General features: G+C 45.4%; 1 protein-coding gene across 1 annotated transcript; it reads right to left on the bottom strand.

Annotated features, from left to right (window-relative positions):
• Window positions 1-51819: 51819 nt before the first annotated feature.
• Window positions 51820-71535, bottom strand: Adamts8 (ADAM metallopeptidase with thrombospondin type 1 motif 8). The gene is made up of 9 exons (XM_059266736.1): window positions 70588-71535; window positions 63032-63271; window positions 61831-61966; window positions 61034-61201; window positions 59824-60128; window positions 57705-57888; window positions 55326-55498; window positions 55012-55187; window positions 51820-53013 (listed from the first exon to the last, which is right to left on the bottom strand). The coding sequence occupies exons 1-9, from the start codon at window positions 71353-71355 to the stop codon at window positions 52443-52445; spliced, it is 2721 nt and encodes a 906-aa protein (XP_059122719.1). The 5' UTR covers window positions 71356-71535; the 3' UTR covers window positions 51820-52442.
• Window positions 71536-72089: the final 554 nt, after the last annotated feature.

Raw genomic sequence — 72089 nt, 5'->3', positions numbered from 1 at the left:
TTCGACTACTTTAAATGTCATTCTGTATCCTTCTGGCCTCTGAGAATTTTGATGTGAGATCCGGTGGTATGTTAGTGGAAGCCTTTCCCACATGTCCAGCCATTCTCTTCCTGCTTTCAATGTACTTTGTCCTGAAGTTTGACTTATAAAGTGTCTTGATGCAGCCTTTCCCTTTTGTCATACTTGATGTCCCTTTGGCTTCTTTGGAGTTGTTAGATAAATGCACTTCATCAAACTTGTGGTGTTTTCTTTGACCATGATTTCTTCAAATAATCCCACCCCTCTACCCCCACCCCACCCCCACTACCCCGTTCCCTCATCTCCTTTTAAGATGTCTGTAAATTCCCTTAGGCTCTGTTCATTTTACTTCATTCTTGTTTTCCTTGTTTTTCAAAATGTTTAATTTCAGCTCACCTCAGCAGTGCATCTGCTCATTCTTCTGATTGCTCAGACAGGTTACTGATTCCTTCTAGTGAAAATTTCCTTTCAATTGTTGTACTTTGTAGCTCCAGACTTTCTGTTTGGTTTTGTTTTATACTTTCCAATCTCTTTGTTAATATTAAAACTTCAGAAGTGTTAGTTATTGGGCAGTGCTCTTACCCTGCGAGGAAATGTCACGAAACACGACAGAATCCACTAACAAGAGTTTTATTAAGATAAGAGAGAGAGACAGGTGTGCTCAGGCCTGTGGAGAGACATGTGCATAAGGAGAGAAGCTGGGAATATGGCGCTGGCTTATAAAGGCTGGGCTGCGCCTGCGTACACAAGCTCATGTGGCTACTCCACACATGCTCATAGATCACATGGTTACGCTGCATGCTTTACGCAACCATGCAAAGCCACGGGGTCCTGGTCACGCGAGACGTTTTGACCTGGAAATGGCTATTTTGACCTGGAACTGGCTAGGCGGAAGTGTCTAGGTCCGCTGGGCATGCCCAACTGTGGGGGCATGTTGTGAATCTATCAAGTAGTGCATCATATGCTCTCATCTGCTCAGGCTACATTAGCAAAATAATATAAAAGTCTGAGATTTAATTTCCAAGACAAAACATTTGCTGTCATGATATTTGGTGTGTAGTGAATACCTGCTTTCTGGTTCATGGCTACCTTTTTTATTTGTCTGCATATGCAAGAAAGGGTGAGGGGCCTTTCATGGGCCTCTTCTCTAGGGCCACTAATTTCATGACATGGACCCTCATAATCTAATTACCTCCCAAAGGCCTACTTCCTGTATGGTAGCCTGAGGTGTCAGGAATTCAGCTATGAGGTTTGGATAGATATGAACTTTCAAATACTGCATTCTTTTTCTGATTTCCTTTATTGCTTGGTCCACACTTTCTTTTAACCCTTGGATCATATTTTGATTTTTGTATAGTAAATCTGATGTCTGGGCGTTCTCACAGACATCATTTTTCTTTTAAACAATTTCCTACTTTGCCAAAGACCTGCTTGGGCAGGGGTTCAGGTCCCAAAGAGGATGTGTGGATTCAGTGGGGTGTGTGTGTGTGTGTGTGTGTGTGTGTGTGTGTGTGTGTGTGTAGGAGACGGACATGATCTGAGGGCAAATCAGGATGGCTGCCAGCAGCGTTTAACTGAAAAAAGAACACACCTTTTGTTCTCTATAGTTGCACATAGAATTAAATGGGAGAAAGGGGGGCATGTGAGCTGAGGTGTGGCTTGAGATCAGGGGCTGAGGAATCTAGCATTGACCTTGACCATAGACATCAGTCATACATTAACGGAGGGGCCACAAGTTCCTCTTGCCAGAGATAAGGAGAATGACTGCTTTAGTGAGCAGGATCTTTCCTCAACCTCCCAAGGGAATGGAGACCCCTATCCAAATGCTTGACCTTGGGAAAAGGACTTCTTTTGGGGAGCAGACACTATACTACAATTTCTTAGTCTTACTATATGGGTCTCTTCCTCTCATAACACTCCCCAAAGGGAAGGTCCTGATGTCTTACTCTTTCCCCATTTTACTGTGCCATTAATATCCCCTCCCCCAGACAGGGTTTCTCTGTGTAGTTTTGGTGCCTGTCCTGGATCTGGCTTTGTAGACCAGGCTGGCCTTGAACTCAAGATCTGCCTGGCTCTGTCTCCCAAGTGCTGGGGTTAAAGGTGTGCACCACCACCACCCAGCCTGACTTCTCTATATTTATTAACTCAACTCTTGCCCTTAATGCTCTTAGGCTCTGGATCTGAATTGTAGGCATTTTATCCTTGGGATCAGGTGTGTCTAGCAAATCTCTAACTTTCCTGTTCTTGGTGTAATTAGGAGAGCACAATGTGATTCCTGGTTCTCTGATAGCGGGGATTTTTTTTCCCAAAGAATTATTTTGTTTAAAGAGGCTAACTTTGTACACATTTTTATCCTTTACCAAAGCTCACACAAAATTTCCCAAAGGGAAAGGCATTAATCATTCATAATGAAAGTAAAATGGTGCTGGAGAAGTGTGGTCTGCAATGTTGAAGTGCTGGAACTTTGTCAAGCAGCAGTGGTCACCATGTGGTCCATACCACTGCTTCTCTGAATGGCCTTTTGCTGTTGTTGAAAATTAAAGTATGGAAACTCTAGAAATCAAATTCTTCTTCTACCCCAAGGTTTGCACTTTTGTTTTTTCTATGTTGAAGGCTGTCATAGTCTGTTGCTTGAATTTTAAAAGGTCGTATAATAAAAAGCTCAGTACCAGATATTGGGGTGAAAGCTGAAAGTTCAGAGAAGCAGAGCAAGCCACAGCCACCACCTCTTACCTCACCAACTTCTCAGCCTGAAAAGGCTTTCTAGCCGAAAGGCCTCTAGCCAAAAGGGATTCCTCAGCTGAAAAGCCTTTTTTCCTGTCTCCTTGTACCTTATATACCTTTCTCCCCCCACCAGATTACTTACTTCCTATTGCTGGGATTAAAGGCATGTGATTCTTAGTACTGAGATTAAAGGTGTGTATGACTACTGCCTGGTTCTGTTTCTCTCCTAGACTGAGTCAATTTCATGTAGTCTAGGGTGGCCTTGAACTCACAGAGATCCAGACTGATCTCTGCCTCCCGAGTGCTAGGATTAAAATGTGTGCCACCACTGTCTGGCCTTTTTTTTTTTTTTTTTTTGGTTTTTTGAGACAGGGTTTCTCTGTGTAGCTTTGCGCCTCTCCTGGGACTCACTTGGTAGCCCAGGTAGCCCGGGCTGGCCTCGAACTCACAGAGATCCGCCTGGCTCTGCCTCCCAAGTGCTGGGATTAAAGGCGTGCACCACCACCGCCCGGCCACTGTCTGGCCTTTATGTTTAATCTAGTGCCTTGTTCTGTTCTTTGATCTTCAGCCAAAGTTTATTAGGGCATACAATATATCGCCACATTTCCCTTTTTTTGTCTAAAATAATAAAAGGTTATAACTAATATAAGAATAACTAGGATTACATTAACAATGTCTAGTCCATTAACATTTAACAGATTCAGAGAAAATACTCCATTATTTATCCTATTTTGGTGAGTCCAAAGTGTTGTACCTAATTCACTTTCTATCCTAACTTGATTTGTTTGTTTGTTTGTTTGTTTTCAAGACAGGATTTCTCTGTGTAGTTTTGGTGCCTGTCCTGGATCTTGCTCTGTAGACCAGGCTGGCCTTGAACTCACAAAGATCCGCCTGGCTCTGCCTTCTGAGTGCTGGGATTAAAGGTGTGCACCACCACTGCCTGGCTCTATCCTAACTTGTATTACCGCCTGAAAACTATCTTTCGATATCTTTCAGACTTATACACTTTATACCTCTGTAGTGAGTTTCTTTTCTGAATTTGTTAACAACGAAAACTATAACTATCTAGTCTTCAACTCCTTCAGAGACCTGAGAAGGAAATAATATTTACTAAGTAAGCAGGAAGTGCAAACAAATCACTTCCTAAAAATGTGAGAAATGACAGAAACAGCTGGCTGCATGGACAGTCACCCAAGGTTCCTCTGCAACATTGGGGCATCTATCTTCAGCCTATAGGCCTAGCATATCTGACAGACTTATCTATGAAGCAGGATTTTCTTTCTTTCTTTCTTTCTTTCTTTCTTTCTTTCTTTCTTTTTTAAGATTTATTTATTATGTATACAGTGTTCTATCTGCTTGTACCCCTGCCCATCAGAAGAGGGCACCAGATCTCATTACAGATGGTTGTGAGCCATCATGTGGTTGCCGGGAACTGAACTCAGGAGCTCTGGAAGAACAGCCGATGCTCTTAACCTCTGAGCCATCTCTCTAACCTGCAGCAGGATTTTCTGAAAGCCTTCCTACCTGTCTTGGCAAGGTTTGACAGTCCTTTCTTTTGTGTCCTGCTTGTCCATTTTGGACAGTATACTGTCAGCAGTTGAGGCAAGGGCGCTTTCTTGCCCAGTGGCTAACTTTTGCCACAAAGAAAGTAAACTCTATAAGGAATTTTCTTCAATGCCCATCATCTTCTCTGAAGTAGATTGGTGTTGCCAGGAGCAGATATGTCTCATAGTCATTAAAAAAAAACCTATGTTATTAAAACATCTTAAATGACGTATTCTGTAGATCTCTGAAGTGTTTGAAGATGACCTGTCTATCTAAAATATATGTTTGACCTTGAAAACATACCTATTCTGACTACAAGTAATAATTAACTACTAACTTCCATTTCTTTATATCCTAATTAGTTGGTAATAACATCTATTAAGGACTAGCAGTTTGCATTATATTGTTAAATGGACTGTATAGGTACAATATCTTGAATAAGATTAGAAACATGCACAGTATATTCTAACAAAAATCTCAAACTTGTATCAATATACAAAATTTGTATACAATATATAAAAATCTAATCCAATGTAAAATATTTAAAACTAGTAGTTCCTTTTAAAAAGTAGATTCAATAATCTACCTTTTTATATTATTATATCCACATTTTCCCTTTTTCTTTTCAGAGTAGATTCAGTGATCTACCCTTTTTTTCCTATTATTTCTGTATCTCTTTTTTTTCAGAGTAGATTCAATAATCTGCCTCTTATCTATATCTTTTTTCTTTTTTTCTTTTTTTCTAACAAGAACCCTGAATCTAATCTTCTTTGTTTAGCTTTTTTCCTGACCATTATCAATTAACAACTGGTAACCAACCATCCTAAACAATAAAAATTATCCATAATCCATTTTTGGGAATGTGGGTGTAGTTTTCGAGGCTAATTCCTGATGATTGGGGGCACTAGTAGTCTTATGGGGACACAAAGAAAATTTAGAATTACGGTCAAGTCGTGACTGGAGTAGTCTGTTAGGCTGTATTATCTCAGTTAGCCATCTTGATATTGTTCTGAGCAGTTTGTAGTCCAAAGCTGATCTTTGGGTGGTGTTTGTCAGTTTAATGGCATTGTCATTGTCCTGATGGAATTGTTGTTGTGGGGGCCCATCATCTTTTTGGAGACCTCAAAGTTGCTATTAGGTGTGGTCATGATTCACTGCAGAAAATCTTTTTTTTGGGACAAGTTTTCTGGATGATTTGTCCCTTTTCTTCAGATGTCTCATTTATACAGTGTTCTTCAGATTCCTTAACCTTCATTCTCCTGAAAGACAGAAACAAAACACTTCCCCAATCCTAACTTTGGGGAGTTTCCCTTTTCCAGTCTTTATCAATTTTGATTTATGGTTTCTCCTTAAATTTTTGTTTTATTTTCTAAAGCTGTTCTATCATCCAGAGCAGTATAGTTTCTTACAATAAGCATTAGGTTCTTTAATTGCTCTGGGAAAGAGTTTCTTCCACAATGACAGGAAAGGACTGAATGGAATTGGACATGGGGGCCTGCAAGATGCCCCTCAGGGAGTTTCCCTGATAACAAAGACAAGGAATTATCTTGTCTGTCCCTTGTTGAACTACTTTTGTTAGTCCAATGTCTGCCTTTGCCATACCTTCTGCATAATTCAGAAGGGAGGGGTGTTCTATTGGGATTATTCCTTGAGAAAAACATTATTTCTAGGAATGCCCTGTTTACAATTCCTTTTTAGGTGACCTTGTTTACCTCAATTGAAACATGTGACATTACTATTTTTCTTCAAACCTCTGGAAATTACCTCTCCTATTCAAGCATCATCATGGTCATGAGATTCAATATTAATCCAAGGATCTTGCCTTTAATGGGCTAATTACTCTTTTGCATTGTACATTGGCATTTTCAAAAGCCAGAGATTCAATTATTATCTCTCTGGCTTCTGGATTTGGTATCATTCTAATTACTGCTGAAGTCAGTCTTTGTAAGAAATCAGTAAAGGTTTCTTTTAGGCCCTGTATAACTTTAGTAAATGACTCAATTTTCTTTCCTATTTCTTCAATTTTGCCCCAAGCATTCAAGGCTGCCATTTGGCATAAAGCCAGGGTGTGGTCATCATATAAAGATTGTCATTGTATATCAGCATAATCACTTTTCAAAGAAGTTGATCTTGGGATATTTCAAGACCTCTAGCCCTACTTCTTTGTTCAGTGGTCTTAGTTTAATCCTTCCACCAGGTCCTCTATTGTAATTGAGGACCAGCCTCTAAAATGGCTGTAACCAAATCTCTCCATTCTTGAGGGATAATTCTATTACAAGTTGACCACGAGTTAACATCTGCTTCATGAAAGATGAGTGGATACCATATGTGACTATAGCTTCTTTGAATCTCCTCAAACCTAACATTTGCACAGGAGTCCAGTCAGCTCTTACACAGCCTTGAGGATATCTATCACTGGGTAGTTCCTATAAGGTTACTGGATAGATTAAGTTTGGCTATTTGAAAGCCTTAGGCTGTTTCTCTGTAACCTTACAATGCAATGTTGATATTCGTTCTCCTTTAAATTATTCTGTCTGGATTTGAATGTCTCTATGATCTAAAAAAAAAAGATTTTCTAAAACTTTTTTTTTTTTTTCGAGACAGGGTTTCTCTGTGCAGCTTTGTGCCTTTCCTGGAACTCACTTGGTAGCTCAGGCTGGCCTCAAACTCACAGAGATCTGCCTGCCTCTGCCTCCCGAGTGCTGGGATTAAAGGCGTGCGCCACCACTGCCCGGCTTTAACCAACTTTTTAATGACAAAACAAAAATGATTAAACAAATAATATTTATAATTGACATTACATAAATCCCGTTAACATTAATTATTCTCTTATTTCATTGTTTCATTTTTAGAATGGCAATTATATTATCAAGCAGAGACTAAACTCCTTCTATTGTACAAATGCTTCCCATTTTTTAATGTGGGGAAAAATCTTTCCTTTAACTAATTTCTTCCCTTTAAGAAATCTCAATTGACTCACCAGATCTGACAACAGTGATGATTCAGATGATGATGTGGCAGCAGCCCTGAGGAGGGGGCCTAGAAAAAACCAAAACCCACCAGGAGAGGAAAGAAGCCAAAAAGCTAGCCGTCTGCACAGATGAATGTGCAAAAGCAGCCAATTCTAGCATTTTGGGGCCAAGTCTGGGCCTGAGTTTGGGCTTGAGGTGGCTGCAAAGTCACAGACAAGCGACTTTTTTTGTGAATTTGTGCCCCAAAAGTTGGACGCCAGATATAACATGAATTCTAAATGGTCTTTTAATAAAAAATCCTGGTGCCAGATATTGGGGTTAATGCTGAGTTGCAGAGTTTTCTTAGTGGTATTTGTAGAAGTTATTCTTTGTTGTGTTTAATTACTGAGTCTTAGCTTCTTTTGCTCATATTTTGACAAAGAGTTCCTAAATGTCCAGAGCTTTCTCAATGTTTGAAGAGTCATTCTGTGCTGAGGCATTTCTTCAACCCATATTCAGCATTGTTTTGTGCCTAGAAACTAGCCTGAATGACCTGGGTCTCTTCTGACCAGTACCTTCTTTGTATATGCTTGTGGCTTCCTATACCCTCGCATACATAGCTGTTTCAAATATTCAAAGTCCTGCTTTCCTAGACATGAATGAAACTTGTCTTCTATGCATCTCTACTTGTAATACTAAAAAAAAAAAATCATGTATTTATTCATCAAGCAAGCCACTATACATAGAGGTCAAAGAACAACTTGCAGAAGTCAGTCCTTGCCTTCTTCTCTGTGGGTCCTGGAGATGGAACACAGGTCAGACTCAGCTACAAGTGCCTTTACCCACTGAGCCATCTCATTATCCTTCTACCTGTAATTATTTGTTCCGGAAGTCTGTGGATCTTTAATCCCCTTACAGGCTTATGAGTAGTGCCTTCTACTTTTCCTGCCTGAAATTTGAGTTAGACAAGACAGAAGCAAGCTCCTTGTATCAGCCTTCAAGTGTCTAACATACAGTTTAGAATAGTTACACATGATCATTAACAAACAAACAAACAAACAAACAAACAAACAAACAAAAAACCCAACTTGGCTATCTTTCTCTGATTCAGGGGAGATCCCTATACCCAGTTCCACTTCAGTACCAAAGCTATTCTCATGCTGGGAATGGACGGATGGGTGGGTGATGCCTAGCAACAAGTATAACACTCCTGTTGTGTCCAGTGCATTTTCCTGATCATCCATCTTATTAGTGACAGCAAGCTATCTTCCAGAGCTCTAACAGATCCATTCAAGTAGTTTCCCCTATATATATATGTATATATATGTATATATATATATATATATATATATATATATATATATATATACAGGAGAGAGCTGGAACTTTCTAGTCTGCTTTTTGCTGATGTATTCCTTGTTGACATAATTTTGCTTTCACTTGTACTGTCACCAAGGGCACCGGAGGACATGACAAGTAACACAAATGTACAGTCGAAAAACAACGTGATAACTAAGTCAGTCTTAGCACGTCAGAGCAACTCAGAAGGAGCTTGATTGAGGAATTAAAATTATGTAGACGAAGAACCTACAAGGACATTGATGACAGTGATGAGCAGACAAGGCTCTCCTGTAAGTTCTGTCCAGGTAGTAAATTGCAGAGGGGCTGGTGCTTGCTGACAATGTGGGACAGCTGCAATCACATGCTGTGAATGGTTGGGTCTGATTTCTGGATGTGACTCTAATTCGAGCTCATGAATGGTCTTAAGCAATGCCAGACGTGACGAAGTAGAAGAGCATGTGAGAAGAATGAGAACTTGTTCTGGAACCACATTAGAGACTCCCTTCAGGATTCAAAGCCCTTGTCTGATTCACCTTATTCCTCAGGACACTGTTCATATCAGCATGTCCTAGCATGCCTGTGGTTTACAGTTTTACCTCAGAAGTGACTTTTGGAGGTAAGCTGTTGAACTGTCCCTATCTTTCCATTTCTGCCCTACTTTCTCTTTCGTATCATCTCCTGCTTTTCCTCTTGGATTTCTGCTTCAATTTATCTTCTTTTGCTTTTGATTTCTCATTGAAAATACGCTCTAAGGAATGACCTGCCAAGTAAATTCATGCTAGGTTGGACATGGCCAATAAGCTCAAATATAAACATTTAAAGACACTATTTACATTTTAACAGAAGTTTATACTTCAAGCCAAAGGAAGAAAAGTTCTCATTGTAAAACTACACAGCAAATATGCCAGAGGAAATAGAATTTTTAAGAGGACCTGGTCGAAACTCAGAATTCCCTTTGTTTTCCAAGTATAATATAATCTAGATGCTAAGTATGAGAAAATCCCAAGTCGAAATAGGCTTCAGAAAAACACATTCCTCCTCTTGGTATGAAAAGAAACTCGGGACACAGTCCAGTTATGACCTCATTGGAATCATAGCCCTTCCTACCTTATGGCCAAAAACACAGGGACAACCACTTTGCTTTAGGAAGAGGAAGAGTGGAAATCAGACAGATAATTTAGCATCTGGTCTCTTCTACAAAGTAACAACCAGCCTCTTAACTTTCTGTGGCCTTTCTTCCCAGTCATCCTCTGAGAATCTTGTTGAGGATGCAATGCACAGAGCGGTTGCTGCCAGTGCTAGGTGGATGAGTTCCAGAAAATAAAAGCTATGGGAACTAAGAGTGTAAATACCTTACCACCTGGGATTGAATCTCACTTCCTCAGCCCATCTCTCTAATATTAACATGGGAACGTAGTAACTATTAAAGAGACTTAGAACTCTTTCATTGCAGATAACAAGGAAGTTCCATTAAACTAAAGTTTTTTTTGTTTTTTTTTTTAAACCCATTGGGTGAAAGGCTTAGAAATGCTGTTCTTTGAACTCATACAAGTATTACAGTCCTTAACTCCTGTCTTAGTTAGGGTTTCTATTGCTGTGATGAAACACCATGACCAAAAATCAAGTTGGGGAGGAAAGGGTTTATTTGGCTTACACTTCAAGATTGCTGTTCCTCATCAAAGGAAGTCAGGATGGCAACTCAGGCAGGGCAGGAACCTGGAGGCAGGAGCTGATGCAGAGGTCATGGAGTAGAGCTGCTTACTGGCTTGCTCCCCATGGCTTGCTCAGACTGCTTTCTTATAGATCCCAGGACTACCAGCCCTGGGATGACACCGCCCACAATGGGTTGAGCCCTCCCCCATCCATCACTAATTAAGAAAATGCCCTACAGGCTTGCCTACAGACTGGCCTTATGGGGACATTTTCTTAATTGAGGTTCCCTCCTCTCAGATGACATTAGCTTGTGACATAAAACTATCCAGCACAACTCCCAACCACTGTAGTGACCTGCACTGGGCTCTCATAAGACCTGTCCTACCAACAATCGGTTATGAAACAGGAAGGGATTTGGAGGCCTTACTCTTTACTCCTGAACTATTAGCTGGGGGTAGTTTCTGGGAAAGGTGAAATAACTGACTTTGGTTGTGTACACAGTGCTGAGCCCACTTGGATCCAGCTGATAGCTCCAGATCCGTGGTCACACAGACAGCCCTGGTTAATCTTGGTGGGCCACAAAACAAGAAGAGTAGACATGAACATGAGTAGAGGCTAGCCTGGTCTATAGAGTGAGTTCCAGGACAGCCCAAACCATGTTTCAAAAAACACTATATATATATATGTGCATAGATTATTTTGCATATGTATGCAATGCAATTAAACAGAAATGACATTTATAAGCTTTTCATGTTGTCTTGTGAGCAAGGATGAATTCAGAGACTCAGAGGACTCTACAAGAACTCTGTACCTCTACCTCTTCATTTCCTGACACTGCATGGTTTTTTTTTTTTTAATTTTCTAATTTTTTTGCTTTATTCTCATACGGCTTTAAGTCATGTGTAAGTTAGGAGGACTCACCAAAGTCTTATCTTTCAGTTTAACAATCATTCCCAACAGAAAGTGCCTTGTCTCTTTCATTCAAAGATCCCTCTATGGGGAGAGTATGTTGCTTTGTCCAGGTCACATGTCTAATTCCTACCCAGTCACTGCTACAGTAGTAGCAGACACTGTTCTGGGGACTATGCCCTGAAGTAGGCCCCAAATCACGTAAGTCATGATCTGAAACTAAGGAGTTACATTGTTAAGCACCTAAACCCCCCTTCTAACACGGCATTTTCCATTGAGCCCACTCAACAGCTTTCTCTCATCTCATCTAGTCTCCTGGACATGACCTCACATGCTAGCAATATTCCCCACAGCCGTTCAGGCCTAGTAACAACTTCATGTCTGAGCTCTGATTATATTTTCACACCCTGCTTGTTTTTCTCTGACAGTGTTGTTTAAGCTAGTTGGTAGGAGACGAGCGAAAGGTCTGGACTTCAATGTCGTGAATTGTTTAGCTTCATTTGGAAGGAGAATAAAGGCCCCCGTGACTTCTTTCCTCACCCATCTGAGCCAGAGGCTTAGCAAATGTCTGCTCTGTTTGTGGTCGTCAGAGGTCAGATCAAGAGACTGTAGATAGTTTACTCCATTCAAACCCATTACCATTACCTAAATTTGCTCAGTGGTAGTGTTCTACTTAAAACTAGAGGCTGGTATGGGGTAGTGTGCATACATGTAATGTTTTAGAATGTCCAGACGCCCTTGCTAGCGAGCTACAAGCATAATCCCATTATGCGCCCCCCACTCCCATCTTTCATGGTTATACTTGTTTCTTCTTTCCAGAAAACGTCTCCCTGACACCACTAGGATGTAAACTTTCTAGGACTTTCATCTGTTTTGTTCAGTCTTGTGTTTTCCTTCAACCCTGTACCTGCTACCCACTCCCCGCCCCCCACTTTTGAAATTGTTAATTAGATGATCACTTCTCCAGGGAAATACTGGGCATACTTCCTCCATAACTCCAGTACCTAGCACAGCGAATGACATTTGGAAGGTTCTTAGTATTTGTGGAGAGACTAGTAGAGACATGTCCTCATGGAGCAGGAAACTGGATAACACAGTTATCTCTTGGGTTTGAAGGATTTGGAGTCCAAATGGCATGCTTTGTTTTCCAGTCTGTAGAGCTGGTGTGCTTCTGGGTGTTTTGGGTAACTGTTAAGTCTCCCTCCTGCGAAGTTAGCCTGGACTCTGTATACAAAGGGCAGCTGGCTCAGTAGAGTGGGCGTGGCAGGTCTTAGTTCTCTGCCAGACGCTTAGACTCTTCCACACGTCTGACCCAGAGTCTCTCTCACACACACTCTGATCCGACAGTAACTTAATCCCCTTCCTTGGATTTCTCTGATCATCTGCCCTATGTTCTCCTCTCCTCTGTCCCTTGCTGTCTGAGCTACTCAGACTTCCGCAGCCATGTGGGACTAAAGCAAGAGTGAGTTCATCCCCAGAGCATCTGCTTGGGCGGCCAAGTCCTCCAGGTTTGAATAAAATGACCCAATCTATTTGGTATTCACTGGGAAGTCACACAGGGACATGTCCATTCTGGGATGTCCCTCACAAGGGCCAGATGCTGCCTCAGCTAGACTTACCTAAGGCCCTTGATTGGTACTCCAAGGGGGAGGCACTGGAGGTCAAACTCCACTTTGCATCTCTCACACCACCCGGCCTCTCCTTCTACTAGTCACTGGTTTTGACTTGATGGGTTTCGACTGGAAGCCCCGTTCCTAACCCCATTTGGCTTCTTCCCAAGTTGGAATCCTCACCTGGCCTATAGCTGCAAGTTTGAAAGACTCAAAATAAAGCTGTGATAGGCAATGGGCAATTTCATTTCAAGGGGTGAAGAACTGACACTGGCTGATGAGTTCTATTCCAATGTACAATGCCCTCTGATTGTGTATTATGTATTAGCCCTCTGAACGTGAAAGAGACAATTGTGTAATGTCTGCTCATTAATTGAGAATAATCTCAGTGACACAGGACTGCATACCAGCCAAGCTCGTCATTCCCATACCCAACAGCTTTCAATTGTTGTGTTGTCCTTGCGTGGCAACCTTTCTCCTCACAGCTTGAAGAACAGTGCAGAGGCTTCCCTCAATATCAACAGCTTCCCATGCTGAGAGAAAAGGACCCATTTAGATGGAACAGATTTGAGTTTCTGCTCCCCAGAGACTAATGATGCTTCAGCTATTTCCACTGTCCATCGGCCAAATGTTAGGCCATGGGTCTGATTCTTCCTAATAAACTTGAGGAATATATCAGACCAAAAAAGAATTAGCTTATATGACTCCATAGTGAGCTAGAGACTGAGAGAGAAGAAATGCTGTAAAAATGAATGTCAAGATCTATCTGAGTGCAAGTTACAGAAAGTCTAACTTGAACTGTTTTAGGAAAAATGTTTAATAGCTTATACAGCTGCAGAGTCCTGGAACAAAATCTCTTTAGCATATCTAGATTCCAGTGCTCCAAAAAATCTTCGAGATTTGCTCCTCGGTATCCTCCATCTCTAGAGACTCTTTCATCTCCTGTGGCTACGGAAGCTTCAGATTGTGGGACCTTTATTCTCCTTCATTCCCTCCCTCTCGGTAGCAGCTTAGTTAGTGGAAAACACAGCCTTAGCTGAATCTCACCGGGTCAGTTTGTGCCATGGTCCTTATTCTGAACCGGCCATGCTAGCCAGAGAGAATGCAGTTTGCTGACTGGCTAGTCCTGCGCCGTTCTCGTCTCTGGAGTGGGAAGACATGATTGAATTTTGTGCCAGAACCATGTAAACCAGGAATGGAAGCTGCTGGTGGCTCTCCAAGAAAATCCAGAGACTGTGATTGTAAAATTGGGGAGCAAATACTCAGCTAATAAGAAAAAGCTGAGGTACTGTTCTTCCCTCTCAACTTCGGGAATATTTCTGTAGCCTGGCACTTTGCTTCATGATTTCTCCCAGAACCTTTTCCATGATAAAGATGACTATTCACAGAATGCCAGCCTTGGGTTGTACCCTCCTATTGAGTCTTGGTGATTACTTTATCTGAGAGGAATGGTTAGTCCCTTTTCTAAACAAGGAAAGGAGGTACAGGGAGGTTAAGTGATATGCCCAAAGCCACCCAGGAACTAAAAGTGAGGCCCCAGCCTAACTCCATAGCCCGTGTTTATTTTTCCTGTGTGTGTTTCCCAAATTTGCTCATGCACAATATTCTTTACCAAGCTTATTAAAAATACAGATGTTCAGGCACTCCTCCCCGGAGACTTTGATTCAGTCGTCTGGGTTAACCTCGGCAATCTTCTCTGTTAGTAAGTGTGTGCAGTAGAGCTTATTAGTGAATAAGATGGAAATGCACAATATCCAACAGCCTCTCACAGCTTAAAATTTCCAAAACTGGCCACTGCCCACACCTAACCCTTGTTTCCTCTTCCCTTCTTCACGGGGAAAGTGGCTTTAGCTTCAAATGATGCTAGGTCTAGTCTCCAGGACACTGCTCCAACCTTGTTCCTAAAAAGAGGAATGGAATGGGTGGAGGAGTTGGCTCTGTGGTTAAGAGAGCTTGCAGCACAACCATGAGGACCAGAGTTTGAATCCCAACACCTATGTAACAAGTGGGGCATCCCAAGCACAGCTGTAACCTGTTCCTGAGAGAGGAGTCCGGAGGATCGCTGGGCCTGCTGGCTTTCAGCCCATTTGAGAGAACGACAGCACCAGGTTCAGGGAGAGACCCCACTCCAAAGAATAGGTGGAGAGTGATAGAGGAGGACATCCAACACCCTCTCCTGCCTCCACACCTGTGCACAGCTGTGTGCACCCATGTACACTACTGCACATATACTCACACAGACATGTAAAAACGCACAAATAAATAGTACACTTTTGAAATGAAAGAGATGTAACTTTGCTAACAATTTGATATTCAAATCAATACTAGCATTCTTATTCAGCCTTGTGCCTGGTATCGTGGATGGCACATGAGATGTCTTGAGAGAAGTGTCCCACATAAGAGACGGCTAGTGACTGTCCCATCTCTTCACCAGCTTCTGGCAATGAGACCTTATTTGTACCAAAGTACAAGTATGAATCATATTATCAGCCTGCTGCCTTGGATGTCACTAGTGGGTGGTCTTAGAGACCACCATCAACAAGCATAAGCTCCTTATATTATACAGCTTGTTCATATAAAAGCAAAGGAGGGAAGCTACCTGAATCTTTTTTTATGAAATTAGTATAACTTTGATTCTGAAGCTGATAAGGAAAAAATAAAATAAAATAAAATAAAATGTATACATACCACTTAAGGGGCAGGAGAGATGGCTCAGAGGTTAAGAGTACTGACTGCTCTGCAGAGGTCCTGAGTTCAATTCCCAGCAACCACATGGTGACTCACAACCATCTATATTTGGATCTGATGCCCTCTTCTGGCATGTAGGCAAACATGCAGAAAGAATACTGTATACATTTAAAAAAATCCCACTTAAGAGTGTACATGTAGACACTCCTAAGTAAAATACTAGGTACTGTAAGCCATAACAAAAACCTGTAGCTGGGGGGGGGGTGTCATAGGCCCAGTGGAGAAACAACTTATATTATTTTTCTAAATAGATATGATTTGTTAATTAAGCTTTGTACTAAAAATTATAAATACAATATTGAAATGAATAGGATTCATGAGATGTGATTGATTATGAGCTATCATACTTTTCTCTTGCTATTGATCTGGGAAACTAAATTGTAAGGTTAACTCTTTGTTGCCCATTAATGAAATCTCTGGCAGATGTCACTGATTTTTCTGACTACAGTGACCATGAAAAGCCATTCTAGTTTATGAATTAAAATATCTAGTTAAAAAAAAAGATATCTAGTTCCAAGTAATAGTCAAAACTTCCAACCTCACTGTGCTGGCTAGTCTAATGTCAACTTGACACAAGCTAGAATTATCTGAAAGAAGGGAATCTAATTGAAAAAAATGCCTCCATAAGATCCAGCTGTAGGACATTTTCTTAATTAGTGATTGATGGAGGAGGGCCCACTCCATTGTGGGTGATGCCATCCCTGGGATGGTGGTCCTGGGTTCTAGAAGCAAGCAAGCTGAGCAAGCCATGAGGAGCAAGCCGGCAAGCACCACCCTCCATGGCCTCTGCATCAGCTCCTATTTCCAGGTTCCTGCCTTGTTTGAATTCCTGTCCCGACTTCCTTCACTGATGAACAGTATTGTGGAAGTGTGAGCCTAATAAAGTGTTTCTTCCCCAAGTTTCTAACCAGGAAATAGTGAATCCCACAGTTAAGATGGGTATTCCCACATCAATTAACTTAATCAAGATAATCCTTCCAGTTATGCTCAAAGGCATCTTCCAGATCTTTCTAGATCCTGTCAAATTGCCTAACACTACCCATCACAAGGAGACACTCAGACTTATTTTAAAGCTACAGAAATTAGGACATAGTGGAATAGTGCAAGGATTGGAAAAATAAATCAATGGAACAGAGATGAAGCCCAGAACCAAACTCATACGTGTTTGGGCACTCAATGTGTTATAAAGTTAGAATTATATATCAGTGGGAAAGTTACAAACTATTAAAACATAGTGCTAGGAAAACTGGTTATTTTCTTTTTTTGAACATTTTTTTAATTGATTCTTTGGGAATTTCACATCATGTACTCCAATTCCACTCACTTACCAGTTCCCCCATAGTTTCCCTTCACCCTTGTATCATCCCCCTCAAAACAAAACAAAACAAAATATTAATTAAAAAAGCAAAACAAAAACAAACAAACAAATAAAACCCGACTTTGCTCCTCCATCTTTCCAGCCTCTCTGACACCCCTTCATTCGTCTTAGTGGCATGGGAACTGCTCTGTACCATGCAGAATACCCTTTTATATACTGTATGTACAGTCTACCTAAACAGCTTTACTTGCAAATGTTCACTGTGTAACGTGTTGCTGGTTTGGTTCAAGGCCTCTGGCTTCTGGTACCCTCAATACTGGACCTCGCCAAAACTCTTCTCAGATATCCTGCTGTTGCCCTGAGTTATGGAGATCCTGAGGCTGTGGTTCCGCAGGACCAGTCCCTTCACACACTCCAGCAGGTCATAGACGGGGTAGATGTTGGGAGTGTACCAACTCAAAGCCCTGGATGTATGCTTGGGTGGTAGCTGCATTGGTTAGTCTGGGCAAAAATTGATTTTTCTTTAAAAAAATTATATCCTTATATCACAGATGGACAAAAATCCTACAAATGAAAGAGAAAAACGAAGTGTCCAAAGAAAATATATCCCCAAGAATGTAAATAGAACATACGTGACATGAGCAAAACTCAGGGTAGGAGGATGCAAGGTGGAAAGAATGGGATAGAAGGCCCAGCAGAAACACATGAAGTATGAAAATGCCATCAATCAAAGAGAAGAGCAATGAGATCAGGGAGATGACTGCACAAGAAGTCTCAATTACATTTGCAATGTTTAATTGAAAATAAACCCTGAAGAAAATCTTTACATACCATTTGTCTTGGTGAAATGGCTGATTCTGGTTCTGGGCAATCAATGCACATAATGAGAGTCACTGTTACAAAATACCTGAGACAATAAGCTTATTAAGTAAAAAGGTCTGTTTTGGCTCATGGTTTCCCTTCACAATCATCTGTCCCTGTTGCTCTGTGTTTCTGTCAGCACAGTATATCTGGTGGGGAGGCACAGCAGAAGAGACCTGTTTATCTCAGAGCTGTCAGGAAGCAGGACAGAAAGAAGGACACGGTTCTAATATCCCTTCAAGGCCATGCCAGTGAAGACCTAACTTCCTCCGTGAGGTTCAGACCCTTAAAATACCCAGTAGTGTAATGGGCTGTGGACCAAGCCATTAATGCACAGACTTAACATTAATTTTAATTTTCTGTGTCTGAGTGTTTGGCTTGTATGTATGTCTGTGCACCACATGTGTGCTTCGTGTCCACAGAGACCAGAAGAGGGCATCAGATCCTCTGGAGTTGTGAACAGATGGTTGTGAACTGCCATATGAGTGCTGGAGGATGGAACTTGGGTTCTCTGTAAAGAATAACAAGGGCTCTTAACTGCTAAGCCCTCTCCACAGCCCCAATACATGGGCTCTTGGGGGCACAATTCAAATACAAACAAAATAAATGAGCTTTCCACAACTGTTTTGGCTAGAAGCTCTCTACGACTTCTTAGAGTCTTGTCAGATGACACAGGAATCACTTCGGAGGAGCTCCCATGAGTCAGCGTGAGACAATCTGTGCCTCAAAAGAACAGCAATGCAATGTATCATACCCTATCACATACTTGAAAGAGTAAGCTCGTATCTATACAAAAAGACCACCAGCCCAAACACCCAACTCCATACAGCTAACAGATTGTTGCTGGGGGTTGATAGGATGATACATTTTTTTTATTCTGAAAGTAAATAATAAATGAGGAAACACAGTTTTATTTTTCTTTGTCACATATGTTTCAGAATAATTAAATAGCTGATGTATAGGTCCTGTCTCTACAGAAGAATTGCAATTGATACATTAGAAGAAATGATGAAATGCTTTAAATTCCTAAGTTTCAACTTGTAATGAAACAATTGATTGATGATAATTGACAGGCAATGTTCACGAAAGAGTTTAAAGTTATTAGCTGTAGCGGCAGTGGAGAACATCATAATGAAAGGGTCTCTGCTCTCACGTACACCCCGTGTTAGCCTCCTTAAAGGTGGCACATCCCAAATATCACGTGCCTCTTGGTGTGACGTAACAGGAATTGTCTCTTGTGGTGTTTTCTTGGCTAAACAATTGCACTTGATTGTTTAAAGTCTTTTGGGCTTGCAGTTATCTTACATGAAATTTGAGGGATAAAAGAATGAACTAAATAGCAAAAATACAATCATCTAAATCCAAATATGAGGCATTCTCTAGGAAGAATGAGCCGGTTTCTTTATTCTACATCTATTATACACCAATCACAATGACACTGGAGAAAATGAGGGCTAAGTGCAGTATAAAATGGACAGGAAAAAAGGTAACAACTAAAAGCTGGGCGAGAACCTTGTTTAGATCCTGATTTGAGTAAATCAACAATGAAAAGTCATATTTAGGGAAATCAAGGAAATGTACAAAGGGATTGGTGTTGAAGAAAGTTAATGTCATTTTTGTTAAGCATGTGTGGCATCTACTTAAAAGTGTCCTTCACCATCAAGCTCAGGGCACAGTAGAGTGTAACGTGAAATGACTTAAAACTTTTTTTAAAAAAATTAGCACACAAAGGAATGGGCTTCGTTTTCATACATATATAGCATTATGTTTCGTTCTTATTTGCTTCTCGTGTCTTCTCTCTCTCTAAAATTTTTAAAGATTTATTTATTTATTATGTATACAGTGTTCTGTCTGCATGCATGCCTGCAGTCCAGAAGAGGGCACCAGATCTCATTACAGATGGTTGTGAGCCACCGTGTGGGTGCTGGGAATTGAACTCAAGACCTCTGGAAGAACAGCCAGTGCTCTTAACTGCTAAGCCATCTCTCCAGCTTCTCTCTCTCTCTCTCTCTCTCTCTCTCTCTCTCTCTCTCTCTCTCTCTCTCTCTCTCCTCTCTCCTCTCTCCTCTCTCCTCTCTCCTCTCTCCTCTCTCCTCTCTCCTCTCTCCTCTCTCCTCTCTCCTCTCTCCTCTCTCTCCTCTTTCCCTCTCTCCTCTCTCTCCTCTTTCGCTCTCCTCTCTCTTTGCTCTTTCTCCTCTCTCTTTCCTCTCTCTCCTCTTTCTCCTCTCTCTTTTCTCTTTCTCTCTCTCCTCTCTCTCCCCTTTCCCTCTCTCTCTCTCTCTTACTAGTCCCTTTCTTCTTTCCTTGGCTTTCACGACATGCATGTTCCATGACCTTCTCCTATTTATTTATTTATTTATTTATTTATTTATTTATTTATTTATTTATTTATTTATTTATTTAGTGTGTGTGTGTGTGTGTGTGTGTGTGTGTGTGTGTGTGTGTGTGAGAAGACAGTTTTGGGGCATTCGTTTTTGTTCTCCATCTTGTTGAGGCAGGGTCCAGGCTGGCTAGCCCATGAGCTTCTGGGTGGTTCTCTCTCCACCTCTCATCTTGCCATGTGGGTGAGCTGGGGTTGGTTTAGGTTTTTAGGAGTTCTGGGGATAAAACTCAGATCTTCAGACCTGTGCAGCCAGGGCTGTTACCTGCAGAACCATCCCACTGTTCTTCCTGCTCCTTTAGACTGATTCCTCCACTACCCTAGTTCTATAGTGTCTACTGTACAACACCTTCCCATAGTCTTTCGTTCAGATAATTCACCCGGTGGTCCATGTAATATGAATTCATGGGTGCCCAGCTGGTGTTGCTCAGTGACCTGAAAAGTGAATGCTGGCTATCGTTGTCTGTGGCCTCTGTATCTCTGGATTCAACTGAGGACTGGAAATAGCTTCTAAAGAATTGTCTTCACTAGGACAGGAGAGATGGTTCAGCAGTTAAAAGCACTGGTTATTCTTCTGGAGGACCTGAGTTCTATTCCCAGCACCCACAGGGTGGCTCCAAACTGTCTGGAACTCCAGTTCCAGGGGATCTCAAAGTCTTCTACTGGCCTCTATAGGCACCAGGCATGCTTGTTGTGTACAGACATACATGCAGGCAAAATACCCATATCCATAATAAAAATAAATAAATATTTATAAAAAAAGGTGTCTGTACTAAGTAGGTAAGAATTCTTGGGGCTGGAGAGATGGCTCAGAGGTTAAGAGCACCGACTGCTCTTCCAGAGGTCCTGAGTTCAATTCCCAGCACCCACATGGTGGCTGACAACCATCTGTAATGAGATCTGGCGCCCTCTTCTGTATACATAATAAATAAATAAATTAAAAAAAAAAAGAATTCTTCCTTTGTGACTGTCCTATGAGCAATGCATGTAACAACTTTGTGTAGTCATGACCTTGCACTGGGTGATAAAGCTAATCTAGAGATGACCTAAATCGCATGGGAGGACCTATGTAGGCTATATGCAAACATTATGTCATTTTCCATAAGAGTCGGAAGCATTGGTGGGTTTTGGTTTCTGGGAGGGATTCTGGAATTCATTCACTACCAACAAATGATTGAGGGGAGTTGCTTTACCTGCTTGTCAGTAAGTAGAGTGCTGGGCAGAGCATTAGATCACTACAGGGTGTGTGTAGGGAATCCAGAGTGGAGACACCAGTGGAGAAGGCAGAGCCGGGAACCCAGTGTTCTGGGGCCTGATGTGGAGGTAGTACTCCTTAGATGCCAGAGGCTCCTGGAAGAAGCTTCCTATTCACGAGGGAACCACAGGCCTTTTTCTCTTTTTTTTGGTCGGAGTGCCCAATCAGGTTGATGTGGCTGGGGGAATTTTGGATTGCCCAACTCTGAAGCCTCTGGGAAACAAAGGTGCAAAGCCATTTAACTTGTTATCTCTTGAAAAGACGGGGCAGGAAGTAGTTGGTATTCTAGGCTGACCTCTGACACTGGCCTCCCCCCACGTTTTCTTTTTTTCCCTACCATGCAGAAAGACTGCCAAAGGAGTTGCAGAGCTTGGCCCAGAGGTGCTAATAGCTCATATCTGCTTCCTGAGTCCTTATCAGGAACTGCTGTCTGCACAAACGTGAGAACATTTGCCAGAAGTTTCCTTGGACCAGGCTTCATCAGCCTGTTTAGCAGAGGTCATGGTCATCACAATGTTTGTGGCCTAGGGACACTCCCCAGTCCAGGTCCACTCTCTCCCTGAGGCTGGCCTCTGATCTTTTAGATATGAGGGCTGCTTCAAGAGAGCACCTTGAGGGTTGTATATTTTCTCTGGTCCTTTGTCAGAGGGAAAAGGTGGAAGCCTGACCTCAGAATGTCCTTTCATAGGGTCTGAACCAAGTCTAGGCAGCTGTTTACCAAAGACGTCCTGGCACTGTGTCCAGAAAGGGGGGGGGGCTCTTCCACAGGTTATTTTCCTTATGCTTCTCTAAAATCATTTTAAGAGAATTTAAAATACTTTTAAAAAAAGAATTTCATATATGAATATTGTATTTGCATAAATCTCACCCCTTTCTCTCCCACTTCCAACTGTCTAATGTCCCCCTCCCTCCCTAAGCTCATGAGCTCTTTGGTGTTGCACACACGCTTGGAATTGGATAATCTATCCGTGAAGACCTTGGAGAAGATTGGTTCTCCGTCTCTCAACAGCCATTGATCACCTTTTCATCTAGAAGTGGGGCTGTTAACGTTTTTTTGTTTTGTTTTGTTTTATTTTGTTTTTTACTGTTTATTTCTTTTGGGGGCCTGCCACCCAGCTCCCAAATAAATCACACACGGAGGTTTATTATCACTTATAAATGCCTGGCCTTAGTTTGGCTTGTTTCTTACCAGCTTTCCTTAACTTAAATTAGCCCATCTGTCTTTTTACTCTAGGCTTTTATCTTTCTCTTCTGTAATCTTACTTTCACTCTTACTCTGGCTGGTTGTGTAGCTGGGTGGCTGGGCCCTGATGTCCTCCTCCTTCTCTGGCTCTTCTTTACTTTTTCTTTCTTCCCAGATTTCTCCTTCTATATATTCTCTCTGCCTGCCAGCTCTGCCTATCCTTTCTCCTGCCTCACTATTGGCCATTCAGCTCTTTATTAGACCATCAGGTGTTTTAGACAGGCACAGTAACACAGTTTCACAGAGTTAAACAAATGCAACCTGAACAAAGGAACACAGCTTAGAATAATATTCTACAACATTGGGCCTGTGGCATTTCCCCTGATTGAGTCGCATGTCAGCTGAGGTTGTCATTATGCAGGCTCTGGAGGCAGCTATGACCTCTGCTCGGTCCTCCCACTGTGTGGTTCTTTCTTTCCTCTCCTCTCCCTCTCTTTTTTTCTGACAGGGTCTTTCTATTTAATCCAAACTGGCCTCAAACTTGTAATCCTTTGCCTCAGTTTACCAAATGCTGAGAGTACAGGCATGTATGTGCCACCATAATTCTTCTGATATTAGTGACCTCTCTGCCGTGCCCATAGACTCTATTAGAGGGATTTCTTTGGATCTTGAGAAGCATACTTTTTGGACTGGTTTGGACCACATCTGCCTTGTTTATCAGGAGCGGGACATCTTCCCGTTGTAGCAAACGTTCATTTGTGGCTTCCAGGAAGGCATAGAACTAAGAAAATGCAATGAGAAGGGTACAAAAAGAAGATGGGTATTTTTGGGGGGGTTTCATGAAATTAATTCCATTATATGTGCAGACACTGAAAAGTAAGAGACCAATACCGAGCAGAATGGGTTAGAATTCAGAGCTTTCAATTGGGAGTGGGCAGTGTGACTCTTAGGTGGAATTTAGTCTTCCTTCATACAGTTGTCCCTCCTGTAAGACAAAGCTATGACTGAAGAATCAAAGTGAAGCCACACTCTCTGGCCACACAACCCTCTGGGAAGGTTTCACTTTTTTTAAATCTGGGCAACACCTGAAAACCAGAAATCCCCTCAACTGTTCATTGTTGCTGCACACGTTCATTCATGCATACATGCTTCCACTCAACAAATTCCTACTGAAGTCACAGTCCATGAAATGAACAATGCCTGATATTATGAGGAATAAGATAAAAAGCTTCTGGGGCTGGAGAGATGGCTCAGCTGACAGCATGTACCACTCTTGCAGAGGACCTGAGTTCAGTTCCCAGCACCTGTACTTCGTGGTTCACAACTGTCTGTAACTCCAGCTCCAAGGGTACTCAATGCCTTTGGTCTCCCAGGGCACCTGCACATAAACACACACATGTAAAAATAATAAAAATAAATCTAAAAAATACATTAAAAGGATAATTTTCTTTTGTCCTGTAGAATTCCCCTTTAATTGGAGATAAGAAAGACAACCTAACTAGAAACTGTCATATAGGGTGTGCCAGGTACAGTAAGAAAGGTATCAAGTGTTATGGGAGTTCAGAAAGGGAGACCTTGGCTCTAGAGGGGATGTAGGGGAAGACTCATAAAGGATGAACTAGTTGAACTGAGTTCTAAAGAATCAAATGTAGTTTAGACAAGCAGATGTGGGTAAATCCCCTTCTGGCATGCTAAGTGGGTGAGCAAGAGACCTGGAGGTGGGAATGAGGGACTGTCTGGAAAACTACAAATCATCTAAACAAAAGATAGTAACTATGAAGATAAAATTCAAGTGGAAGAGCAATGAGGAGACACAGCCACAGTTCCAGGGACAGTGGGTGAATATCGGAAGCTGAGGGGTGAGGACGGGGGGACTATGAGACTGGTGAGGAAGCAGGACTGTGGGGTTGAACAGGAAGCGGTGAGACGAGGACCACCGGGGGAGGATGACTCCTGCTGATGGATGTTCTACAGGCTGAATGGCCACTCTACTCTTTATTTGAGTAGCACTTGTTTTCACAACCAATCATCTTTCCAGAGCAAGGCAGGTTGATCAAACGGTACCCCAACAGAACAGAGTATGGTGACCTGCCCCACACCTCAAATCCAGTTTCATTTTCTGCAATTTCAGTTACCCATGGCGACTATGGTCCTAAAATATTAAGTGGAAAATTTCAAAAATACAGAATTCATAAGTTTTGGATGGTGTACTGTCATATTTTGGGGTACCATTGCTGGGACGAAACACATAATCAAAAGCAACTTGGGGAGAAGAGGGTTTATTTGGCTTAGGCTTCCATATCCCTGCTCATAATCAGAGGAAGTCAGGACAGGAACTTAAACAGAGCAGGACCCTGGAGGCAGGAGCTGATGCAGAGGCCATGGGGGAATGCTGCTCACTGGTTTGCTCATCATGACTTTCTTAGCCTGCTTTTTGTAGAAGCCAGGACAACTATCCTAGGGGTGGCCCCACCCACAGTGGCCTGGGCCCTCCTCCATCAATCACTCATTAAGACAATTCCCTACAGGCTTGTGTACAGTTCAGTCTTAGGTAGGCATTTTCTCAATTGAAGTTCCCTCCTCTTAAATGACTTTAGCTTGTGTCAAGTTGACATAAAACTATCCTGCACACATACCACATGAGTAGTGTGATAAAATCTCTGTTCTCTTGCTCTGTTCTGCTCAGGACAGGTACATTCCATTTGCCCAGGAAATCCACACTGTATATACCAATCATCCCTTTACACCTAGTAGCTAGCTCAGTTATCAGCTCACAATGCTGTATCGTAATGCTACGTCACCGTGTCTACACCACTCATCTCTCTTCATCTCACCCGGTAGCACTGTAGAACCTCACATCGTCATGAGAAGAAGGGTGAGTATAATAAGATATTGGCAGCTGTCAAAATCTTTTTTTGTTTGTTTGTTTTTTTGGTTTTTTCGAGACAGGGTTTCTTTGTGTAGCTTTTGGAGCCTATCCTGGAACTTGCTCTGTAGACCAGGCTAGCCTCGAACTCACAGAGATCCACCTGCCTAGCATGTGCCACCACACCCGGCTTCAATATCTTATTATATTGTAAGTCTGGCCTGGTGGCACACACTTGTAATTCCATCATTTGAGTGGCTGAGGCAGTAGATTGTGAATATCAGGTTGGGATACACAGCTGAGGGTTATTTGAAGGAACATGTGGAAACCCACTATAGTAGAAGGTTCTTAAACTATATACATATATAAAAGAAATCCTAATGGAGTCACCAAATAACGGGGGAGACAAAACTGCGATTATGCATCTCACACCACCAAGTGAAACCTCTAGTGCTAGGAATGGGTTACAATTGAGTTGTTGGCCAAAGGGTCCCATGGAAATCCCTAAATAACCCAGGCTATTGATGAGGCTGTTGCTGAAGACAACACAACCCATTGGACATGGAGAAGTTGAGCTGGTGTCTCCCTAGGGCCTTTACTCCTACTAACTAGTGTTCATGCACTAGGAGGGTACTCTGCGTGCTAGAAAAGGAGAAAGGTAAACTTAAGGCCCACTCCATGAGAAGGAACCCATGCCTGACACTGTTCTGGTGACCTGGGACTAGATAGTCAAGGGACCTGGGTGTCTCAGTTAAGGCGTCTTTCTTTCTTTCTTTCTTTTTTTAAAAGATTTATTTATTTATTATGTATACAATGTTCTATCTGCACATATCCCTGCAGGCCAGAAGAGGGCACCAGATCTCATTACAGATGGTTGTGAGCCACCATGTGGTTGCTGGGAATTGAACTCAGGACCTTTGGAAGAGCAAGCAGTGCTCTTAACCTCTGAGCCATCTCTCCAGGCCCTAGTTAAGGTTTCTATTGCTGTAAAAAGACACCATGACCACAGCAACTCTTATAAAGAAAACATTTAGTTGAGGTGGCTCATTTACCATTTCAGAGGTTCATTACCAACATGGCAGGGAGTATGGCTGCATGCAGGCAGATGTGGTACTGGCTACATCTTGACTTGCAGGGAGAAGGAAGTCTATTGAGACACTGGGTGGTATCCTGAGCACAGGAAACCTCAAAACCTGCCCCAACAGTGACATACTCCCTCCAACAAGGCCACACCCACTTCAACAAAGCCATACCTCCTAATAGTGCCACTCCCTGTGAGATTATGGGGTACAAATACATTCAAACTACCACACTGAGGAAAACCAAATATTATTGTTCTGCTAAAGAATTGTAGTAATAAGGCAGGTGGATCTCTGTGAGTCTGAGGCTAGCCTGGTCTACAAAGTGAGTTCCAGGATAGCCAGGGCTGTTACACAGAGAAACTCTGTCTTGAAAAACAAAAACAAAAACAACAAAAGAATTATAGTAATAAAACAAATCTTAATGACATTCTGCTATTGTGGTGGTTTGAATAGGAATGGCCTCCATATGCCACCAGGGAGTGGCACTATTAGGAGGTGTGGTCTTGTTGGCGTAGGTGTGACCTTGATGGTGTAGGTGTGGCACTGTTGGCAGAAGTTGTATTACTGTGCGGGGGCTTTTAGGTTTCAAATGCTCAAGCCAGGTCCAGTGTCTCTCTCTCTCTTCCTGCTGCCTGCAGATCCAGATGTAGAACTCATGGCTCCTTCTCCAGCGCCATGTCTGCCTGTGTGCCGCCATGTCTGCCATGTGCTGCCATGGTAATAACGGACTAAACCTCTGAACTGTAAGCCAGCCCAGTTAAATATTATCTTCCTTTATAAGAGTTACTGTGGTCATGGCGTCTCTTCATCAATAAAACCCTGACTAAGACAGCTAGACTGATGTACGTATGAACTCACAGAGACTGTCACAGCATGCACAGGACCTGCACAGGTCTAAGCCGGATGGGTTCCCAGCACTGGCAGAGGGAGTGGACACGAGACCCCATTCCCAACCCAGAAGTTATCTCCAACTGAGAACTGCTCACAAAGGAAAATTCAGTTTTCTGTAACAGAGTCTCACTAGGCACACAAGCCATGCTTAAGAGTAGGCCCTCTACCGGACAACAAACGGCCAACACAGAGTGAACTCAATAGTGGTTTTTTTTTTGAGGGTTTTTATCTCATAATGCTTTGTATGGGCAATTTTTTTTAACTGGACAGGTCTTTTGCATATTTTGTGTTTTATGGGTTTACTGTGTGTTCAAGTGTATGTGCTTCTGCGTCTGTATTTTTTTTTTAATGCTTTTTCTTTGGTGCTTTTTCCTCCTATTCATTTGTTTTGTCTTATTCTGGCTTTTAAGAAATTCGAGGCTAGCCTGGTCTACAGAGAGAGATCCAGGAAAGGCGCAAAGCTACACAGAGAAACCCTGTCTTGAAAAACCAAAAAAAAAAAAAAAAAAAAAAAAAAAAGAAAATTGCTTAAGTTGCCTATTTTCTAATGAGTGAAAAAGAAAGGTCATAGGTTTGGGTGGATGGGGAGGTGGGGAGGAGCTGGGAGGAGCTGGGGGAGGGGAAACTGTGATAAGAATATGTTGTATGACAAAAATATATTTTTCTTTTTTCTTTTTGGTTTTTGTTTTTCAAGACAAGGTTTCTCTGTGTAGCTTTGGAGCCTGTCCTGGAACTCACTCTGTAGCCCAGGTTGGCCTCAAACTCATAGAGATCCTCCTGCCTCTATCTCCCAAGTGCTGGGATTAAAGTTTTATGCCACCACTGCCAGGCCAAAATATATTTTTCAATAAAAAAAAGTTTGTGTGAAGCAAAATAAATAAATAAAAAGGTAAATAAAAATAAAAGCTATTTCACAGAGTCCATCTAATTTATTATTTATTTTTGTTAATTTCCTATTGTGATTAATTTATAAATTAAACTTTGTCATAGATATACATGTATAGGAAAAATATGTGTAAGGTCTGGTCATATTTGAAGTTTCAGGTAGCTATTGGGGTCTTGGAATATAACACCTACGGATAATGGGGGACCACTGTATCTAAACCACAATCCACACCTTGGGTGATACTGTGTCTTGCTGAAGTGTGCCACCTTATTCAGAAAGTCAGTGAGTGAGCCAGCAACATATACTGAGAATCCGTGAAGTCTTTGTAAAGTTTGTTGGAATATCTCTGATGTGCAGGTGATGTGAGGGGATTTAGCCAGTCAGGGAAAAGCTGTAAAATGTGAATAATTAAGAAAAATGGGACATGTGAAAAGTGCTATGAGATTAGGAAAAGTTAAAAAGAAACGCATTTAGCACCTGTAACCTGAGGAAGTGTGAGGATGGGGGTAGCCGGGAAAATAAAATATGGTTGAGGGGGCTGGAGAGATGGCTCAGTGCTTAAGTGCACTTACTGCTGTGGCAGAGGACCCAAGTTGGTTCCCAATACCCACAAGATGGCTGATAACCATTTGTAACTTCAGTTTCCGGGGATCTGATGACCTCTTCTGGGTTTCTTGGGTACAGTACACACAGGTAAAACACATAAAAATGAAAAATAAGTACAATTAAAATATGCACATGTCTAGAGATGCTCAAGGCCGGGATAGCAGCAACAGGAGGGAGGTTGTGGTGTGGAATGCAGGGTCTGGGAAGTCGACCATGTTGCCAGTGGAAACAGTCTACCGGTTGTCTCTGCACAGATTCTCCGATTCTGCCTAGCAAGCTCGGTGTTGATTCCTGCAGACTGCCTTCCTTTGGGTTGAAACCCTACTACACTCTGGGGAGGGACTGCTGCAGGATGTGCCTGGTGAATCGCCAATGAAGTTGATGTCTGTCTGATGGTCCCCCAAGGGTGAGATTTTGACAAGTCTGACAACGCACTTGATGTGAAGGCGGGCAGGTGGTTCCCACAGCCTTTCATGTGGCCATCCCATCTCTCAAGACTGAGGCGGCTTATTTCAAATCCCACCCACTGCTTCCCCAAGCCCAGCTCTCGACACTCTCAAGATGGATGTCTCTCTGTGGTCAGTTAGGCCACTGTGTGGTTTCCCCTGCCGGATCCTCTTTTGTGGTCGGAGGGCAAACATTTTCTTGCCTGCCGCTTCCAGGAATGTGTGTGCTACATGGGAGGGTTTTATTTTGCCTCCTTTGAATGGAATGGCAGTCATCCAGCAGGCCTGGGAGCATGTATAAATAGAGGGACACGTAAGCTCGCATTTAATATCCAGAACATAAACCAGCCACCCGGCGAGCTACACCGTCATGTTTTGATTAAAGGCTGCTGACAGCTCCACAGACCATACCGTGGGGCCCAGAAAACCACCTAATCCCACTGCTTTAGTCCAGGCACAGACGGGCACGGTTCCCTGCCAGGAACAGCTTCTCTCCAGCGACTAGTAACTCTGAGCTAGTTTTCCTTTTCTGCTTCAGCTTGTCGCTCTCTCTGAGCGTGGGCAAAGAGGCCACGTGAACATGAAAGACTGAACTGTACATCGAATCCCAAACCATTGCCTTCTTTCATTGTTCTCATCTTTTTAGTCTTGAAGAGTTAGACTCACTTCCCAGTGTCTCTTGGACTACAGAACAATTTCAAAAGGGCCCGTTGAAAAGTCTACTTTAAAAAAAAAATTATTTCCCAGTTTCCACACAAGAATATCACTTCCTGGTGTATCCAGCATAAAGCAGGAATTTTTATTTCTGCCGATCAGATTCTTTATCACCTGGTCCCAAACCACCTTTCTTATGTTTATAACCATTACACCTCTAGTTTCTGTGTAAAGGTTGGTCTGTTTCCTAAGATCATATGTTATTAATGTAGTGGTCACTTCCCCTAGCTTAATTCCATGTTCTCTGCTAGTGAAAGCATTTCTGTCCACTAAGACTGAGATTAATCTTCGGCCTTCATGACTATTCCCATTCATGGGTGTCTTTCTTCATGATAGTATGAATTGTTTCCTAGTATTTGCTCGATGACTGATTTATTACATACAGTGTTTTCTTTTAACCCCTTGTCCACTGATTGCAATGGACAGATTTTAGATTAGAATATAGGTATCTTCTAGACTAGAAACTTCTCAAGGAAAGGGGGTCTGTATATCTTTGTAAGAAGTACAGTGACATGTGGTATGTTTGTTGATTGGATAACAGGTCTACTCTTGGAAAAATAGAATTCCCAGTACTTACTAGTGAATCCAGTGAACTTTCAAGGACATTCAAAGTCTAAATTCTGGGAAACTGGGATATGAAACAGTAATTAAAGTTATTCTCAGGTGTTGAAGGGAGCCCAGAGAACATCCCACCCATGCAGCCCCAGAGCCATCCAGAATGCCAACATAGACCTGAACTTCCAGACTGGCTGCCTTCCAGTGTTCTACCTTTCTTGGGATTGCATTTTATGAGCTTAGAAGAATTAATTTTTATAATTGTTATCCTTTAATAGCCCTAATAATTAATACAGCTCCATTAGAATTAAAAGGCCATGGGATAACATTTTATTAGATATGAAAGAGAATGTTTGTGAGAGATGAAAGAGAGATATTTGTATAAGATGTAAATTCTTTTTATTGCAGATTTAGGGATTTGTGTGTGTGTGATGCTAAGGGTTGAAACTAGGGTCTCATACATGCTAGATAAATGCTCTATCACTGAGCCAAACTCCCAAATCCCCAAATTTAGCCTTTGAGTAATGCCTTTGGGATTCCTTAAGTACCTAAAATATGCCATCCCTGATTGTGAAAGAGTTTATTTGACTTTATTTTTATTATTTTTAAGTATGTGTATATGTTTTTTATATCTGTGTGTGGATATGTTTACATGAGTGTAGACACCCATGGAGGCCAGAAGCATTGGATCTCCTGGAAGCTAGAGTTACAGGCAGTTTGGAGATGCCTGACATGGGTGCTAGAAACCAACCTGGAGTCCCCTTTGAGAGAAATAAGTGCACATAACTCCTGAGCCATTTCTCCAGCTCCTGGATTTGATCTTTGTAAACATTTTAATGTTTAAATGTTTAATGTTTAAAGCTATTTTGACTAAAACTTAGATGGAGATTCACATATGGTATTTCTATTTAGCACCTGCACACACACACACACACACACACACACACACACACACACATTCGCACACACGATACAAAAAAAGGAGCTACAGATGCAAACAACAACAACCCACCATGAATTTTGTATGCACATATAAAATGACTTTCAACGTAAACCCCAAAGAGAACTATCAGAAATGTACTACATTTGAGAATCATTCTGGTCATAATAACTCCCATTCACTGACTATTTGTTTTGGGTCATTAGGTACTCCATCTTAAAAAAATAAAATCTCACTTGAAGCTAAAAAAATTTCTGTGAAGAGACTCTTTTAAAAAATGAGTTCTGAGCTCCATTTTAGAGGCAATAAAGCTGAAACTTATAACAGTTATCCAGGACAGGAGTTTGAACTTCTCAGACTCCCAAGTCCCCATGATGAAGGACAGACACTGACGGGATACGGAGCTTGATACAAGTGCAGGGTGGCCCAGGGCTGCTCACCGTACAACTCTGGGGGTGCCACCTGTCTGCTCATAACACCTGGTGAGTTTTATGATGGATTCTCAGAATTGGGAGAAGTAGTTTTTAGGAAGGAAAGGGGTCCTAATTCACAGTTGCTCAAAGGTTGGTTTCAGCACTCCTGGGTCATATGCACAGGGAATGTCCCTGAACTGGAAGCATTAAACACTGAGAAACTTCTAGATGAACTTTGTAGGAACAGACAAATCAGAATTCATATTACTTAGGATGGGATGTATTGTTTTTTCTTGAGACAGAGTCTCACTGTGTAACTTTGGCTGGCCTGCAACCCACCTACCTCTGCCTCCTGAGTGCTGGAATTAAAGGTATGTGCCATCATGCCCAGTGGATGCCCTGTCTTACTTGTACTTATGATACTGGTGCCCTGTCTCTTGGGAGTGACTGTATTTGCCCCTATTTTTCAGTGCTAATTTAGTGTAATGGAGTGAACAATGAATTGCATGTACAGGAGATGCCGCGGCAGGCCTCCAACAGGAAGAATGATCGTGGGAACAGAGGGTGGAAGATGGAGGGACACATAAGCCGTGGACTTCGAGGAAGGATGCAATGGTGATTTCACTTTACAAGCTGGAGAAGACTGAATTACAACGATTATTTGCATTATAATGGTGGCATCTGGGAGAGAGACTAAAAAAGTTTTGAGTATGTGGGAATGAGAAGAATTCATTCTGACAGAGCTAGAGAGAACTTCAGGGAAGAGATGGCACCTGAGCTAATGCTTGAAGTATGGGCAAGACCCTGCCAAATGAGAAAGAAGGAAGAGTTGTGGGAAAACACCAGGAAAAGTGGACCAGTGGTCAAGAGGAAAGTGCAGTGTGAACGCAAGGGTTAGGACAAGGAACAGAGGATGGATTGTGGCAGGAGAGGGAAAGAACTTTGAATGCCCTCCTAAAGACTTCAGACTTTGGCTGGGGCTGGGGCTCAGTTCATAGAGTGCTTGCCTAACATGCATGAAGCCCCGGCTTCTGTCTCCAGCACCACCTAAAACCGGGTGTGGTGTAGTACAACTCTAATCTTAGGGGGAGGCAAGAGGATCAGAAATTCAAGGTCATCATCATCATATGGAGTTTGAAGCTGGTCTGATCGTTAACATGCACACACACACACACACACACACACACACACACACACAAGAAAAGAAAAGAAAAGAAAAAAGAAAAGAAAAGAAAAAGACGGGCTAGAGAGATGGCTCATTAATTAAGAGCACTGGCTGCTCTTCCAGGGAACCCTGGTTCAATTCTTAGCATCCACATAGTGAGCATCTGTAACTCCAGTTTCAGGGGATCCAACACCCTCTTCTGGCCTCCAAGGGTACCAGACATGCATGTGGTACACAGACATAGGGTACACATAAATAAATCTAAAAATGATATTGTAGTTGTTGATGATGACGTGCGAGTGCTCTACAGGTGTGGGTTAGGGCAAGAGAACAATCTCTGATCTCTCTCCTCAGATACCATCAACATTCTTTCATTGAGACAGGGTCTGTAGCTGGAGTTCACCAAACAGGCTAGGCTGGCTGGCCAGTGAGCTGGAGAGATCCATGTTTCTGCCTCCCAAGCTCTGGGATTACAAGCACACCACACCCAACTTTTAAAAACGTGGGTTTTGGGGGATCAAACTCAAGTCCCCATGCTTGCAAGACAAACACTTTACTGACTGAGCCATCCCTTTAGCCCAATCGTTTGGATTGATTAGGGGCAACGGGCACCACTGAAGGCCTTTGAGCAGGGGGATTGCATGTTCTGATGGTGTTTTCCTGGAGGTGGCTCCCTTTGCATATGCAGTCTTGAAGGTGTGACATGGTGGGAGATTGCATGTTTATTCCTTCCTTTGCAAAGCAGCTCTCTCAAGGAAAACAAACGTATGCTGTTACTTCTTTTGGTCACAACTTCTGTTTGGTACTCTGCCATTCCCCATGTCTTCCCTTAGACATCTTTGGCAAGAGAAGAAAGGTGTTCTATTATTTGTTCTTTCTGCTGTGGTTTAAGTCAAGTATTTGCTTTAGCAGCCATTATCAAGTGACTGTTCTTTCTGGTGAAGCAGAAGGTTCACAGGCTAGTTGTCATTGTTTATGGGCTGAAAACCCAGGTGAGTGTAGGAATAAGAACTGGAAAAAGAAGCATGCAGATGGAGGTGGGATATGGGTCAAAGCATAGATCAGTACACAATGGATTGAGATCTCAAAATAGAAGGTGCTTCTCTTGGGATTCACACTCTAGTCTTGGCAGGCAGCCCACCCTTATCGTTATTAATTTCCAGAGTTCATATCAGGCACCATACCCTGGTGTTAAGCTGTTAACCTCCAGAATCAAGGCCATAGCCATGGGAGAAAATTCCTCTCTTTCAAGCTGTGGCTTTGTCAGAATCTTTCATCCAGACATGCCACAAAGGGTAAGTGTTCCTCTAATCCCATGATTCTGGGCTTCTATAAATACTTTGGGGCTTGCTACTCATTTATACCAGGGAGACACACACACACACCACACGAGCGAGCGAGAGAGCAAGAGAGCGAGAGAGAGAGAGAGAGAGAGAGAGAGAGAGAGAGAGAGACAGAGACAGAGAGAGAGACAGAGAGAGAGACAGAGAGACAGAGAGAGACACAGAGAGAGAGAACACAAGCAAGTAGATTCTTTTTCTTTCTTTGGTAGTGAGTAATCATGCCATAGCTGTAGAGTGCGTGTGCGTGTGCGTGTGTGTGTGTGTGTGTGTGTGTGTGTGTGTGTGTGTGAGTTTACAAGCTTGCATGTCTCTTTATGGACCTACTTTCTTCTACTACTTGAAAGAATAAAATCTAAAATAATTTGGACAAATCAAAGCATTTCTAGAGCTAGCTTTTCACAGTAAAAGTCTGCTCTAGGTCCCGAGACAGATTACAGCTCTCAGAGTCAGGAGATCTTTCAAGTTCATCCCGTTTTCCCTGCTCCGTGCTATGAAGTTACAGTCAAGCCATCAGCAGAGGGCTCCCTCAACCATGGAAGCTGGTAGGACGGCATGGAGGGCTAGCCAACACAAGTGGGTGAAGATCTGGCTGGGAATTTTACACTTCATGTCGCTTACACATCTTAGGAGTGTTCTTTCTGGTTCTGTGAAATGCAACATGGATATTTTGAGAGAGGTTGCATTAAACTTGCAGATCACTGTGGGTTAACATGGACACTCATGATATTAATTCTCCCAACACATGAATATAAAATATTCTTTTCATTTGTTTGTGTCCTCTTTATTGTCTTTTGTCAGTATTTAATGGTTTTCATTGGAGAGATCTTTCACTTCCTTGGTTAAATAATAATAAGAATGATTAGAAATAAGTGTCTTAAATTTTTTTGCTAAGTTTATTTATTTACAATGTGTGTACATGAATGTCATGGCATGTATGTGGAGGGGATTTTGGGTGCTGGGAATTGAACTTGAGTCCTCCCGAAGAGCAGCAAGAGCTCTTCACCATTGAGACGTCGTTCCAGTCCCTTTAGGTTTTTTCCCCTTATTCCTCCCTTCCATCCTTTCTTTCTTTCTTAAGGTAGTTTGAAATATGGGCACACTTCTTGATTTTGAATATTAGCTTTGTATCCTGTAACTTTATGTTTATTAATTCTAACAGCTCTTTTTCTAGAGTTGCTAGGATGCTCCTTCTATCTGGTCAAGTCATCTATAAACAAGGACCATTTGATGTCCTCCATTGGATGCCCTTTGATTCTTCCTCTAGCTCAGGCTAGAACTTCCAGTATGCTGCTGAATAGATGTGGTAAAAGAGGACATCCTTGTCTGCTCCTGGTCTTGGAGATCATAATAACTAAGTGAAAGAAGCCTGGCATGCAAAGACAAATACCATGTGGTTTCACTCATATGTGAAATCTAAAGAAGCCGACCTCATAGAAGTATAGAGGAGAACAGTGGTTACCAGAGGCTGAAGACGGGAAAATGAGAGATAGTGGTTAAAGGTACCAGTTGTGGCCCGTTAGGAAGAACACATTTTGGAAATGGCAATTGTAGTCAACTATATATATATATATATATATATATATATATATATATATATATAAAAGATTTTATTTATTTATTATGTATACAGTGTTCTGCCTACATATGCTTGCAGGTCAGAAGAGGGCACCAGATCTCATTATGGATGGTTGTGAGCCACCATGTGGTTGCTGGAAATTGAACTCAGGACCTCTGGAAGAGCAGCCAGTGCTCTGAAACGCTGAGCCATCTCTCCAGCCCTGTAGTCAACAATATTGTGTCATGTAATTCAAAGTAGCTATAGGAGAGAATTTTAAATGTTATTACCACAAAGAAATGACAAATGGTTGAAACGATGGATAACTTAAATATCCTGAGTTATCCATTATACAAAGTACAAAGTACCAAAAATGACATTATATTTCCTAAAGATGTACAATTATTATGTCAATTAAAAAAATCCAAAGTACTTTTATAGAGAAGGAGTCCTAATCCATCCTGAAAACAGAGCACTTCAGCAAGAAGATATTTGTTAGTGTTTACATTAAATGACACTGTTTAAATTCCTGGATCAATGTTTATGCTCAGTGTAATACACAGCTAAGTTATCCTTCAAAGAAACTAAGAAGCAGGGCAACTCCTTGATCAACCATTTAAATGTTTCTGGATGAGCCCTTTGGCAGCTCCTAATTATCAAATCACAGAGCCATCAATCACTGTCCCAGATCTGGACCAAAGCTCTGTGGATGCCAGACCTCTCATTGGCATCTGCTCAGATTCACCCAGCTAATTGTTGAGCACCTGATGGATAAGGCTCCTGTCAGTGTGTTCTAATGCCTGTTCTCTACTGGATGAGTGCAGAGGGCCAACTGCCCTAAATGAAAATTGAGAGCCTACATAGTAAAAATACAGGTGGGGGAAAGAAATTGGATACAGATGAAACAACATCTATCTAAAGGTATTCTCTTGGGGGATATTCTGAGTTTCCCCTCTGAAGTCTATAGCAGTCCAAGATCCAATTTGGTTCTAATTCCTTGGAATTTGCTAGACTGAAGAGGGCCAGGTTTTCCTGTCTAAGTCTCCCTCTACTCCATCTCTCCCCCATCAACTTGAGGCTGATGATAATAACAGTCGTTTGTTATGACATTATCTGAGATGTTACCGTGAATTAAGTCCCTTCTTGTTTGACATCAGGTATGTTGGCCTAAGAAAATCGTGAGAAAAGTCTCGCAAATTTCTTGACCACATTGAAGAGTGTAGGTACCTTGGTTCTTTATTGTCTTTTATTATGACAGCGAGGACATATCTGGTTAGTGCAGGAGACTTTTGACCTTTTCAAATTCCAGGGAAAAGAAGGAACCACATTCTGACCAAATGTTTACTTCCATCAAACAGTATCAAGCACAGCAGTACGGCCCAATGGCCGTGGGAAGACTGGCACAGACACGCAGGAGGAAGTGGAGGGAAAACAGGGTTTGTGAGGTCAGGGTTCATCGGCATGATCCGGACAGGCTTCCAGCAAGGAGTATGACTTCCTCGGGATGGAAAGGTCAATGCATAGGAGCAGAAACTGGGGAAGCCAGAGCAGCCCAGGGTAGTAGGAAACTCCATGATTCCTGTTTGTCCTGGCTTCTTTCATTCAGATGGTTCTCATCAGCCGCATTCAGATTGATTCCATTTGCAAAGCTCTCCTGGCAGTCTCCGTGGATGAGGCTTGGTGGCAAATCTCTGGCACTTTCTGATCCTGTCCAGGCCTTGTCTCCTTGTGTAGTTTCTTGGCACTTGGGCTGCGCAGCAGAAATTGGCTAAGTGGAGGCCGCTGCGGAACAAAGCCAAATGTAAAACAGAACACTGGAGAGCCAAAGCCAGGGAGTTTTCTAAGTGTGGGGGAAGGGAGTGCAGGACATAGGAAAGTGAGGGGTTTCCTCAGAACCCTATAGAATCAGGCTCTGGTGAAGGTTTGTCATTGTATACCGCCTCGTCAGCGCTCTTGCTAATTATGCAAGACGAAAGGGCCTGTCTCCTTTATGCCGTGGTCCACTAGTGGGCACTCGATAGATAAGATGTCTGGGTCCGACCTGGTGCTATCTTCTCGTGTCCTGGTCATCATGAAGGCGTACCATTCGTGAGACTCTGACACCACCCACCCCTCCTTGTTAAGTCTCCAGCTCTACCCTGCAGCCTCTCTTGGCTGCCTCTTGCTCCCTCCATCACCTTCCAGCCCCACTGTTTCCCATGTGTGCCCCAGCTTTTGCTCCTCCCCTGGAGGCTCTATTGTCCACACCAACCCCCACCCCCTTCACAGTGCTGCTGCGGCAGGTAGAGGGTGTCTGGCTGGAGACATGGCAATTCCTCCTCCTCTTGCTCCTCCTCCTCTTGCTCCTCCTCCTCCTCCTCCTCCTCCTCCTCCTCCTCCTCCTCCTCCTCCTCCTTCTCCTTCTGTTAGGCTGGAAAGAAGCCGCTGCCGCCATGCCCCATTCTTGGTGTTTCTCCAAGACAGACAGTATGTGTCTTGTCGCTCAGATCCTGCACCTTGCAGCATGGGACTTATTTTATTGCTCTATATGCAGTCCAATAAAGACATACACACACACACACACACACACACACACACTCACATGCATTCCATTCAGTTTTATAGTAACGTAGTAGTTCATGATCCAAAAGATACAAAATGACATGCTTTTATCTCCCGTCTTTCTAGTTTTTTCTTTTGAGAGGCAGTCCATGTTTAAACAAATCTACCATTCTTCCCAACACCCATGCACAAAGGAAAAAATATATCACATATATGTATATATACACATACATATATATGCTTGTTTCTACCACTACTTTATTATATATGTGTGTATTTGCTTTATTATGTTCTAAAATATTTTTTACTTTTGAAATCAACATATAATTACATTGCTTTCCCCTTTGCTTTCTCTCTCTGATCCCTCCCATGCAGCCACTTGTTCTCATTCAAGTTCACAGACTATTTCTTTAAGTGTTGCTACACACACACACACACACACACACACACACACATACACACACACGTGTGTGTGTGTGTGTGTGTGTGTGCATATTCTCAAATGTATAAACACAACCTGCTCAGTCCATACAATGTAATTTACTTGTATGTATATGATTTCAAGGCCGAGCACTTGGCGTTTGACCACTTGGTCTTAGGTAACTACGCTGGCTAGCTTTACGTCAACTTGACATTTATAGTCATCGAGAGGAGGGAACCTGGATTGAGAAAATGCCTCCATAAGATGGGGCTGGAGGCAAGCCTGTAGAGCATTTTATTAATTAGTGGTTGATATGGGAGGGCCCAGCCCATTGTGGGTAGTGTCATCCCTGGGTTGGTGGTCCTGGGTTCTGTAAAAAAGTAGGTTAAGAAAGCCATGGGGAGCAAGCTGTAAGCAGCACTCCTCCATGCCCTCTGCATCAGCTCCTGCCTCCAGGTTCCTGCCCTGTTTTGAATTCCTGTCTTAGTTCCTTTGACAGAGAACAGTGATGTGGCACCATAAGCCAAATAACCCTTTCCTCCCTCACTTGTTTTTGGTCCTGGTGTTTCACTACAACAATAGTAATCCTAACTAAGACAATAACAAATGTGTTATTTTTTTTAATTAATTTTTTTCTTCTAAAAACATTGTTTGAAAATTTCATACATGCATGCAGTATGTTTGGATCAAATTTATACTATAATCCCTCAACCACTTTTGTGTTGGATAGTTTTATGTCAACTCGCCATAAGCTAAAGTCATCTGAGAGGAGGGGACATTAATTAAGAAAAATGCCTTTATATGATCTGGCTGTGAACAAGCCTGTAGGGCATTTTCTTAATTAGTGATTGATATGAGAGGGTCCAGGCATTGTTGGTGGTCCTGGGTTCTATAAGAAAGGGGGCTGAACAAGCCATGATGAGCAAGCCAATAAGCAGCACCCCTCCATGGCCTCTGCATTAGCTCCTGTCTCCAGGTTCCTGCTCTGTTTGAGTTCCTGTCCTGGTTTCCTTCAATGATGAACTGTGGTGTGGAAATGTAAGCCAAATAAACCCTTTCCTCCCCAATTTGCTTTTTGGTTATGGTGTTTCATTTCAGTGGTAGAAACCATAACTAAGACAACTTTTCTCTCTCAACTTAACGAGCTCCTTTTTATGTCCACCGAGTCGTCTCAGGGCTGCCAGTAGATGCATGGGGTCATCCGTTGGAAATGTGGACATCCTCTTAGGTGTCAAAACCTTGAAGAAAATGGAAACGCTCCCTCAGCAGCTATCTGAGTTACTGTTCTATTCCATGAAAAGACACCATAATCAAGGCAAGTTAGAGAGAAAAGCATTTAATCAGTATTTCTTATAGTTTCAGAGGGTTAGTCCATTTCCATCATGGTGGGGAGGCAGGCAGGCACACAGGCATGGCACTAGAGCAATAACAGAGAGCTCACATCTGATCCTCAGACAGGAGGCAGAGAGAGAAGGAGGCTGTGCCTAGCATGGGCTTTTGAACCCCCAAAGCCCACTCCCAGTGACATACCTCCTCCAGCAAGGCCACACCACTGCTGTGGGATGGTCTGTATGGCAAATGTGTTGCTGATTAGTCAATAAATAAAACACTGATTGGCCATTGGCTAGGCAGGAAGTATAGGTGGGACAAGGAGGAGAATAAAGCTGGGAAGTGGAAGGCTGAGTCAGAGAGACACTGCCAGCCGCCATGATGACAAACAGCATGTGAAGATGTCGGTAAGCCACGAGTCATGTGGCATGTGGCATTATGTGGCATTAATGGAAATGGATTAATTTAAGCTGTAAGAACAGTTAGCAATAAGCCTGCCACGGCCATACAGTTTGTAAGCAATATAAGTCTCTGTGTTTACTTGGTTGTGTGGCTGTGGGACTGGCAAGTGAGAGAGATTTGTCCTGACTGTGGGCCAGGCAGGAAAACTCTAGCTACACACCACCTAATGCTTCCCAAACAGTTCCACTAACTGGGAACCAAGCATTCAAACCTGTGAGCCTATGGGGGCTCTTCTCACTCAAACCACCACAGCAGCTATCAATGGTCAGAAGCTCTTTGGCTAGTGGTGGGACTTCATAAGCTCCTCCTTAACCATGGCCGGATTTGTCTGTCTTGATATTGTACAGGCCCTGTGCAGGCAGTCCCAGCCACTGTGAGTTCATGGCAAAGTGTTTATTTTGTTCAGGACCTTGTTTTCACTCTTTGAAATGATTGGGTAGTGTTTCATTGAACGTATGTCTGTAAGTTTATAATGGCATTAGTCATATTCAGAAGGACATCAAGTTGTTTCTAGCCTATGTTATAACAAATATCGTTGGTCTAATATCTCCCTAACTTACGCTTATTCTCTAAAGGCCCAGCTCTCCTAGGAAGGAGGATAGTGGTAGGGTACCTCATCCCTGCCAACCCCAGCACTAGAATTACAGTGCCACACCACATAACCACATAGTCAGACATGTGCAGCTTTACTTTTTGTTTTTCCAGACTTTTCTTTCTTCTGCCAAAAACCTTATTAACACATATTAATTGTGGGTATCATTAATAATAGATCTCATTATAACATTTTCACACATGTATATCATAGGCATTATTCATAATCATCTTCCTCTTCCTCCTGTCTTTTCTCTAACAGGTTGTGATACCCCACATTCATGCTACAGATTCTGCTGTTCCCCGGGTTAAGTAACTCTATGTATTATTTCTCCTCTTTCTGCCTGCATGAAGGGATTTTGTCATAGCTGCAATGCTGTTCCGACAAGTTACCTAAGGTCATCCAGTGCTGAATTGGAGACACTCATGCTGTGATTTGCAAAACACTTTCACTACCCATCATTTTGTTTATTACACTTTTTTTTTTTTAATCAATTGGTTATTATCTGGGTGAAGAAACTAAGGTTCTCAGAGTCTGAGTTTGTAGCTTTTCCAAAGTCATCCACTTGATAATGGCAGAGATAAAACTTGAAACTAGCCAACTCATTTTATCTTTCTCTCCCTTCTCTTTTTTTCATGTCTGTGAAATCAAAGTCGTATTATTTAGAATATGGTAGAGACTGAAACGCTAGCAAATTCTTCCCAAGATTTACTTCCATCAACAATTAGAGTGAAGTATTCAAACAGAGGAATTATGGATCAATTTATTAATCAATCACATTAATCTCCTAGGACAGTGGACAATGCTATTTGGAGAGGAGGGCCAATTCCAGCCTCTAACTGGAAGCTTTTGTCTAATGCGGGAGTCGGGATGTGGGCCTGTAAGCTGGGAACAAGGACAGAAGGAAAGAGCATGCATGTGTGTAGGACACACATTGCACATGCTTGTCAACACTTGCAGAACTTGGAAAGGACCTTCGCAGAACTAGTTCACACCAGATCATGCGATGCTCTACCCAACAGGTGGGGCAAATCCCAAAGGCAAGCAGAGGGCTCAAAAGTGACGGCACTAGGACAGTGTGCTCATCTCAGAATGACCTTGTCTCTCCAAGGACTTAAGCCAAGCTCGGTGTGTGTGACTCTTCATTCCCTAAGGATGGGGTTCCTTTTCAGCAGCTCCAAAGCTACTGGAGCACAAGTTTCCGGCAGTTTTGCCACTTGTGTTTGATGCGCATGCTCAGAAGCACTGCTCCACCGCATGTGCTGCTAAGGAGACCAGAGGGCACGTGCTTGCAGAAGAAAGCTGCATTTTTTAGGGGGTATTGCTGAGGGACCCTGAAGAGAAGAGGCAGTGGCTGGGTGATTACGGGCTTCACAACTGAGCCGAAGACTTTAGGAGGAAGTGGGATCGACCGAGGAACTTTGAGGAAAGGCATGACAAAATCTTGCATCATTTTCTCTTTTGTTTATTTATTGGATTTGGTGGGGTTTTCAAGTTTTTTTTATTTTATGCGTATGGATGTTTTGCCTGCATGCATATCTGTATACCACTTTTATGCCTGGTGACTGAGGAGGCCAGAAGAGGGTGTTTGATCCCCTTGGGACTGGAGTTACAGACAATTGTGAGTCACCATATGGGGAATTGAACCTGGGTCCTCTGCAAGGGCAGCCAGTGCTCTTAACTGATGTCATCTCTCCAGCCCCCTTGACCCTTATATGTAGTTAGTACACGTGTTCTCTGAACACTGGTAACACATCTGAAGAACAGAACTATGCCCCCGCCCCAGTTCAATGGTGAATCATTAGATCCCAGTGGAATGGCAGAGTTGATCCTTGGTATTTGCAGGTGGTTGGTTCCAGGACCCCCTCTACCTTCTTCCCACAGAGAGTGAAATCTGATGTTCAACTCCTTCCATAACATGGCACAGGTTGGGACTGGTGAGATGGTGAGGTAGGACTGGTGATGACTAGATCAGTACCATTATAAGAAGCCACCAGAGCGTTCTCTCTCCCGTCCCGTCTGAGCTGGTGAGGCAGTGGCCCTAATGGAATATGTGTGACATGAAGGGAGTGAAGGGATTGTTTGAGGGGATGGGTGTAAGCGCCTGGGCTTTCTTACTGGGCCAAGATCACCCGATACAGCCGAGAGGAATTAAACCAGGCTGGTTGGAGGGTCCACTGCAAAACTTAAGCTGTGGCAATTTTATTGAGGACAACCAGACCTTCCATACTCTTATCAGAAATAGAATACAGTGTCAGTTGCCAGGATCAGTACAGTCCTAGTCACCAGGATACAATGATGTTTGCAAACTTTACAGGGTTCTCAAGATTAATGTCTAAGACCAATTGTCCTGTCATGCTTCCATATTTCCTTGACTTCTGAGGGAATATACAGAGAAATGCAAAATGGCCTGAACGTGCCACTGCCTGAGGGAGTGTGTAGATCTCTCAGGAACAGGAAGGTACATCGTGCTCCAGGAGCCATGGACTCTAACCTGAAAAACCTGTGATGCCTGCCTCTCAAGGCAGCTAGACCAGGCCAACTCCATGGTTCCCTGCACAGGGGGAACTATCCCAGTAAGAGATGGGGAGGAGGCATGAAGGAGAGGAGTGTGGGGAAGCAAATAAGAGCAAAGTATAAGGATTGATATGTATGAAAATATCACAATGAAAACTACTACTTTGTATGCTAACAAAATAATTAATAAGATAAAAGTATGCTAAAGTAAAAAAGAAAGGTTTAATTTTAAAATGAAGAGAGTGAAAATGTTGAAGAAGAAAAAGAAAACCAGCCGGGCAGTGGTGGTACACGCCTTTAATCCCAGCACTCGGGAGGGAGAGCCAGGAGGATCTCTGTGAGTTCAAGGCCAGCCTGGTCTACAGAGCAAGATCCAGGACAGGCACCAAAACTACACAGAGAAACCCTGTCTCGGAAAAAAAAAAAAAAAAAGAAAAGAAAAGTAAAAGAAAATCAACAACAACAAAAACCCCCCAGGCCCCTGTAGGCATTTTGATCTTGAACTTCCAGCCTTCAGAGCAATGAGAAATGAGTTTCTGTTGTTTAGGCTGCTTGTCATGCTTATTAGCTAGAGCTCTAGTAGACTGCATGGTCATATGACCATCATTAGGTTGGTTAAACCATCCAGGGGTGAACTAAGTGTCCACCCTCACAGAGCTTGTAGTCTGTGAAGGAAGGGGGGCACTAAATAACAGTTGAGGCAAGAGGTAAAGTGATTAATTATGAAAGAGATTAACAGGTGCCTCATAGGGCTTGGGGGAAGTCCTCTGAGGACATCCTCCAAGGGCGTAACCATCAGCCTTACATCAAATTGGTCATCTGAGGTGAGATAGTTCCTGAGCAGGTTGAGAGAGGCTCTTAGGCTTCAAATAGCATGCATGAAGCTCTGAGGTGAGACAGGTTTTGGAAAGAAGCAGACAGGAGAAACTGTCACCAGAGGCGGAAAGTGATGGAAACTGAGACTGGCAGCTAGCAGGCATAGAGGTCCGCGGGAACGGTCAAGGAGCTGGAATTTTATTCTTAGTGTACTGGGAAGCGATTGAAGGCTTTCAGCAGAGACGTGTAATGGTCTGCTCTTCATGTCTAGAAAATCGCTGTGAATAAAGCGAAGATAGGGTTAGAGGGCGGTCACGTGAACCAGGAGAGGGTAAGACAGTCATGATGGGGGGAGGGATCCAGAGCTTCCGAGAAGGTGGCAGTGATGAGAAATGTAGAGCTATTGGTACTTGAGGACCAGTGGACCGGGTGACTGAGAAAGGAGGGGGAAATAGAAGAGAGGCCATAGGTACAAGAGCTGGCGAGAAGAGAGCGTTGAGTCTGGGCAAGGAGACATGCCTAGTCATTGCAGAAGGGTATTGACTGGAGCAGGCCTGCCTGCTGTCCTCATCACCTGGCTGCAAGGGTGTTCTTAGGCCAACATTTGGGAACTTGGCTCTCAGAGGGGCTCCCAAGTAGTTAACTGATAAGATGATTGGACTGTACAAGCAACAGGACCTTTACACTGAAGGTCTACTAGAATTTTGACAGTATAAAGCAGAAGGGGCCAACATGAATGTTCAACCTCAGTCAAACCCTACATCATCAAGTCTCTAACGGACTTTCTACTGTCCGCTAGAAACATCGCCCCTGTGCTGCTGGGATTTTGAGGCCAGGGGAGAGTGCATGAAATCTAGCCTTCTCGGAAGGGGATTGGCCTAGGCTGCATGTGGAGTTCTCCAGAGTCTGCCTGTATGTGTGTGACTTGCCCTTATGATCCAGCTGGGCATCCTTGCTGCACTACTGTAGCAAACCTTACTCAGAGTTCAGCTACAGGCTGGGCCCTGAGTCCTGGAGAACCTCCAAGAGCTGGGGGGCCCTTGACACAAAACATTTACAAGTGAATCACAACACAGAAGAAACCAAAAACCAGAGGAACAGATGACGTCAGCCAGGCAGGGTGAGGTAGAAGCCTGAGGAATTCCACAACCGAAGGATAAACAGGAGACAACATACGCAAGGGGGACAGAACTCAGGCATCTCACTGAGGAATGTCGGCTGGATGTAGCCCAAGATCATTAACGACTTTGGCCAGACAGTCCCTGTGGGCAGTTGTAGGGAGAATTAGCTCATTAGGGGTCGTGAGAGGAAGCCATCCTCTCAAGTATAGGAGGGGCAGAGGCATGTGAGGGAAGTGGACACATATTTTGACAGATGGAAGAAAAAGGGACAGGTACCGAGCTAGATTTAGTAATACAGATGAATGTGGAGTGCACCGTGTGGCTCACAGAGTGCGTGGTCCAGCACCAAGGGCAGGGAGGAATCCAATGTGCTGGGTATCTGGAAAGCCATGTGCACACGCTGTGGAGTGTTTAGCCCACCCTGATGATGGCATGGACCTTTAATTTGGGACTTGGATAGTGAAAAGGAATGCACAGGAGTGTAGAAAAGCAGCCTTCTGGAAGAGGGAAGAACATATGTAAATGTCCGGAAGGAGACGGAGTATGTGCTACAGAGCATGTGGGGCTGGAGGGATCACCGGAGGGAAGGATGGGGAGATGGGCTGAGGACCTTGAGGAGGCTGAGAGCTGGGTATCCAGATGGGACAAGATGGGACAAGTTTTGACAGGAGGAAAATATACGCTAACCTTCTATATAACAAGAACAGAGGCAAAAAAAAAAAGATTTTTAGATCTGACAAGATTTGCACATCTGACGTTTGTTTACAAGGATTGACAGAAATTGTAATATGCTTCTTTATTCCAAAATAATGTAGAATTGTAATGTGCTTCTAGATTTGTCCCTGACAGATCTGTTGACAGTGGCTGTTCCTTCCCTGTCTACTGTGAAAAAGACGCACTGTTGTGTTCTACTGAGTAGTGGAGTCTAATGCTTCTTATCACAGTGAGATGTGGCAGCGTCATGAACTCCAGGAGAATGGGAAGGCCCGAATGATTTCCCTGCAGACCTGGAGCTAGAGCCATCTGCTTGGGTTGCTGGGCAGTTTCCAGTGGACCCTGTAGCTTTGTATTGGCACATGAGTGCTCCTTCATGTACTTTCTCCAGTTGTGTGAGTTCTGCTAAACTCTATAATGAGAATGAGAAGAGAACTGGATGAGTCAGAGTGGGCCTCTGCTGTGGAGGACAAGGGAAAGTCAATGAAGCAGGTACCCTGAGAGAGGGACCTCTACCTTGGAAAGCACTGGGCTTCCAGTCAGATCTGGCATGCTCTTGTTGGCATTTGATGATCTGGAGTAGGTATAGATCTCACCCTGGGTTGTCCGCCTATCTGTGGCAGGTCTCCAAAGTGAAAAGCCTCCTGCGTATTAGAAGAGTGTAGGGAAAGGAAGTTGGCAACTTTGGGAGGGGCAGGATCCACCAATCTGGGCCCCGGGGTACTGGGAAGAAAGTCAATGGGGCAAGTATGTCGAGATGTTCAACATCCTTGAGGTGCTCGAACATGGAGTTTAAATGACCCAGGAAAGGATGGAGCAACATCGCAGAAGTAAAGGCAGATGAAGAAAGTACATACATGGGAATGATCAAGGACGCGGGAACCCTGAGGATGAAGGATGTGTGGTGGGGCTAGTGAAAGATCTGGAAGGATGGCAAGTTGTGGTCAGGGAGCAGGATATTTGGATTTATGACTTCAGAGGTGGAGAAGCTCTGAGTAATCCATAAGTCAGGAAGTGGTCTTGGGAGGGGCACTGTTGACCCTTGTCATCACTGGACCACCTCTTTGATCTGACACTCACATGGCTTTTCTCGCTCCTTTCGGCATCTGATGTACGTCCCTTCCCAACTCCCCTTTCTCCTCTTTCTGGTCCAGCAAGAGGAACTCACAGCATCTTTTCTTATTTCCGGGGAAATTCATTCCACATGTGTCTGATTCACTTGCATTTACAGAAACTTGAAATCTCTAGTGTCCAAATACCCTTTCAACTATTTTTCCCTTCTCTTTCTTAGAAACAGGAAGTTGTGCTTGGCTGAGACAACTCTTCAGTGCTCCTGAGACTTAGAAGATGTTTGGAATGAGGAACGGTGAGGTCTGGGGAAGGCTTCTTTACTTTCTTCTTTGCTGGGACAATTGGATATCACCTGCCAGGGAATACTAGAATGTTTTGATCTCCCTTTACTGAGCCCAAGCCCGGAGGGAAAATGTTCCAAACGGGACAGGTGTCTTTCCCCGTCTCTGCCTTAGCTTGGAGTTTCAGAATGCATTCCCATATTGGTATTTTCTCTCTCTTCCCAATAGTTTTCCCAGAGGAACCCCTTTCTCTTTTCCATGGGGTTTCTGGGTTGGTCGGCAATGTTAAGCAAGTATGGTTACTTCTTTAGTGAGGCGTCAGAGAACCTTCCCATTTGAAGAACAAATCAGGGAAACATGTCACAGGTTATAACGGGGCACACCTATCTTGCTAAGTCTGACAAGGCCGTTCTTGTTTTTGTTGGTCTAGAAAACAGACAGGTGCCTGGGAGGGGTCCCAATCCTCCCGAGGAAGACTGGGAGTCTCAGCTCACTCACAGCTTACATGGAAATCCAACTGTTAGTTCCCTCGGTGTGTTAGCTGATACTGTTTAGAATATTATATCTCTGTTTTATCCAGCCTACATCGCCCCCCCCCCCCCCCCGCCCCCGCCCCGCCCCATGCGCTCGGGATCAAAACCCAGGTTTTCACTTGTGCTAGCCACACATTCAACCACAGAGCTACACTCCAGGGCCCCTACAATATTTCCCTGTACAAAGCAGATAAGGCCATAGTATCTGTTCCTTTAATGATTGCCCACAATGAGCTAGCAACAATGTCGGCTTCCATAGGTGACTTCTTCTCTTTTATGTTCTGTGCACAGAGATTTCCTCATAAAGACATGTTGTCCTGTTGCCATAGGCCACCAAAGGACAGTAAACCCCAGTTTATCTTCCTCAATCACAGCAAAGCTGGTTCCTACTTCCACTCCCTTTTGTCCTCTCATTTTGAATGACCTTGCGGTGCCTAATGATCTGAATGAGGATGGTACTAGGGGTGTGGATGGCTGGCAGGGACACACTCCTTCTCACTTGGGGAATTCCCTCCCCAAATTTGCAGTCTCTGGTTGGCTATTTGGGAATAAAGGACAGCGAAGAAACCCTAGGCAAGGATTCACTTATCTTTTATTTTTGTGACAGGGTCTCATTAAGTAGCCTAGACTGGCATTGAACTTAAGAGCTTCTAGCCTCAGCTTCCTGAGTGCTGGGATTGCATAGGTGTGCCACTATGCCTAATTTTGGATTCACTTATCTTAAGGATGAAAAGTTGGGGGAAAAACCAACTTGATGCTAATGCATTACCTTTGGGATATTTGGGGCAGCTGCTTGGAGTATCCAGATTAATGGCCGAGTTACCTGCTGAGTTAGGGCCTTAGGGCCTCCAACGAGAAACCACTGGTACCCATTTCTGGGGGCAATGGCTAGAAAATGCAAACTCTCAGCAGAGGAAATACCGTCTTTCCCTCTCTGAGCTAAAGGGGTGGCCGCGGCTGGCCAGAGCTGACCATGGTGTGGTCCCCCTCTGCAGCTCTGTTTGCTGAGTACTGAGCTGCAGCTGTTGAATTTTCAGACACAAACAAGTATGTATTCTGTGAGCCTTGCTGAGCCCACACAGCAAGGGAGAGCCAAGCCGGATTCCATTCTGCTTTGCACATCAGCAGCTCTGCTGCCAGCTGAACTCCAGGGCAAAAGCTGTGTCTGGTAATGATACAGGCAGTCGGGATGGCACAGCTGGCCCCACAGGGGAGCTGGTGAGGACGGCACACTCGGCTTTGATTATTTGGGGGACAATGAGAAACGGAAGGGCGTGAAGACTTGCAGAAACACACACCAGTCTCAGCAAAGTGGGGCACAGCAAAGTGGGGAGAAACAGTGTTGATCACCCATCAATAACATGCCTGTGTGTGTATGCTTGTTTATATTTAGGAAAGCCCGGCCTCCTACTCACTGAAAAACTAGACAGACATGAAGTAGATGTCAATTGCCATCGTCTAGAGACCAGTTAAGGAGGACAGTAGTGGCTGCAACTCTACTGGCCTTACTTTGTACCCCAAAAGGTCTAAGTCCTTATTTATACCAGGAATCCATTTTTGTTTGTTTGTTTGGTTTTTTGAGACAGGATTTCTCTGTATAGCTTTGGCACCTTTCCTGGAACTTACACTGTAGCCCAGGCTGGCCTCAAACTCACAGAGATCCACCTACCTCTGCCTCCCAAGCGCTGGGATTAAAAGCATGTGCCACCACCATCCAGCTATGCTTGTTTGTTTTTTAAGACAGGGTTTCTCTGTGCAGCCCTGGCTGTCCTGGAACTTACTCTGTAGCCCAGGCTGGCCTCAAACTCACAGAGATTTAATCCCTCCCAAGTGCTGGGATTAAAGGCATGTGCCACTAACCCCCCGGCCCCCAACCACCAAGCCTGGGGTCCAAGGTTCCATTTAGCAGTGTGTCTGTCTGCTCATGTCTCATGTCTTGAGAGAAACTTGGAAGCAAGAAAAAAGGGTAATGAAAAACAGGAAGATGTAAATTGAGGTATATCCCCTCTATTGCTAGAATGCATTTCTTTCTTCTTTTTTTATCTCTTTCTTTCTTTGTTCCTTTTTTTGCATGTATATGTCTTTGTGGTGTGTGTGTGTGTGTGTGTGTGTGTGTGTGTGTGTGTGTGTGTGTGTTCATGTGTGTGGGTGCATGTGGAGGTCAGAGGTTGATATCAGTTGTCTTTCTTTATTGCCTTCCACTTTCTTTATTGAGGTAAGATGTCTTGCTGTACCTGGACCTTGATGGTTGGTTTACTCTAGCTAATCTCCTACTAATCTAAGGTAATCTAGCCTCTCTACTTACTCTACTCAGTTGGCCTGTAGTTCCCCTGTCACTGCCTCCTGAGCTTTGGAATTACAGGTGGCTGCCAGTGCCACTTGGCTTGTTTCATGGGTACAGGAGATCTGGACTCCTGGCTTCACACCTGGACATCAAGCACTTTATTCACTGGACCAGCTCTTTGGCTCCTAGGATGCCATTTTTTAAATGTCCATTTCTTCTCACCCATTTATGACCAAGGACTGAGTTCCTTATATGGAAGATTGAGCTAGAGAGCTCCTGTGAGCCTTGAGAGAGATGAGCTCTGCAGACAGGATTTTAGGGGCTCTCGGGGTTTCCCGTGGGTAACAGATAGGGACTGGTACTCCAGGTTAATGGTGCTCACGGGGGAGTTGGACTGAAAGAGTTGTGAGCTATGGATGAAATGTGGTGGGGGTCAGGTGCTGAGCAGGTAGGTGCTCTTGTCACTGGAGTGATGTTCCCTAGGCAGAAGGTGGGAGAGACTCTTGTGTTGTTGTTGTTGTTTAAATGAGGCAGGCCAGCACGTAAGAAGGCTGATGGAGCAGCTTGCTGAGGAGAATGATACCCCTTCTCAAGAATAACAAGGCCCTGACTCAAAATAAATAAAAAATTTAAAGACAGGCACAGTGGCACACCCCTGCAATTTCAGCACTGGGGAGGTGAAGATCAGATCAGAAGTCCAAGACCACCTTTGACTACATAGAGAGTTTGAGGTCAGTCAGCACTACATGAGACCTTTTCTCAAAATAAAAAAACAAAATGAACAACAATGAAAAAAAGAAAAGAGATCCCAAAAGTACTGAAAACTACCATAGCCTATAGGTAGGAATTTTCTCTAATGCAGGGTTCTTGAAATGCGGTCTCTAAAACAGCAGCCTTCATATTACCTGGGTGGTTGTAGAACCGCAGATGCTAGCAGGCTGAGCCCTCTAAAGGCACTGGGGCTTGAGAGTCATTGGTGGAGCTCACACAGATGAGCAGGTGCTTGCATGAGTTGGACGTAGTAGGCTTGTGAGAACCTAGGGCGGTCGCCTTCTTACTGAAAGCTGAAGATACCCAGGGAAGACGGCAGTTGCCCTATGTGTGCTCTGAGTAAGCTTGTTCTAGCCTTTGTTTTTGGATGCTGCCCTTTCCAAAGAAGGAATGAACCAGACTAGACAGTTTCACTGGCATAAGATCACACTTTAGTTTAGAGACATATTTGCATAAATAGTTGAAATGGGGTCCACCCCAGCAGGCGGCAGCCTGAGAACAAGTGGCCCTCTAGAACCCTGTATGGACACCACCACCCTTTAGACACTGGCTTTTAACACTGAAGATATTCATTTCTGAAGATAACTCGGAGCTTGCTTTGACATCACCAATAACGCCTGGCCTCATACCTCTCATATACTGACTTCCCCTCACTGTGAGGTAGATTGATTACTGGGGAAACCAAATAGAAAAAAAAAATTCTTCTTTTTCACTTAACTTTGCCAAGTCCTTTGCAAAAAGGCTGGCTCTGAAGTCTCCCATTTGGATCGATAAGTGCACTTTTACCTTTTGTCTTCTACCCTCTACTTGAACCTAAGCAAGGTCCGGTCCACTGGACAGTCAACTTCAGGATCTGTTACCCTCATACCCTCTTCTCCTCTTCCTTATGAATTAGGCAGTACCCAAAAGGCTGTAGTAACAGGAGGCCTGGAAGGGCCAAGCCATCTTGATAGTATCACCTCAGAGGGGACCCTTGTCTGTATACCCCAGTAGCCCACGTCCATGAGCCTAAGACATTTCCACCAAGGGGATCATAGGGGACATGGCTGGCTTCCACAGGGCTTGACATCTTCCGGTTTCAGAGCCTCATCACAGGTGTCAGAGGCCTGACCCGAGGGGTCTCTGCATTCCACAGTCCGCCGAAGCCAGCTCCCTCCACAAGTGCTAGGACACTCAGACCAGTCCCCCAGCACCCACTCTGCATGGGGCAATGACTGGATGACGTTGGTGGTTGCTCTTTCTTTGCTATTCTGCATGCTGAAGTCCATGTCATTGGGAACAAAGAAGGTGTACCTGAGTTTTGGGGGAAAGACCTCACCAGACACAGTCAGGAGCTGTACTGTGAGAGGCTCAGGTAGGGCCTGGAAGCTCTGCAGCCTCTCCAGGGTAGCCATGGAACCACTGTACTTTAGGACGGTCCCCTTCATCAAGATGTCCTGCTCTATGGCAGAGATGGCCAGGTTGCCATTGAGTAGGTACTGCCCACTGGCTGTCTTCAGCGCCAGGTAGCTGCCATCATTCCGGACACCTGGGTGGCTCCGTTGTTTCACATCAATGTTCGTGGCACCAGCTGGTATGGTGACAATATCATTGTAGCCATAACTATGATAGAGATAGAAAAACTGTTAGGGCTGGTGGCTCCCTAGCCTGGAAATTAAAATGGGTTCCCCCAGGTGCCTGGGGGTGAACAGACAAAACAAACAGTTCGCACATCACAAAGCGATTGCCTCAAAGTTCTAAATAAATTAGTTGCTAAGGCAGATAGAATTGTCTTGGATATTGGGCTCTCCATGGGTTTTTGCTTCATCTGGCAAATCTACTGTGGCTATTGAGGCAGTTAGACGCGCAGCACAGGAGAGCCTAGCAGGAAAGTGCCGGCAACCTGGCCTCTCCTTGGTTCAAGTGAGAATTCAAACACATTTGCTACTTTGCAGCGGTAAAAGTAGGCATGGCTACCTCCAGATCCAGAGCTCAAACTCACGTGGAAAAATACGAGCCCTTCACTCATGCCAGAACCCAACCAGGATAGAGGATTAACACAGCCTCTTTGAGTCAGCCCTCATATAATATTTGATGACTATGGACTTGGCAAGGATGGAGGATAAAGCTTGCTTCTTTACCACCTCTTGAGTGTGCCCAGACACTGTGAGCACCATGGTTTTTGGTGATGGGATACTATTGGGAAAAATGCTTCCAGTCCATTGTAGACATGGGACTTTATGTAGGACGTCAGAACTTAGTTCCTTGTCCTCCTGTATTAATGTGGGTTACACAGGGTTGAGATAAACCATTGAGGAGGGCCATCCGGTGGATTCTTTGCTATTCTTTCTTTATGTCCAGCTGGGGCCAGTCAAAGGCTAGGGAAAGTGTCCAAGGCCATATGTCTAGGACCTAGGAAGAAGTGGGGAAAGTGATCCACGATCTGAATAGCTCATGCTCCCCCCCCCCCCCCCCACTTATTTTAAGCTTAAATTTGAAAATACTTCCAAGTTGGCTGCTGGGAACTGGTTCTATTTTTTGAGATCTGCACTACTATAACATATGTACATGGGAAGGAGAAGAGAGAAGAAGAGGGAGGGAGGGGTGGAGGAGAAAGGAGGGAAAGGAGAGAAGTGGGTATAGAGAAGGATGGAGGAGGCTTCACTAGGCAGAAAACTAGTTAGTAAAGAGACAAAAACTCCGAGGTACTGGGGCCGGTCCGGAGGCTTGAATGCTACAAAGTCATGAATGTACTTGATACCAGAGTGACAAAGGAAACACTTGACCTTGACCCTACTTTCCCAGACTCTCCAGGAAGTGCAAGGGACAGCAGACAACAATCACTAGTTACTTAAGGAACCTGGCCTGGCATGCAGAGATGCCCTAGGTTTAATCTCTAGCACAGCAGGAGGAAGAAAAGAAGAAACCTTTCTTTCTATCTCTCACCAGCTCTCACTGTGACCTTAGAAAAGTCAACTGATCTTTTCATGTTTCAGTTCCTCAGCCCTAAGGTAGGGAATGACAGGGTTGGCCTTGCCCAGTAGAATGAAAGCACTTTGGAACATGGCAGGAACACTAATGCATGTGGGGTGCTTGGATGTGAGACGCCCTCTGAGTGCTTAGATTCCCAAGGGTGCTGAGCACTGGTTTGTGCTCTCTTCTCTGATGAAGATCTAGTCATAGCAGGACAGGGCTCACCGGCCTGAGGGTTAGATGTCCTCTCCATAACTGGCCCAGGGGAGCTCTTTTGTGCCTGAGTCCTGTGTTACTCAGTGTTGCTCTCCTGCTGACTGACTCAGAGCTGACACATTTCTGTCCGTGTGGTCTCCAGCACTAATAAAATAACGGCAGCCCTGGTCCCATCCTCTCCACAGCCAGATCCCATGCCATGTGCTCTACACTTCCTACCTCAGGAAATCCTGACAGTGACTGTAAAAAGAGATGACCACTGTAGAGAAATGGAGATTTGAAGTACTTATAAGACGCCCCGCCCCCCACTCCATCTACACAACTATTAACCAGCAGCTGTAATTTACACTTGAGGCCACCAGTGTCCAAAGCCCTTTATGAGATGTAGCGGCATGATGAACTCTGCCTAGGTTCAACCACTAGGAGACCTACCTGAAGGGGGTGAAAGAACCGGAGACCTTTCTACAGGTAGTGCCTTTGCCCCCACACACCCCACATTTGTCCAGCTTCTTAGGTGAGTTCACCACATGGTCACAGCCAGCCTTAACACATTGCCCCCGGACGCAGATGGACAGAGTGTCCGGCCCACACAGAGTGCCATCGATCACCTGGGAAAGGAAAGGTAAGAGAGGACATGGAGCACACAGAAGCAGTCTGGGGTGGCGGGGGTGGCGGGGGTGGCGGGGGTGGTGGAGGTGGTGGGGGTGCCTGTCCTCCCACCCTGTCTGAATCCAGGAGATTCTTACCTTGGGTTCAAACACTTTGAACTCACTCCTCCCCCGGGCTCTGCAGAACAGCTTGCATCGGTCCCGGGGGGACACTCCTGAATACTTGGGGACCCACTGCAGGAGATTCCCATCCAGATCAGTATGGTTGTAGGCATTGTATTTCTCACACTGCTGCTCCCTGAAGCTTTTGCCTGAGAAGAGCAAGGAGTGGCATGGAAGTAGCATACCTGCTGGAGGACCCTGGCAGAGAAAGATCTGGATCCAGGGACCCTTTCTTTCTCTAGGCTTTGGACTCAACCCAAGGACACAGGCAGAACCTATTATTTCTAGACGCACCTGCATGCTGGTGCGTGACCCTTCCTCAAAGATCCAAGGGGAGGAGCCATCCAGCCTCACACTGGGCTCCCTGGTACAAATATCCTTCCCATCTGGGCACGTATGATTGGTACAGAGCTATATTTCCAGGACTCTGCTAATTATACTTTGTGTTGACTTCCCTAGTAACAATGGACATGTGGCAAAGGCTCACTGACATTTCTGGTCTTGCCTCTACATCTCATTTTCTATAATTCTGAATATCTATGGGAGAGCTCCATCTGCAGGTACTATAATTACCCCCCAATCAGCATTGTCTTACTCTTCTGATAATTGGTTTGGTTTGGCACTATTATGCTCCAGGATGAGACTGGCACCCCAGCATTCTGAACATGCAAGCATCTCTCTGTGCTATTTCTAATCTACCATGACATCCTCTGCCAAATTCAGGAAAATTTGTGATTTCAAATGCATGCATATGACTTTGATAATCCCAGACCCAGGCCTCCCGCCATTCTCTGGGGACCCAGTGCTCAGCCTCCAGCGAGCCTCCTCGGCGCTCATACATGAAGGCATATGTGCACTACCTTCAGAGGTACTCATGTGCACTCCCTTGCTCAGTCCTGAAACAAGCCTGCTCTTTCTACCGTGCATCTCCACCCTGGCTGTGCATCCAAATGGCCCATGGAGACTTCGAAACACAGATGCACAGTGCTGAGTGTGTGAGTCCATACTGCTGAAGGGGTTCTGGCTGTAATCACAAAACTTTCAGAGTGACCTGATAGGATAGTTGTCACGAACAATCCACATATGCTGTTTCAGGCTTTAAGGCCCTTGGTGGTCTGGCTCCATGCTGCTACCTCCTGCTTGGCTTCACGTGAGTAAATGACAGTGCATGTCATACCTGCCTCATCCTGGCACATCCCTCCTGTCTCACCAATATATCATCTCTGGGGCCTTCCTTGGCCTAAACTCTCTGAGCTTCTTTCCCTGAATTCCTCATAAGCCCAGGGTTGCTGCCTCACAGAGGAAACCATAATTACTATGTAAAAGATTTTACCACTAATCACATTGCAAAGTCCTTGAGGGCAGAGACCATGCCCTGTATATGTCTGGCTTCTCTATCTATTATAATTATGGACACAGAGGCAGTGGCTGATCTCAGTGCCTGTGAAATCACAGTGGTACTGTCACCTATCATCCATGCCTACCTTGCAAAGTCTCAATACCGGAGAGAAACTTCTGAAGCCTCATATCATTGTTGATCCTCCTTGTTTAGCAAAACTACAGAGCTTACCCATTTCCCTATTAGACACCCAGCCCAATGCCAGAGCATCTTGGCACTTGGGAGAATGTATCCTAAAGTACCCCTTGTCTTTTCACACTGTCAACACTTCCTGGAGCTGCCCAAACTGGTGCTGGAAGGGTTGGTGGAGAAACAATATCTGACTCCCTTTGCTGAGTTGCCGACTGCCCCTTTCCACCTCTGAGTTCATATACGTGCTTTCTAGCATGACCTAGGGGGTAGGAATGGGCAAGGGGAGGCAGAGGTGGTGCTCCTTGTTGGGAAGGCTCTGTCAGGTGGTTGCCATGGCCCCAAGGGAAGATGGGCAGCTCTTCTCAGAAAGAATGTGCCCAGGCATCACACTCAGAGATCCTCTCTCCTGCCTGAGCTGAAAGTTGGCTGGAGAGACCTTGGAGGTTTGGCTCAGACATTAGCTTTGGAAAAGACTTCCATCTGCACATAGAGAAGGGCTCAGATGCCTCCAAGATGATTATTCCCCTCCACACAACCTCTCTTCAAAGGTCCCTTCCAGGCAGATTTGGTTGGGAGTGACATGCTTTGTCTCTCTACAGCTCAGAGACCAGGGCAAGGGTAATAATCTCCCTTCTTCAACATTCCCAGCCTTTCCTTAAAGCTAGAGCTACCCTGGGTGCTTGAGGACTGGTCCCAAGCTTGGTGTCTTGCAGAGTCCATGTAAATGTGGATCAGGACTCAACTCTATACCCGGGAAGACTTCCCTTCCCCTCCTCCCGTGATCTGTTGCACTTACACCATCGGCTATTCTGGCAGGTAATTACCATTTGGCGGACATTCCTCTGTGTTGCATGATTGGTACTTGACTCTCTCACCCAGGCAAAATCTTCCTCCATTCTGAGGCACTGGATTATCACACTCACGGTTGGAAAACTGTATTCCTCCTCCACAGGTGCGAGAACATTCTCCCCAGGGTCCCCATGGACCCCAGTCTCCATCTACCACAGCCTGCAACACACAATGCCACTGAATCAAGACCAAAGGGGAGCAGACTTCAATCATCTAGGTCACTTGGTGGCTGTGGACCTGACCTCCTCATCTAGTTATTCTCATCCGAGTGTATGGAGTTCTGTAAATGATTTCAATTGCTTATTTAATGATAGTGTGGCTTGCTTGGATGTAACTTAGTGAGCACAGAGGCTGGGCTGGGTTTGTTTGCTGTGACTGCCCAGTGTACATAAACCCAGCACCTTATGCTAGCCAAGTGCTCAACACAGTAGCTGCTGAATGAGTATGAGGGAGAGTCTTTTATGGATAAGTTTGGGTCTGGTATGATAGGTTTCCATTGGGGCCCGTGCTGTTCTTCATGGGAGGAGTATGGAGTCACCGTGGTTGCCTCACCTAGGGAGGGTAATATGCCACTAGCACCTAGTGGATTCAGACAATGATTCTTCTAAATAGCCAACAGTGCACAATCCCCTTCCCCCGCAAGCCTTTCCCAGCTCCACATGTCACTGGTGGCAAGGCTGAGAACCCTTGGTGTAAAGAAATGACCACCGAGAGGTCTTGCCATGATTCTATCAGCTACTGGTTCCAGGGCTAGGACAGTGCTGGGCGACACACAGAATCACTTCCAAGTTTACAACTGACTAATGAGAACAGAGCCTTTTCTTTGATAGCGCCATGGAGAGTTCTAAATCAGTTTTTTTTCTATTACTAAATCAATGCTTTGCTCATATAAAAATGAAAACAGAAGACTTAAAAAATAAACAAATGAAGAGAGAGAAAGCAAACAAGCTTTCACAATGCACCAGTGCCCCCAAAAGAAACCACTACCATGACTTTCATAGTATCCTCCCATTCTTATGCCCTGGATATAAAATCCTACAGCCGTGGAGTTTTCATTTGATAGACATGACACTGCATACAAAAGTTAGTTTCCAACCCTGCCTTTTCGCTTTCAGGATAGACGATCCTGTGACTGTTTAATGTCACCCTGCCTCTGAGATGGGTGGTTGGACTCTCCTCCTGTCTCTCAACACCACGAGAAGAGAATGAATGGGGAGAACGGGATGTGGCTGAGTTGGAATCCATGAATGTGGAGCCAGCCCAGGCTTTGGATGAGAGTATGTGGCTTCCACAGCCCAGGAAGGCTCCCAAGCTCAGCACAAGAGCATGTCACCGAGGACAGCCCTTGGAACGTGCTGGGGCCACCGTGGCGATTCAGCGCTTGGCAGGGCCCAGGCTGTGAAACTCATCGGATGGTATTTCATCATGAAGGCTCCATGACTTGCAGTAGGAGAAATGTGATCAGCCTTGCTGTTTGGATGTATTAAGAGCAGGGCGAAGAAGTGAACCACTTAAAACCCTCACCGGCATTGCCTTGGTTTTTCATGCAAGTTTCCTCTGTACTGGGCCAAGATTTCTCTTTCTGGACACAGGCCACTCGGATCCCTTCTCTCCTCCTCTGCGAGTATGGCATTCTTACTATTACACTTATTCTCTGATTTCTACTAAGGAACTCAGCTTAAACATGGCAGGCTCTGAGTGCTCAGACCTTGATGAAATGTTCCTATCCCATGTCACTCTCTATTTATAGTGAATTCCTCCAGGCTCTCATTTGCTTAGTGCCCACTTTCTGGTCTTCACACCATCACCAATCTTCATAGGCTTTCACATTAGCTACAAAACAGTACCAAGGAGGAGATGCTAAAGCGTGGGTAGTGATGGCAATACCCCATTGACTGTGAGCAAGCTTCAAAGCTCCTCACACGTGGGGACAATTACAGTTTGTTTTGTTCCAAGATGAGTGATTTTTCTGATAAGCAGCTTGGGCTGAAGTGTCTTAGACTGACTCTCAAATATGGCGCCTTTGCCTGCCCCACCCCCACCCCCACTCCGGCTGGCTTTCCTTTCTGCCCTTTATCTCTCCACCTTTCTCACCTTGGGATTCTCCACTTCCTCTCTGAGCACACAGCTGCCGTACAGGCATAGGTGCTCGGGGCCACAGGGCGTACCATCAGCCCAGAGCAGGCTGCCGTTCTTTGTGTGGCAAATGGGCTCGTCACTATCCTGATGGCGGCACCAGAGCTGGACACAGATGTCCTCTACAGAGGTGTTGGGGCAGTGGCGGAAATCAGGCCCGAAGATCTGCTTGCACTGCTGGTCCAGCTCATAGAGGGTGCTGTGGCCTGGGAGGCCTGTGGGGAGGGGCAGGATCGAGGTGGGGGCATCCAGGAGACAATCTCCTGAGAACAGAGGAAAGAGATGAGTCAGAACAAGGGCAGGGCCTTGCTCTCAGCTCCCCATGCACTCCGGCACGAAGCTCCAATTCTGAACGATGTACTTCAGTGTCTAGGCATCCTAGTTCTTCATCCTTGATCTAAACATCACCAACATCCAACCATGTACATAGAGCTCATTTAATCCTGGGCAACTGCAGCAAAGGTTTCTGTAGGACGAGTTTTCTTTTACTGTCCAGAAATGCCAGGCACATTCCCTGTGACGCTCATGTGTCTAGTGACTGCCAGCCACTTGCACTATTAAACCACATCCACTTAAGGACACTGACATGCAAATAAAGCCCGAGTATTGGTATTTGCTCATTCTACTATTTTTACATCAGCTCTATCCCCGCCTCCTTCAGAAGAATCTAGAATGCTTGCTTCACTGCTTTGTTGGACAACCCAAACTGCTTTAACTAGGTGCCCCTGCCCTAGACCCTTGCTCCCATATGGCCCGCCCACAGTCTTTCTGCCATTCCTCAGCTGCCACACAGTCTACCACTCCAGCCTGGAACATTCTCTTCTCTGCTCTTTCAAACTACAAACAGTCTTCCATTCCTTTACGTTCTGCTTAAACTCACCGCTTCCAGACAGCCTCCCCAGACTAATTCCTTCTGCTTTGGAATGAATCAAGCTGAGTTAGCCCAGAGCTCGGGCTATGGGAAGATGGGGGCAAGGAAGAGCATTCTGAGAGGATGCTTAGCATGCCTTTCTAGAATGACATGCCTCTGAAGTCTCTCCCCACCCGATGGGCTCTGTGAGAAAGCACAGCTGCAGGGAGTCCCCAGGGAAGAGCAGGTGCCAGCAGTCACGCAAGGTTCTACAGCAGATGGGTGGGGAGAAGCCGAGGGGAGCCGAGTGGGGCGTACCGTGACCATCATCCAGGAGCTCTGTGAGGTATACAGCACTGCACGGGGACCAGGGCAGCGTCTTGTTCACGTGGATGAAGAATGGCGCCATCATGTGGTACTTGCCCATGGGCCCAAACAGCCTGGCACAGGGCTTAGAATCATCATGGGGCATGCTGAGAACGTGTCCTGGTTGGGGGGGGGGGGGAAGAGCAGAGAACTGTGGTCCATTCCAGCTGCCCACACCTCCAGGTGCCCTGTCCTGCCTGGATGTCCCCTATGTGGCCAGCAGTGTTGATGGTCTCAACAGTCCTTTCTTGTTACTCTCTCCCCACTGGCATGGCCACCCCGACTTCCTGAACACTTCTGTTTTGGGTCTTACTCTCAGGTCCTTCTTCCAAGAAGTCTTTTCAGATGACGGAGAACCATTGAGACCCTTTTATTTTTTTGGCAGATCTCTCTGGATCTCACGTTCACTTATACTACTGGCTTACACGGCTCTCTCTTCATAACCCATTTCCCCGTGAAGCCTAACTACTTAGCTTCCTTAGGTCGTCACGGTAACCTAACACTTCTTCCATGTTTTGGCCTTCTCTGGGTATGCTGCTGATGGCCCAGGACACCACTTCGGCGCTTTGGTCTTATGCTCAGGGTAGGAGTGGAGTCACTGATATCAAGCACAACATCTATCTACATAGAACCACTTTGTCAATGGCTACATGTGAGGCTGCTTCCTTCTCAGAATCCAGGCCCCTGTGGACCTGAAAGAGGCAGCTTCCTCGGATGTGCAAAGCAAGCTCTGGTACGACAAGTCTTACCTAGCTCGTGGGCCAGAGTGTAGGCTGCCTGCAGTCCCTCATCCTTGATCACCGAGCAGCTCTTGTTGGGGTCACAGATGGTGCCGACGTCCGCCATCCCCAGGGTGTCACATTGCTCCCCCTTCCCACAGAAGTTCTGTTTGGTGAAGAGAGCACGTTAGGTTGTAGAGATAGGTTTGGAGACCAGAGGTAAGTGCCCAGTGTCCCACTCAGCTTTCCAAGAGACACCACCTGATGGTGCAAACATTACTGAGCCTTCTAAAGCTCTTTAAAAACAACAGGATAATCTGTAGAGCTCAGCTTCTGGACATCCCACCTGGTTGTCCTGCATTCTTGATTTTTCTGTCTTGGTTGTGACAGCTAGTTCACCTACCCTTGTTTTTCTAACCTGAAGAGGGACCTAAGAAACACATTGTCGTTAAAACAACACCACACACACACACACACACACACACACACACACACACACACACACGCACCCACGCACGCACGCACGCACGCACGCACGCACGCACGCACGCACGCACGCACGCAGCAGCAAGAGGGGGGCACTGAGTGACAACTGGCTTGTCTGGGACTTTAAAGACTTGCTTTCGGAGGTAGAGCTGCACAATTACTCTGAGTCTGCCCCTGCAGTAAGACTGCTTGGGCTTAACTCTGGGTACTACTGATGTATGGCCTCTTGGTGCCTCAGTTACTTCAGTTGCAAAATGGGTATAACACTATTTCACTTCTATCTGTGACTCTCGTGAGGACTGATGAAGTAGGAAGGCCTGATGTACATGACTGTGGCCTTCAGGAAAGCTGTTTAATTAAGTCACCACAGCCATCCTGTATGAAAACCCTGGGATCCCTAGGTTATCATCCCAGAGCCTCACCAGACTGAAGACAGAACCCCTTTCCCATTTCCATTGCCAGACCTCTCCCCGGGCAGCTTGAGTCTGTTTCCTCTTGGTATGACCTCAGCAGACAGCTGGTCATAAACTTTTGGAAAAGAGCCCCTCTAAGATTCTTCCCCCCTTGCAATGGCCTCACACTTGTCCTCATGACCTCCTTCTCATCGTTCCAGCAAGAGGCCTCCCAAGTCCAGCTGGGGCCAGCAGGGAGGCAGTTCCCATGTTTGGGCAGGCCTCAAAGCTCTCCCTTTGATCTGCCCACCCCACCTCCCATCTTCCTGGGCATCCAGAGCCCGCCCACACACCTGTCTGGTGAACAAAATGGCAGTGTCATAATGCTCTGGGTGGCGGTCGCTGGGCTTGTTGAAGCGCCGCTGCCAGGTGCAGAAGTTGCGCAGCGTGATCCCGCCGTTGTCCGACACCTCTGGGCCCCAGCCCTCCTCTTCCACGATCAGCACCTTGACCACCACAAGGTTGATGGAGTTCCTGATGCTTGGGTGCTTGTAGATTCGGGCTGCCATTGCCATCACTGTGAGGATGTGGTTCTACCAGGAAGAGGGAAGAGTGGGAGAATGCTAATCACTTTCACGTCCTTGGCTGCTCAGTGCTACCGCCTCTGATTGGGAGACACTTATCTCACACACACCCGTCAGACTCTGGGCTGAGCCTTAGATATGCAGCATCTCCTGAGGATTAGGAAGACATTCCAGAACTCGGTGCTGTCTCCCCAGAGAAGCAAACCTCAGTGGCTAGTCCAAGATCACAAAGCTGATGAACCATCAGCTGAACCCAGATCTGTTTGATCACAAAACTTAAGCATTTAACATCCAGACCAGCTCCTGAGGTGACCTACTTCAAATTCAATGCAGCCAGTTCTTCCTTTGCACCAGCAACATTTCGAGTACATCCACAGCTATACATGGAGCATGGATGTTGCATTGGAACTGTAAATAAAAAGTTCTCTTGGGTTAGATGGTTTACTCTGACTGTCCGGGACACCAGCTCGTTCCTTGCCAAGCACCCCCATCTTCCCTGGCTTCACTCCAGAAGCAATAGTCTAAAAACTCACTGTCAGTGGAATTTCCCTCTTAGCATCTGTCTGAGCGTTTTCCTGGTGTTCATTGGGATAACGTCGACTTTTTAGCATGGGAACTGCTAACTCTGAAAACTTTGCTCTAACAGTTACCTTTAGCAACATCTACTCTGCCGTAGTCACGGGCCACGGTTGACACATCACCTCCTTAACTTCTCACCAGGCATTGCCATTCTGCTTGTGAATGAGAGAGTCATTCTAGTTCAAAAAGTTCTTGCAGATCACACTACTCTTAAAGTCAAGAGACCAGCCTGGGTGTGTGTCTGAGGTCCACACTCCTCCCTAGAGGTCCCTGGAGTTCAGATTTCTGGTTTCTGCCTGGAGAGCTCCCCCTCCCCCGCCCGGCTTCAGTATTTATTCATTTCTATTTGGGGCTTGAGAGAAGAAGCTAGAGGACCTAGTGGGACCCACCTGCTGAGGACCCCACCTGCTTTCAGTCCCACGCAGGCCAACTGAAGGGCCTGTGGTCCCATGTCATTAGTTGGCCTCTGGCCTGTCCTTGAGCTGCCAACTGCTTCCTTGCTGGATTCCGAGGCTTTGAGGGGAGGCCAGATGGGAGCTTATTGTCCTGCCTAGGGGACCTCAGTGGATTATTTTTCGGAGGCAGAGACAAAGGGTGACAAGCTGGCATGCCTTGAGTCCCTGGTGTGACCAGCTGAGCAGTTGCTTGTGTGTTTTGCCTTTTTTCTTTTCTTTTTTCTTTTGCTCCCTGGAGCTTCACCTCCCTCAGCTCCCCTCTCTCTGTTCTCCTGTGGTCTAAAAGGTGGGAGTAGGAGAGAAAGGGCTGTGGAGGGGACATTCCATCGAGGAAGGCCATGTGTGGGAGTTCCAGATGCATTCCATTATTTGTGAATAGGAGCTGTCTGTTCATCCTGCAGGCAATAGACCAGATGTTTCACGAGTCCTACAACAGGTTGACGGGTTTCTGAGCTCAGGTTGCTCGGCATGCCACACACTCTGGCTTGTTTAGGCTGATGTAAACATCTTATCAGCAAAGCTGCAACTTGGCCTTTGTTCCCTAGGTTGGATTGCTGAGGGGAAAAATGCGATCACATCATTATGCAACTGGGGGTGACTCCTGAGGAATGGTAGCTTGTGAGACAAGTTCCTGGCCAGATCTTCACTGCTTCTTGAGAGAGGACAGTCTCCTGGTCTGCCTAGTGAGGCTAGGATCTGACTGGACCAACCCCTGGGAATCTCTTCTAGAGCAGTCTGCAACTATCCTTCCAGGATTTCTTCCTGTTGAGTCCCAGTTCCAAATCTAAAAGCTAGGGAGGGTGAGGTCATTTCAAAACAGTGTGAGGCCAGGATGCTGGTTTCTAGGTATTCAACCAAGGAGGTCTAATATGAGGAATTGGAAGATTTGGGGGTTCAAGAATGGTCTGTATATGAAAGCTGACCGGACCAAACCAGACTTAGAATGACAGACGATGTACTAGTCCCTCAGGGAAAAGGCAAATGGCTACGTGGAGGGAGTATAGTATAGGACATTCATGAGATCCTTTTCTCCAGATACTGAACATCTGCCAGCCTGAGATGGCTAGGGAATCACTGCCTCCAGACAACAGCTGGCTATGAAGACATCTGAAGTTCTTCCTCATCCCTGACTATCTCAGAAGATAAGCTGCATAGTGGAGGGCCACAAAGATTCCGTGGTCCAATGCTCCTTTGAGAACCTTCAGTCCTTGTCTCAATGAGAAGCAGGTCATCGCCACTATCTCCCACGTCCAGCTGGATCTTCTAGATACAGTGGCAGGAGCTTTGAATCACAGTTCATGTCATAGTGACTCCAGGGCCAAGGACTACGTAGCTGAGGCTAGACATGTTACCTGGCATCTGCAAGCTTCCGATTCTCCATCCGTTCTCCAGGTCTTGAAGGACAGACCTGACTTACGGATACGGGGAGCTGGCCCAGGTGCCAGTGCAGGCAAAGGTCAAATGGCTTGCTAGCTCTGCCACCTGGTGTCTATTTATACCTCCCTGCTTACCACACAAGTATGAACTGTGAGCTAACGGGTGGGAATGAGATTCTTCCCCCTACTGACTGAGGCTTCTGCTGTTTAGCAGTCAACCTCTAGAACTATCCCAGAGTGATGGAAACCCATGATGACCACAGTCAAGGTGAGTCAAACAACTTCATTTTCCTTAGGTAAAGGTGGCATTTTTGTGTGTGGGGGGGTCTTCTCTGTCAGTACCCCCAGAATTCTTTGAGCTACAAGTAAGAACATTCCTTCCCCAGGTTCTTGGATGCTCCGATGGCAATCAAAGCCTGCCTTTGGGATTCTTGTAGAGGCTGAGCCTCGGCAAAGTGCACTCCTAACGGCTCCTCATCCTGGCTACGACGTCACCTGAGGTAGCTTGTTTATTTGCTCTCACATGGTGGGGACTGAGCGAAATCCTGTGTGGCATGTCTGGGGATGCAGGAAGAGTGGCAATGTATGCCCACATGTGGCATCCTTACTCTTATTTCCACGTGTGACTCTAGGCCCTAGGATAGTGCTGTAAGGAGGAAAGGGAGAGGCAAAGGCGCAGGAAAGAGTGAGACTCACAGACCCATCCTTCACCTCACCTTGTTCCCCAAACTGCAAAAGGCGTTGTTGCAAAAGCTACCCTTATTGAGAACTGCCTGAAACCAACCTTAAACACTCAGAGCTGGGGCAATCTGCAAAGATGGTCTCTCTGCCACGTGGGACAGAAAAGCTGGAAAGCAGTGGTTAGCGTTCCAGTGATGTGCAGCCAAACCATTAGACCAACTCTGACAAATGCTTTTTATCACCAAAGACAACTCTAGGAATAGCTGTGCCTTGGTGAATACCAACTATCTACCAGGTCCTGGCTCAGATGCTTTGTTACATTCTTGAGACAATCTCAGGGCTTGGCTATGACTGCTCCCATTTCCCTAGTGAAGAAATCAAGGTACAGAGAGATAGATGTTTGCCTGGAAACCCCCAGGTGCGTCTATTTTCCTAAGTCTATATACCTGGCCACCACACTCCCATCAATCTTGGCTGCTACATGGGAAACCAGACCTGAAGTTTGCAAGCAAATAAGCAAGCCAGGCAGGCTATCCTGCTGTGATCTACACTCCCTCCCCACACATTTGATATTTGGACATTTTCTTTCGGAAATAGTATCTTTGGTCATTCTGACTGCAGCAGAGGCAAGAGGTGGAAAGGACTCCTTGTTGGGAAGGTGGGCTGAACATAATTAATGTGACATAACAGTCTTTCACCCATGAAGACTGCCACAGCTATAGAGCTGATGGAGCTATACCCATGTATCACTCAAACTATGACTGACCTCAAGAGATGACACTATTTTTTATTTATGCTACCAGGCAGAGATTCCTCTGGGCAAACCAGTGTATAGAATAACTATAGTACTAGGGCTTGTAGGAAGCACTCACCCCAGAACGTAGATGTAAATGAGATGGCTGCGACAGCCTCTTTCTGGAATCATCTCCCAGGACCCTGACATCTGGGAATGCTCCAGTCTGCTTTGGGGAAGAACAACACCTCTCCTAGACCCTCCCTGCTGAGAAGAAGGCTCAAGAGGTCTGCTTAGTGCTGAGACTTTGTTCTGCTCCAAGGTCACCCAGGGGACACTTAGTAGTATCTGAGATGTAGACAAAGTTCATGGACACTCCTGAGGTGGTCCCTCTTTCCAGAAAGTTCTTTTTGTCCCAACTCTGAAAGAAATCACAGCTGTCCAGACTCCAGAATTCCTGAACTAGTGAAGCAGGACATCTGGTTCTGCCCCAGATTATGTTGACTTCTGCTTGAGGTCCAGGTGTGTTGCTCATACAAGTTGACTTTTTCTGAGAAAACCAAGTCTTGATACTTTAAGACCGGCTTATTCAAACCCACCCCCTCCATACAGAAGCCAGCCCTTAACATGGGACCTGCAGGGAGGCTCTGAGCAATTCATTCACACAGATAGAAGGCACGTTGGGATGTCTTTGAGTAATGGGGTGGGCGATGGTGATGACCAGAGCCCCTGATCCTCTAAGGAACAAGACACTTGGAAAAGGTAATGGATTTTGGTCTATGCATCTGTGAGACTGCTTCATGATGAGCCAAGCTTCTGGGAGGTTCAGCCATTCCCTGAACATGCTCCATTTCCAGAGTGGTTTTACATGCATGACCTCAGCAGAAATGCTGTGAGAGAGGCAGAGGAAGACCAGACAGCTTGAAGAGGACGTGTGACTTTCCTAAGGTCACACTGGTAAGTGTGGCAAATCTAGCTTGCCACACACCCCAGATTGCCTGAACCTAAGTCCAGCATTCTTTGTGGTTGTACCATACTACCTCTTCTCCTGAGGAAGATCTGTTGTTTATCCACACTCTCACAGCTGTCTACTTTGTGGCATGGCTCCTTAAATCCAGCAGTCTCAAGATGCCCCACCAAAGTGCCAAGCCCCATTCTGAGAAGAAACCACCTTTGTCTTCAAAGGTGCAAGAAAGAATTGGCTATGATCCAGATTGGTGTCACTGCCAGGAACAAGGGCATTTGCCAGAACCCTGTAAGTGAGTTCACTTAATCCCTTCACAAGAAGGGCCCCTGCCACCCACCTTCTTATCTGGCTTCAGAGTTAAGGGCTCATCATGAAACAGTCTCACAGATGCATAGACCAGAATCCATTACCTTGTCCAAGTGTCTTGTTCTTTAGAGGATCAGGGGCTCTGGTCATCACCATCGCCCACCCTATTACCCAAAGACACCCCAAGTACCTTCTATCTGTGTGAGTGAATTGCTCAGAGCCTCCCTGTAGGTTCCATGTTAAGGACTGGCTTCTGTATGGAGGGGTGGGTTTGAATAAGCCGGGTCTTAAAATAGCAGGACTTGGTGGTTTTCACAGAGAAAGTCAACTTGTATGAGCAACACACCTGGACCTCAAGCAGAAGTTAGTATAACCTGGGGCAGAACCAGATGTCCTGTTTCAGTAGCTCAAGAATTCAGGCAACTATGAGTTTTGGAGATGCCAAGTACATCCTTGAAGGAAATGTTTAACATCTCAGTGTTTAAATGAGGAGCTGAGAGAGGTGCTAGGGAGGACATGTTGCCTCTGAGTTCTGAAAAACTGACTTCCCTGCAGTTTCTCCATGTTCTTCTTAGTCTTTCTATATTTTGGCTGTCAAGCAGATGTCAGAGACTGGTCTAATTTGGGGATAGATGTAAGTTTTAGCTCTGGGTTTGTTCCTGGAGGAGCCTGGAGCCAGGTGTAGTGGTCTTAGTGAATTGGGGAACCTCTCTTCACCCTTTTCTACATCTCCAATACTTACTGGGGGAAAGGAGTCAGAAGAAGTGGCTGGTACCTCCTCTTAGGGTAGGCAGAGAATCAAATATGACATCAGTACAGATTAAACCTCAAGGGTCCGATGGCTCAGAGCTGTCTTGCAGTGCTCTGAGCAGAGCCAATACCACAAGAGCATGCAGGGAGGCTGCCCCAGGTTCAACTGGTCTGGGCAGTAGATAGAAGGCAATCACGCGGACTTCTCACCCACAGCCTTTTCTGTCCTCTCTACCTGGTTTTCACTGGAACTTTCTTACCTAGCACGTCTTCATCACAGAAAGGTGGGAAAGACCAGATGAGAAGCAGAAGGCTGTCCCTTTGTCTGGCCAACTACAAAGGTAATGCCTATGTCCTTAGCACCCACAACAGTCAGGGACAGGCTGAGTCTAGGACGGGGACCCTAATCAAGGACATCACCACTGCCAAAGTGCTAGCAGGGCTGCTGTGGTGCTGGGATCCCAGACTCGGGGAACTATGATCTCTGGGCAGGTCAGTTTTCTCTAGCTGAGCTAACATTTCTGGTTCTATATGTTCCACAAGACAGGACCCTTATCTCTTCTCCTTCTGGTAAGATCTTTGTCGTGTCTCGAGAGGGAGGTATTTGGGGGGGGGGGGGTTGGGGGCATTTCTTGCTGAGTCAGCACTAACTGCAAGTCATTAGGAATGCTCAGCTACTAGCAGTGTCTTGGACTCAGTTTTTCTGCCCAGGTCATTTGAAAGCTGATTCTGGGCTGAGCGTGGCTCTGGTTCCTTTAGACACAGTAACTGAAAAAGTTCATCTTTTAGCCCAGCTCTCTCCCCTTTCACTGAAACTTCAGTTTTCCGGGCTGAGCCCCCAGGGCAGAAATTCTGTTCTCCTCCCTTCTTGTGCTGGATGCTGGCATTGCCAAGTTCTGCTGGGGCTGAGCGCCAGGTTGGCAAGGTAGTGCATGCCCCTTGATCAGAACCAGCTGGGCTTACAGAAGTTGGACAGCTTCCTTCCAGGTTCCGCTAACGTCTTTTACTTACAGGAACCTCAGTTGTATACCCAAAGACAGTCCCAGCCACCTCGTCCCAGCCCAGCTTCCTGTCCTAGGGAGCCCCAGAGAGTGATCGACAGTAGAGAGTTGCAGAAAGCAGGCCCAGGAGGAGCAGGGCTCTTAAAAAAAAAAGTGCAGTTTTCATCTCCTTTGGGAGAAGCAGGTGCCTGGGGACTGCGGGAGACTCAGGATGCCGGCTTGGAAGAGTCAGAGCCACCAAGCCTACTGTCAATTGGAAGGGACTTAGGGGCTGGGAAGTAGGAAGCCAGGATAGCAGAAGTTAATGGAATTACTGCTCTTTCTCAGAAAGGAGAAAGTCTCCTTTGGGATTGGGCTTGGGAGTTCCAAGATTCCCCCACCCCCACCCCGCCCCCAGTGGGAAGGGAATTGAAAGTCATTTGGGAAGAGATGGATGTTATGGATTGTTAGGGTCCGCGGAAGGCTCTTGAGTCCTACCTGCAGGTCGGTCCCATAGAAGGCAGCCATGGACGCATCAGCCACCAGTAGTGTTTCCACGAAGCGAGCCTCGGACACAAACCGTTTGCTCCTTGTTTTGGATCTTAAGGGTGGTGGCAGTTCTCTGGAGTCTTCTGTCTCTTTGCGCAGCCCCCCTTTGTCCTGCTCCCTGCCCTCTTCGTCGTCACTTCTCTCCGGTCCCTGCCCCTCACCCATCTCCACCTCCCACTCGAGTCCTTGAGGGACGGGGAAGACTTCGGCGGCGGCGAGCCCGGGGTCCTCCCGGCGCTGCCCCGGCCCCCAGCGCTGCAGGCGGTGAGGCTGGTCCAGGGAGTCCCCAGCGCCTTGCGGCTGGATGGTGAACTCCTCGCCTGCCAGCAAGAATGAGCCGCTCAGCCCGCGACACAGGCTCACCGCCGCCAGCGACTCTCGCTCCCCATTCACGGTGCCCGAGAAGAAGCAACCGCGCAGCCCCGGCTCGCCCCCGGCCGCAGCGCCCGAGCCCCCGAGACGCTCGATCTTGAACTCGGGCGCCAGAAAGCTGGCGTCGGGCGCCAGGCGCAGCACGAAGCCCTGGCCGAAGGCGGACAGGTGGAAGGCGAGCTCGCTCGTGCTGCCCGGCAACCGCGTGGGCACCAGGAGCTCCGAGGCCTGCGACCCGGTGGTTCTCGGCTCTGCCGGGGCGCCGCAGACGAGCGGCGGCGGCGGCAGCTGCAAGAGCAGCAGCAGGAGGGGCGGCCACCGGGCGGCGGTGGGGTCGCGGAGCATGGGGGCAGAGGGCTGCGGAGCGCGGGAGAGGGAAGAAGGCCGCCGCGCGCAGGCAGGTGCTGGTGGCCCAAGGCGGCCGGGCCGCTCTCTCCAGGAAAAGTGATCAGTCGGATGGGGAGGCCGACTCGGTGAGCGGCAGCAGGCGCGGCGGTCCCCTGGCGGCCCCTCTGGTTCGCGCAGCCCGCTCCTCCTGCGCCCGCCAGCCAACTTTAGCAGAGCTCGAGCAGCTGGCGCCCCGGACTGCGAGCGAGCGCTCTCCTCCGCGCTCTCCCGTGCAGCCGCCTCCTTCCTCGGGAAGCACCGAGTGGGCTGCCGAGCCTTTCGTATTTATACTTCCTTCCCGGCTTTGACATAAGAGGTTTATTTTTGATCTCTCACTATTCCCGTTTCCCCTCCCCTGGGGTCAGAGACAGAAACAGAAAAGAGGGAGAGGAGGGGAAAAAAAAAAGGTTGAAATGTAAAACCAATCAGGAGTCAGTGAGCCCCTCCCCATAGTTAAGTATTTAAGTGTCGTGTCCACTTCAGCGTTTTTTCTTGGTTTCTACGTGAAGACCCAAGTCAATTCCTCTAATGCTGGACAGCCCCTGAAGACAAGTCCTCGAGGTGGAGGGGGGCGGGGGGAGGGAGGAGACGCTAGCCTCTTCCTGTGCTGGGGACAGACACACTCTCTGGAAGTGACAGTATTCAGATTCCTGAACAGACCTGGCAGTGTTAAAAGAGGTTTTTGGAGACGA

The sequence above is a fragment of the Peromyscus eremicus genome, chromosome 7 (assembly GCF_949786415.1).
Source record: "Peromyscus eremicus chromosome 7, PerEre_H2_v1, whole genome shotgun sequence".
Taxonomy (NCBI): domain Eukaryota; kingdom Metazoa; phylum Chordata; class Mammalia; order Rodentia; family Cricetidae; genus Peromyscus; species Peromyscus eremicus.
The sequence above is the reverse complement of the archived record's forward strand: the minus strand, read 5'-3'. Positions and strand labels throughout refer to the sequence as shown.

Excerpts from the sequence above, each read along its gene's own strand:
- Adamts8 (XM_059266736.1), bottom strand. The coding sequence starts at position 71,355 with ATGCTCCGCGACCCCACCGCCGCCCGGTGGCCGCCCCTCCTGCTGCTG. Across the intron at positions 63,272-70,587 it reads TCTATGGGACCGACCTGCAG|AACCACATCCTCACAGTGAT; the intron begins GTAGGACTCAAG and ends TCTTCCTGGTAG. Across the intron at positions 60,129-61,033 it reads GCTCCTGGATGATGGTCACG|GAGATTGTCTCCTGGATGCC; the intron begins GTACGCCCCACT and ends CTCTGTTCTCAG.